This window comes from Eublepharis macularius, chromosome 3 (assembly GCF_028583425.1).
Source record: "Eublepharis macularius isolate TG4126 chromosome 3, MPM_Emac_v1.0, whole genome shotgun sequence".
Lineage (NCBI taxonomy): Eukaryota > Metazoa > Chordata > Lepidosauria > Squamata > Eublepharidae > Eublepharis > Eublepharis macularius.
In genome coordinates, this window is record NC_072792.1 from 84,237,821 (window position 1) to 84,309,909 (window position 72,089).

General features: G+C 42.0%; 1 protein-coding gene across 1 annotated transcript; it reads left to right on the forward strand.

Annotated features, from left to right (window-relative positions):
- The first annotated feature begins 11,945 nt into the window (after positions 1-11,945).
- On the forward strand, positions 11,946-15,390 carry MID1IP1 (MID1 interacting protein 1). Its single transcript, XM_054975115.1, has 2 exons — positions 11,946-12,137; positions 12,897-15,390. The coding sequence occupies exon 2, from the start codon at positions 13,200-13,202 to the stop codon at positions 13,713-13,715; it is 516 nt and encodes a 171-aa protein (XP_054831090.1). The 5' UTR covers positions 11,946-12,137; positions 12,897-13,199; the 3' UTR covers positions 13,716-15,390.
- Positions 15,391-72,089: the final 56,699 nt, after the last annotated feature.

A 72,089-nucleotide genomic window follows, 5' to 3' on the forward strand; every position in this document is an offset into this window, starting at 1 on the left:
TGAAAGTGAGCTGAAATTAGGTGAAGTCACTTTATATAGACATCACTACTTCAAATATAAATATACAAATTCATTCATGCAATGCCATCTTAAGCATGTATCCAAAGATAAGTGTGTTTAGAACTAGTAAGTGTGCTTAGAATTGAGACCTTAAGGGCTACTGAGGAAAAAGAATATACCACTCAATGTACATTCTGCAGAGCTATTGAGTTACAAAAAGGTTATTGTTGGGTTATTACAAATCATAAGTCACCTGGAAATACAGGATTGAAACAACAGCAAGAAACAGAGTCTGTATGGAACCTACAGAAATTCTGCCAAGATAGACTCAAGATTTACTAGCTCTGTGTTACTTGTAAACATTTATTTATTTACTTCATTTATCCTGTACCTTTCTTCCCAATAGGGGCCCAAACCAGCTTACATTGTTCTCCATTCCTTCATTTTATCTTCCCAACCTCCCTGTAAGGTAGCCTAGGCTTACAATATATGACAGGCCCACAGTCACCCAGCACGTTTCCGTGGTAGAATGGGGATTCAAACCTGAGTCTGCTAGTCTGACACTCTAACCATTACACCACACTCGCTCTTAGTTGGATTGATTTTTGTTCTTTAAAGCAGGCGTCTCCAACCCCCAGCCCACACACTGGTACCGGTCCATGACCTGTTAGCAACCGGGCTGCACAGGAGGTGAGTGGCTGGATTAAAGTCAAGGTGGAATATCCTGAGATTGCCACAAAAGCACTGAAAATCCTGTTTCCATTTCCAACATCCTATCTTTGTGAAGCAGAGTTTTCTGCAGTGACAGCAACCAAAATGAGATTACGGAGTAGACTGGACATAGGCAACACACTTCGGGTGTCACTGTCTCCTATCACCCCCAGATAGGACTGTCTAGTTGCGGGAAAACAAGCTCAGGGCTCCCACTGATTCTGCATTGTGGTGAGATGTATAATTATTTCATTATATATTTTAATGTAATAATAGAAATAATGTACACAATTGTATTATCCTGAAACCACCCCCCTCCCCCAGTTCGTGGAAACATTGTCTTCCACGAAACCGGTCCCTGGTGCCAAAAAAGTTGGGGACCGCTGCTTTAAAACATGATGATAAACTTCGTATTCTCTTCAAGTGTTGTGTGCTACTCATCAACTCAGTGTTAAACCAACCTCTTGATAGTAATAATTATATCAATTAAGGAAATGGTGCTCAGGCTATAAGTTAGAAGAGGCCAGTTTCTTGGGGCTGTTGTTTCTTTTATAGTGATTATAAAAAAGAAGATATGTTTTTGATCAACTCTTTCCCACACTGATAAAGCACAGGTTTTTCTTCCCATGTAGAACCCTGCCTGTTACAACCCCTTTCTTTCTCTTGGGTAAATTTGGTCTTTAAGCCTTTTATTCTTGCCCCCTCTTAGTAGATTGCTGTCACCAGGAATTAAATTCCAGAATAACTTAAATTTCCCCTTTTAGTAATGTGCCCAAGGGTCAGGCTTTTTCATGGTACTATGTGGCTCTGAGGAAAGGAATGGGATATAGGAATGATAGATACTCTGGGATATTAAAAAAAACCCAAAGTAAAGTTTTATTTTTATAAGAAGCATATTGTTTTCATATTATTTCTAAAACTTGATGGTTTCAAAAGAGTAGTTCTCAGTTCTTAAAGTTACTTTACATAAACCCAATCACACAGATCTTTTCTCTGGCTTCACACAGTTTGTCTGCTTTTGATATTAATTTCTCTCTCAATTACAAGACCTTTTCTCAGGCGCACACACAATTTGCCTGCTTTCTCCTGACTAAATGTTCTTTCACAAACACACAGTTTAGGCTTCCATACAGGTTATATTTCTCTCAGACAACATAAACAAGCTCAGGCTGCACACAGCTTGCCTGCTTTCTCCTGACTAAATATTTCTCTCAGAACTGCTTAAAAATACTCAGGCTGCACACAGCTTGCCTGCTAATACCAGACTCAATATTTTTCTCAGAAATGCTTAAACATGTTAAGGCTGCACACAGCTTGCCTCTCTTGCCCTGACGGAATCTTTTTTTCTCCACTTTCAGTCTAAAACTGCATTAACTCCGCCCACACTCTCAGTCATCAACCAATCATATCACTCAGTCATCTCTCTTTTTCACCCCCACTCTTCATCTATACCACACCAAGCATTTAAAGACAGACACACACTTAAAATCATTACACTGTTACTTTATCTATGGTACCCAAGCCACCTAGGAACTATATATGGATAGAAACGGGCTGCTGCACATGCATTCCAGCTGCACATGTACACAGTACGGGATTTGCCAGCATATGCAAATTACCCCCGTTTCGTGAGCTAGTCACTTCTTCAAAAGCATGTCATTTTCATACCTGTAGAACATCATGCAAGCTAAGTATTATCAATAATCATACTCAATATCACATACACATAGAGCCAGTTGTTACTCACTGCTATGGAGCAATCTCGTTTACTCAATCTCATGTTCTGTCTCTGTTTCTGCTGCCAAATAGGTCCTGACGCTGTGAATTCCCCACCCCCTACGGGAGTTATATATCTATTCCTTAAAGGAGCCCTGCCCATTTAACTAATAAAATGAACCAAGATAACCGGGTTAAGGATCACTCATACTGAGGACCCACTGTCTGAACAAAAGAAACAGGTGGTACCATATTAAGGAGTCCTTATCAAAATTACATGCCATTTACAAATAACATGTCAAATGAAGAACACTATTGAGACCAGCAGGTGCCAGCGAGACCAACATCCTAGCACACCTTTTCTCTTAAACATCTTGGATATCCTCTTGGAGCGTAACTATTTCAAGTTCGGTGCACAATATTACTATCAGATCAAGGAGGTGGCGATGGGGTGCGCCGCCGCCCCCAGCATCGCCAACTTGTACATGTCTGCCCTAGAGGAAAAGTATATATTGAATGTTACAGTCAATCCTTTCTTTAAACACATCCTGTGGTACAGGAGGTACATTGACGACATCATGGCCGTACTGGATGATCCATGCCATTCAGAACCCCTGGCATCATGGATGAATGACCTAGATTCTAATATCCATTTCACTTGGCAGGGTAGCATTGATTCGGTTAACTTCCTTGATGTAACTATATTTAAGCTGTCGCCCACTACCTTAGGGGTACACCCCTATAGGAAAATTACAGATAGGTCCTCCTATTTACATTATTCTTCCTTTCATCCGCAACATCTCAAGAGAAATGTCCCTGTATCACAATATCTTAGGATCAAACAGAATTCTTCCCGGATGACAGACTTCAGGTTTGATAGCAAGATCTTGGACAGAGTGTTTCTTAGCAGGGGATACCCTGCTAGAGTATCTCTGAGAGTTACTCTCTGAGAGATCTCTGTCTTTTGGTGCTACACCTCTGAAGATGCCAGCCACAGCTGCTGGCGAAACATCAGGAACTACAATGCCAAGACCACGGCAATACAGCCCGGAAAACCCACAACAACCATTTAACAAGTCTATCAATCATTCTTTCCTCTAAACTAATTTCTACACTCCACTTCCCTTGAAGGAGGGTTCTTGTCCGATCATCATCAGACGTCATCCTCCTATATATCTTACCTACTAATCCCCTTTTTGTGTTTATCATCACCTTCAATAACTCCTCCATTGGTTCCCCCAACACCAAGGTCTTATTTTCAATTGTCTTTTTAAGTCTATTATGTAAACCTATTAGCTTCAACCAATATTGCCTACCTATTTCATCATGTAATATTTGTAATGGCTTAAGCGACTGCCCACATAATATATCTTGTAGTCTAGTGTACCCTTTCTGTTTAAGTAATCTCCACCATTTCTCATCTTCCTCCTCCTCATCCAGCGCCTCTATTGGTGCTTGTCTAGATACTCCCTTTAACCATTTTGGTTGCCATTTCCTCCAAATCATTAATGCTGTTTTCCTCGGTCCCGGGTCTAACATACTATATTTAAACTTTCCTCCTGTAAATACTCCAAATCTTCCAACCCCTTTATTTGCCTCATTCTTGATTCTAACCCATTTTTGTTCACTTCTCTCCCCTATTTCCATTAATGCTTTTATTTGAAATGCTTCATGATAATTCCCCAGTTCTGGGACACCCCAACCCATATCTGAGCTGTGAGCATATATAAAATATCTAGAAACCCTACTTTTTTTACTGCCAAAACCCCATTCCTTTATTCTTGCATTCCAGCTGTTAATTTTTTGTCTATTAATTTCTAATGGTATCATTTGGAACAAATATAGTAGCTTTGGAGTCCAAAGCATTTTCACTATGTTAATCCTAGCTGTTATACTTAATGTCCTTTTACCCCACCTCCTCATTTCTTTCAATATTGTATTCCACGTCCGATTATAATTCCTCTCTACCATCCTATTAACATTTTTAACTACATCTATCCCTAGATATCTGAATTTCTTAACCCCTAAACCTATTCCTGTCCATTTATGTATCTCTTCCCTTTCCTCCATTCTTACATTGATGTACATTATCTCTGATTTTGCCATATTAACTTTTAATCCTGAGTTTAACTCAAAGTCTTCTAATATAATTTTTGTCTCTTTAACTCCTTCTTTCGGATTAGATATAACTATGTTGGCAGATAATGTTTATTTTATTTTCCATTTTTTCTCCATTTATTTTCCATTTATTTTCCATTTTTTCTCTTTAGTTTTTTCATAAACACCCCACCCTTAACAGTACAGAGTAACATTCACAACTGTATTATATTATATGACAACGCTAATAATTAATAACAGGGTATTAAGGGTGTATACTAAACAAAAGAACCTGCTACAGCAATATACAATAGATAACGACTGCAGACATAGACAAGTCAAAAAGTGGACAAAATCTTATAAATCATGGTTTTGGGGATCTGCGATTGGTCTGTGACAGTGATGTAGTCAAGGTATGGGAGCCACATATTGGCAAAAGTAGATTGAAAACGTGGGTTATCAAATGTTTCAAGATGGTCAGCAAGCTTTTCCATTATGAAAAGGTCCCATACTTTATCGTACCATTTAGTTAGAGAGGGTAAAATAGCTTTGTTCCAGGAGGATGCTATAGACAATTTGGCAGCTACTAGCATAAACAAAATCAAATCCCTTCTAATTTTGGGAATACTGTCATCCTCCCATAGGCCTAAGAGAACTAGCTCAGGTGAAGGTGGGATTGTATATCCTGTGATTCTCTTAATGTGAAAGAAAATCTTCCCCCAATAAGTTTGGACAACTGGGCAACTCCACCAACAATGGATAAAGCTACCCAGTTGACCACATCGTCTCCAGCACAGTGGACTGTATCTTCGGTTGATCTTATGAAGTTGGCACGGGTAAGTATACCATCTAGCTAGTATTTTATAAGAGAGGGTTTGGACCCTAAGAGCTCTAGAATTGAGTGTTTTAGTTTTCCAAATGCTTTCCCATTGAGTTTCAGATAGTTTAAAGCCACAATCTTTGTCCCAAAGGGTTTGGTACTTCATGATGGTATCTTTCCCTTTCTTGGTGACTATTTGGTATAACCTAGACATCAGGCCTTTCCTCAATACGGTGTCGTGGTATAGGATTGCTTCAAAGTCCATAAGGTCTCTATTAAATGCTTCTTTTATACTTCTACTTTCCGATAGATGTTGTACCTGTAAATATTGATACCATGGAAGTTTGATATTAGTGCCTTCTTCTAGTTTAGCCTGTTCTATAATGTGACCTTGTTTTATAATATCTTTTAACCTATATTTCTGTATTCCTCTCCATAAGCTATAGCCATAGGGTTGTGAAGCTGGCAAGAACCAGCTCTGTCCAAGGAAGGATGTTACAGGTGAGATTTTAGGTGCAAGCCATTTCCTCTCTTTATCCCAAATATTTAATGTGATGTTGCAAAGCATGTTACAATTCATTGGAGAGGGTCGTTCCTTAGGGGCATTCCAAATAATGTCTCTAATATCCCTGGGCCAATAGTAAGAACTTTCAATGCTAACCCATTGGACCTGGTTTTGAAAATAGAACAAGGATGTGAGGTTTGCAAGGTGGATTGCCGTATAGTAATGTTTCAGTGATGGAATTGATAGGCCACCCCTTTTAGCTGATCTAGTCATAGTCATTTGATTAATTCTAGGTCTTCTATATTCCCAGATGAAATTAATTAGGTTTGACTACCATTTTTGGATTTCCTTATTAGTTAAAGAGAGGGAGCATTCTAAAATAAAACAGGTATAGAGGGAGAATAAACGATTTTATTAAATTGAACCTTTCATTCCAACTTAAGGCTATTTTGCTGTTATCTCTGAGTATAAAATTAACCTTGTTAGACAGATCGTTATAGTTGTATTCCTTCAGTTTTCCCATTTGTATTGGTATTTTGATGCCTAAATAGTTCCAATATTTATTAATCCATTTATATGAAACTGAGTCTTTAAACCTTTTAGTTAAAGATGCTGAAATAATTATTGGAAAAAGTTCCGATTTATTGAAATTAATTTTAAAACCTGACACTTTGCCAAAGGGAGAGATGGTTGATTCTAAAAAAGCTAATGAGTATTCTGGGTCAGTGATGTAAATTGACATGTCGTCAGCAAAGAGGCTGAGTTTATAGTCTTGATTGTTAATCGTTACGCCTTTGATTTCAGCCTTACTTCTGATCTTTTCAGCCAGAGGTTCTAACGAAATGGCAAAGAGTAAGGGGGATAGGGGGCATCCCTGACGAGTGCTTCTAGTCATAATAAACTCTTCTGAGAGGAGACCATTTGCAGTTACCTGCGCCCTGGGCTGGGCATGTAGCATCTGCATAGTTTTGAGAAAAACAGGGCCAAAACCCATGGTTTCAAGTGTATGCAAAAGGAATTGGGTCTCAAGTCTGTCAAAGGCTTTTTACGCATCTAAAGACAAGATAAGAGATTCTGTCCTGTTACGTTTACGACTCTTAAAGGTTTAAGAAAATTAACAGAAGAGTGTCTGGAACAGAGGGAAGCGCAATCAAGAGCCTGATGACACAGGCAATGTACAGCTGGCAAATTATGTGTGTACTGTAATAAAGAAGGGCATCATTCATGCTGTCTAGAGACAAAGTTTAATATAGCCAATATTTAGAAAATGGCTAATTGTTGCCAAACTGTAATTAGTCACTAGGCTGTTGATACATTTTTCTTATTATCAAAGCTCTTCACATTATGAATTATTGATCGACTATTAACATAAACAGTGCTTTAATTTTAAATTATTGTTGCCATATTTTTACTGATTATTCTGTGTTACCTGAACAGACATAACCTTGTTTTTTCCTATTAAAAAAAACTTGAAAGCACAGTCATAAAATAATTTTGTGTGAAACAGAAAAACAATGGATTCCTTTGAAACACAGTTCCAGAAGAGAACTGTTAGAGCCTAAGCCCAGGGTGAGCTCTTTCTCTTTCTCTTTGGTAGCAGTTGCATCAGGAAGGCTTTCTTGTATTCCTTCCAGTCTGTGTGTGCAATCACAGTGCTGTGATCCTGATCTCCATCTGTGCTTTGGCAACTGGTCATTACAAACAAATACCTCCAGCCCCTTTCCCACAACTGGCTGGCTGCATTTCTTTGGAACATTTGAAGAGCAACTTGCATCAGAACCCTGTATTTGCATCTTGTTCCCTTTAAGATGAAACAAATAGGTGTTGCTACTCAACTACATAAGAGGCCATACAGCCAGTGATTGCTAGATGAGTGTTTAATTACCAAACCTACTCTTCATTCTAAAAAGTACTATTAATTTTTTTCTGACATGAAGATTACACTTGCATTTTAGGTATCTACACTTGCATCTATTGTGTATAGATTCTACTGAATGCCAGAAAAGTTTCTATATAGACATGCCCTGTGTTCATCCTTCAGTATCTGCATCTTACCATTTGATTATTAACAAAACCCTGTGCAAATGACAATGTCTTCCCTCTAACACCAAGCTCTAGAGAACTTCATGCCTCACCCAGTAAAGAATATGTGAGCTTTCTCATAGGTCCACATTCTGAAGCCTTAAGGATTAATGTGACACTGGTCATGTACCAAAGAAGGTTGTAAAAATGGTGAGGAATGTTGACTTTGTGACACTGATTTGAAGTGACCACCATTTGTCAGCTTTAGAAAGTAGGGAGCAGTGGGTATAATCGTACTATGTAAACTTCTTAGTTGCTGATGTTCAGATCCAAAATATATTTACAAGTGATATTCTCATTTAGAATTAGTGAACTAATAATATTTTTTTTAAAAAATGTGTCATAATAATATGCACATTTCAGTTTTATGCTGTTTAGGGAAAAATAAATAATAGGATATAAACAATTAAAGTTGTGATAGTTTTCCTCTTTGAAACATGACTTCTGTGCTGATTTTTGCAAAGTTACTAGTTTATACACAAATGTATCGCACTTAACAAACTCACTTTCTCAGGCTTCATGCAAACTGTAAACAAGAGGAATATTGTGTTAAGAAATTTACATGGATAGGTGTGTGTATCTAAGCAGGAGGTTGTGAAAAAGAAGTAAAAATTATACTATCGGTAATTTATACTAATTCTAAACTTGTCATTACATTGAAGAAGCATTGTAGAAAGATTGTTTCGGGTGGGTAGTCATTTTGGTTTGCACTCGAAGAACAAGAGCTGGGTCCAATAGCTCCTTGAAGACTAACTAGATTTCAAAGGTATGAACTTTCAAGAATCAAAACTCTTTTCATCAAATGATAATAAATGATGGAGCTTTGATTCTTAAAAGCTCGTACCTTGGAAATCCAGTTGGTCTTTAAGGTGTTATTGGACCCAGTTATTGTAATAAGATGACACTCTGTCTTTCGCTGCCACTAGGACCTAATGTTTTTCATCTTTTGAAAGGTATCTTACAAGTTCTGGCAATTTGCTACAGAAGATGGATTGCTTTCCATCAACTTTGGGTCATTACACATCCTTAACTCAGGAATATTCAAACTACCAATTGCTCTAACAATGAATTATCTTTGAATCCCTTTTTCTACAGTATTGATCTTCCTTTTAAAAAATGTGACATACACACAAAATCTGCAAAGAAAACATGCTTCACTGGCATAGCTCTTCTGTGCAAGGCCCCACTGTTATGAAATTTGTCATTCACAGTGCCTTTCAGCCAAACTAACACTTGCACAATCCCCATTCATTTCATTGTGGAGAACTTCTCAAAGGATAGCGTCCAAAGCCATTATTGGACTCCACCCGGCTAGGTTTATAGCTTCAGAGGCCTTAACTATGATTTGGTCAACCATAATAAGGAATTTTTTCAGATGAAAAGATATATTTATTAGGAATTAGAAATTAGTTGTATTTGTTCTATTATTAATTGGTGTGCTTGTATTCATAGTGATGAATAGACTCTAGCAAGTTTGAGCGCAAATGTGCACACTTCTGTTTTTAAAGACAGAGGATCTGTGGAGTGTGCAGAAGACAAGGGCCTATTATGTTCCAGTGCCTTGGCTTATTGTGGTTTGTAGGTTGTCAGGGCAACGCACTCCACCACCATCCTCCTCCCTCCCCGCCGTAAGACTCTCCCGCTGCTCTTTCAGCCGCCACTCCTTTGTTGCCACGGCCGCTGGAGCAAAAAGAGAATGGAAATGCGGGCTCTGATTGGCCTCGCCGAGACTCGTTTATTAGCATATCAGGACTGAGCCTGGCCGGCAGGACGCGAGCCGATTGGCTGAGGCTGGAGGTGAGGCTGTGGGGTGATCCCGACAAGCCGGTAACTCTCGGACGTGAACCGCTGTTGGCCTCGGGAGGTGGCGCGAGAGAATGCTGCGTGCGCGCGCGTCCTCTTTTGCCCCGAGAGTGCTGCGCGCCGGTCTTCATCTTCGCGCAGATCCGCGGTCCTCTCCTTTTTTGTCCTTCCGACGCTCTTCCACACACACGCGCTGGTAGCTTGCCTTTGATGCTGCCGCGCCCTCCCAGGCGCTTTGACTGGAAGGGCCTTCGCGTCCGCTAAGGTCAGGTGGGTGTTCACGCGGGTGAAGCGTGAAGCCCGCCTCCTTGTGCTTGGCATACGCTTTCTGTTTCCCTCCTACCTTGAGAAAAAGAGATTGAGTGTAGCCCGTTTCGATGACAAATGCAGTCTCTTGCCAGGCGCAAGTAGTCTGCTGAGATGACGCGAAACTAAATCAACAGAAGTGATTTCCGGGAGGCATAAAACAGGCTCCTCTGGTTAGATTCATTGAGGGATCAGACAAAACGTTTAGCTGGCTGGTTTGTTTGGTAGATTTTACAGAAAAGGGAAGAACTGGTGCACTGCAAGTAGCCTTGCTTGTATCAGAGAAGGCTGTACTGCAACATTTTTAGTAATGAATTCTGCAATTGTGTATTCTTACTCAATATTGGGGCCAGTAACGTGCTGCTGGACCCGAATCCTGCTCTTCAACTGCAGACCAACAGAGCTACCCACTTGAAACTTAGAGATAAGTGCGATTAAAGTGAATTAGATAAAGCAGGGGTCCCGTGGCACTTTGCAGTCTAACACATTTTATTCTAGCATGAGCTTTCCTGAATCAGAGTTCTCCTCATTTGACTTGATAAAACTTGAATTTTATTTACAAGTCGAGGCATGGTACTTATACACATTGTCTTTAAAACACTACCGATGGCAGCCTTTGGGGAGGGGGCAATGGAAAATCTATCAGATTTGCATTCATAAAAATTTCGGTATCTACAGTCTACAGAAATCGAGGCTTGAGGAAGGACGTTATTAGAACAGGAAGAATTCGACGGATTTGCAACGAATTATTCTTTTTCTTCGCCTGGGTTAGTCGGGGTGATGGTGGCGGCGAAAAGTGAAGATGGCGAGTTTATTACTCTGACCTTGTATATTTTCCTAATCCGAGAGAAAAGCAACGGGGCGGGCGGGAGGGGGGAGTAAAAATGGCGCAATGAGAAAGGGAGCACTCGTTCCCCGCCAAATACCCCCCCCCCGGTTTGTTTCTGTTCTCCACTGTTCAGCATCTCCGCTGTCTAATTTGATCCTCAGTGGACTGCACACTGCGCGAAGATACTGCCTTTCCTCATTGGAAAGGGTGGGGGGGGGACACTGGTTTGTTTAACGTGGCTTCTTTCCTTGGGGCTGAAGGCAGCGTTTGATTTCTAAAACGAGATTCGTGGTTGGACTGCTTCCATATACTTTGTACAGTCTCAGAGGCACGCTCTTCGCTGTTGCCTCCCATTTCCCAGGGTTGAAGCTGACACTGACGGCAGGCTTCTGGGCTGAGTTCTGGTTAGGCAGCGCTGCAAAGCATTTCCCGCTCGGCAGTCTTTTCTTGAGCAGCGGAGCCGAGTCACAGAAAAGCGTTTTCGGGCTTGCAGAGCCAGACAAGAGCGCGATCCCGGTTCCCAGAGGGGGAAGGAAGGCCCCTCCTCGGATGCTGCCGGGCTGGCCCAGGCACTTCGCTCAGCTGTTCGGTGAAGATAACAGCTGTCTTGGACAGAGGCCAAAATGTCTGTCCTTCGTGGGCTTGCTGGTGATGGCGCAGAACGGCAAATGCCGGTTGCAAAGGGCGGCTTCCTATCCTCGGAGTTGCCTAACGAGGCGGCTTGGGAACGCGTGGAGCACGCAGAACGCCCGCGTCCCAGACGAGGCCGCCCGCCAGGCTCCCCTCTCCGCCGGCGTTGGACGAGCCGGTCAGCGCCGAGGAGCCCGCGAGTTCGTTTCGTGCCCAGTTCCTCTTCCGTTACAACCGGACGCGAAGCACCTAGGCTCCGGGGCTGCGACAGCCAAGCTGTCCCAGCGCTCTCCTCGCAGCGATGTACAGCTGCCCCTCCCCGCCGGTCTGGGCAAGGGCCGAGTCCGCGCAGCGCCCTCCCTCGCCGGCTGTCAGGAGAGAGGCGGAGCCGCCCTCCCCTCCCCCTCGGAGAAGCCGGTGTTACTTGTGGTCACCCGGAGAAGGCCGCCTCGCCTCTCCCCTCCCCCCCTCCGGCTAGCTTCGCTGCAAGGGGGCGGCCCTTGGAAACACCTCGCTTTAACACACAGCCTATAAATACAGCTCCTAGTATGGGAGCCGGGCTATGAGCTGCAGCAGGACTCAGGGACACCCGCGGAGCTGGTTAGGGAAAGCTAGGGAGCCGGCGCCTGGAGCTCGTGGTGAGTAGGCGGCTGAGCGACCCGACCGCGCCAGCCGGGGCGCTTCGCCTTTGTTGCATCGGCGCTGTGAACTGCGGCGACGAAGCGCGCCGGGGAGCTGACTCAGACGGTCGGGAGGGGGTGGGGGTGGGCTTGCTTGCCGCAGACGAGCAGCACAAAGGGGTGCTGGGGTGGGGGTGGGGTTGCATCAGACGCGCTGGCACCCATCCCCCATCCTTCTGTATCCGGCTGCTCCGGGGGGCTGGAGGAAGCGGCCCGCCCCGCAGGTCTGGTTCCTCTCGTCTGGCAGAAAGCGCTGCCAAGAAACGGGCGGGAGGCACGCCAACGATCCGGAAGACCGACGGGGTGGGCTGGAGCGAAGATGTCCGGCGAGGTCAAGGGAGATGGGGTGGGTCTGGGATACGAGTGGAAGACTGGGAACTGGCTCACATCTCTCCGGAGGGCAGCGCTGCAGCTTCTTCCCAAATGTACAAGAATAGGATGGGGGAGGGAGCGGCTGGCAAGCTACACGCTCGGTTTAAGCTCAGGAACACGCTCGTTACATCCTGCGTATCTGGGGTTGAGTCCCGGATCAGCTGCTCTGTCGGAATATGGGAGAGAGAAAAATGTAATATTCGCGGCTTGCTTTGTTTAATAATAAAACGAGGAGAGAACGTTTGCGGTTAAAAGGAGGAGAAGGGTGGAGATGGGGAGCGGCGACTAGGAGGCGAGCGTTTGGACGAGCCGGGGCTAATCGCCATCTTTTGTTCTTTCTTACAGCAACTCGTTGTAACAGACACTTTCTCGCTCCGAGTCTGCAACTAGAAACTGGAGGGGGAACCCGTGGGAAATACTGCTGAGCTTCTGGAAAGAGATTTGTTGCGGACGAAAAGCCAGCGCGCTTCATTTTTCCAAGGAGGGAAAAAAACCTGCTGCAAACTTCTCCTGGGCTTGGCGCCTGGTTTTGCCGGGCGCGCTACTTCCATTTGAGCCGCAAGAGCTTCCTGGACTTGGGCGGCACACCCTCTCTTGCCGCAGCCGCCGGTTCGCCTCGCTCTCGCTGCACCCCGCCCAGCCGCCAGCATGATGCAGATCTGCGAGTCCTACAGCCAAAAACACTCCCTCTTTAATGCCATGAACCGCTTCATCGGGGCGGTGAACAACATGGACCAGACTGTGATGGTGCCCAGCCTGCTAAGGGATGTGCCTCTCTTGCTGGAGGAGCTGGACTCGGGGGGCGGCTGCGCGGAGAGGGAGGCCCAACTGGCCCCCAACGGGGGCGCCTACTGCTCCCGCCGAGACATGTACAGCCACTACGTGCTGCTCAAGTCCATCCGCAACGACATCGAGTGGGGAGTGCTGCAGCAAGCGGCCGAAGAGGCCAGCGGCAGGAAGAAGGAGAAGCTGAACGGCGGCGCCGGCTCTGTGGACATTGGCCGGGGGATCGCGGAGGACGCGGAGGCCGAGGAGGACCTGGAGAAGCAGTTTCATTACCACTTAAGCGGACTGCACACCGTGCTCTCCAAGCTTACTCGCAAGGCCAACGTGCTAACCAACAGATACAAGCAGGAGATCGGAGCCAACAATTGGGGGCACTGATCTGGGAGGAGGAAGAGGTGGCCTGCCTGCCTGCCTGCCACGTTGTGAGAGTCTGAAAGAGGGAATCAGTTGGGAAAGGCTAGCAAAGCTTGCTAGCAAGAATGAAGTTGTGTGTGTGCTTGTGTGTGTGTGAGAGAGGGGTGAGGCGGGCCCCTGCCAGAGAGAGAGAGAGAGAAACTGTGTGGTCCTTGCAGAGAAACTGAGCAAAGGAGATTATCAAGGGTCACTAGTGAGCACTGGAATGAATGCAAAAATGTTTATTTGAAAGAAGAATGTGAAGATGAAAAGATGGAAGGGACTGCTTTTCACACAATGAATAGTCTAGTAGCAGTTTGCTGTTGGCCCCTGTAGACTCTCAGGAAGGCAGGGTGATGGTGATGGATCTCTGCCTGGAATAACTGGCACAGGTAGGCAGCCATACTTTCCATGTTTTGAGGACTCAGAATGATGTACAGTGGCCCAGGCCAGTTACTGAAAAAGTATGGAAAACTCTTTGTGTGTCCGTGTGAGTGTGATGGCAGTACTAGTGGCAATTGCATCACTTCTTTCCTGTTTTGCACTACTTTTGTAACATTAATATATATGTATATACAGTCTAAATTCTCTTCTTTGCATGCTCTTAGAACTGCAGTTTTTTTTACCAACGCACAAAAGTGTACATTCGTCAATACTGCCCTTTTTCTACAGGCAGGGTGAACAATTATTGTTTCCCCTTAAATAAAGACACCCACATTTCCATATTATATATGAGCTGGTTAATATGAAACTGCAAATAAGTCACTTAACAAACTATATAATTATGTTGCAGAGGATAGAACCAGTTCACTAATGTACATCCTTATTTCAATGGAAAGACATGGGGTCCCATTGTTGTACATGCATTGAAGACTATTTAAAACTTTTTTATTCAGATGTAGAGTATATTCTAAAATAAATAAGCAATTATATTGACTAAAATGGACTTAGCTGTTTTTTATACTAGGCTGCTAATTGAACTAAATGCTTTTGCAATACAAGAGTGGTAGATACTAATGGACTGTCCAAAACAGGTTTCTAAAAAATGAGCTAAATTATACTACTGCAGGCACAGCTCTTGCATGAGGAAGCATCCCCAGAAGACGTCACAGAGCTGTTTCTGTATTCTCCTCCCCCATGACACACACACACATTGCACTAGGTGCTTAGAGCTCTTATAGGAAATACTTTGCACACAGTGGTCGAGAAAGAGCTGGTTGGTTGTAACCAAGCTCTGCTCAAATCAATGGGCGTTTACCCCACTGACTCCAGTGAGAACAACTTCAGTTGTTTGCAGTGCAGATTATCCAGCCACCTTAAGTTGCTTTTCAGTACAGGGTATATTTAATGCGTGGGGTGTGTGTGTGGGGGGGGGTGACCAAGGAAACTGAATATTAGCCCTTCTTAACAGTATTTTAGTAAGCCCATAGTTTGATTTGAAATACATGTTGTATACAAAGTGCATGGATACAAGTCAGTCTCTTTTAAACACAATTACTTAAGAACATAATTACTACATAATTAGATTTAGGTAGCCCAAAGTAATTAAACTGTATCATTTCTGAACTGGATGTTTTGTGCTTGAGTAATGAATTTTGAATCTGCTTGTTCATTCTGTGTAGGTTTTTCTGTTTTAAATGAGAAAATGTCTTGAGTGGACTAGCACTTGAAGTTATGTTAAAAGTTATTATTATATGAACAAATGAGTGGAATACTTTTTTTTCAAAACCCAAACATAAATTCAATACAGTGTGTTTATATTAATGTATAGCCTATTACCTGAGTAAACCCGCTTATATTCATAAGTTTTGTTAGCCATTTTAAGAATTTCACTTAGAGCTTCAATTCTTTTAAAACTATAATTACCACATAATGATGCAAAGCCTTTTAAGATTCAGATATGTTGCTTTAGAGTTAGAAATGGTCTCGGACTTTTCTTCGCCTCAGATTTGACAGTGTTATGCTAAAATATATATGAATTATTTGCTATTACAGGCTATTTATCCATAGTTCAGGAAAGTAAGGAAAAATAGGCACAATCCAGTTCTGCCAACTTAAAAAAAAATTGGATTTCTAATTTTAAAAAACCAGTTATGCTTCTTTAAAGTAATCTGGTTTAGCATTAAATCTTAATTTCATACAAACGTGTTGTAAGAGATTACTGAGTACAGGCTTATAATGAGCCTCTGACCATCGTATCAAAAACAACTTGAGTTAAAAATGGGTTTTCTATATTTAGAACAGGAGGAAGGGAGGCCACAAGTAAAAATATCTGGTTTCTGAGGTTAACCATTATAGATGTTACAAAAAGCCATGTACTAATATTGCTGACATCTTACTAGCTTCAGGGACAAGGAAGTCATCACAGGCACTAGGAACTAGTCTCCATCCTGTATCTCACTAGGATCACTCACAGATCCCATATAGACACTATTGTAATACCCTCTAGCTACCTGAGCTCTGCAATGTGTTCACACTTGTGAATCTTTATGATACATACCATTCAAGAGTACAAACATTCCCCCTCCATCTACTGGAGAAACAATTATTGCTTCTGAAAATTTCTGGACACGTAACAGCCTGGTCCTGTGCCTGTTCATCCATGAGTTCAGTCATGGTTACTAACAAGTGTTCACAGGATTGTAGCCTTGACTGCAGACTAATCATACATAGGTTGCAATCCTAACAACACATTCCTGGGAGTAAGCCACATCAAATAAAATGGGATTGATTTCAGGGCAGGCATGTTTAGAATTACCCTAATATGTGTTGATGCATTTCCATTGCATGTTGGCTGCATGTCCAAAGATTTTGGATTATGCTCCTAGGTTTCATAAAGGCTCTAGTTAGTTGACAGTGGATGACTGAATGTAAAGAACCGTAACACACAGAAGGCAAAAATCAAGTGCAAAACAATAGCTCACCCAACAACAGCACTTGCTGCTATAAATAACAGACTAAGATACTATAATTAACAAAAGTTACTTTTTCTTTAGAGGGCTCAGTGGCAAAATGTGCTATACACAATTATTTACAAAGTACAAACATGTACCCATAATTCAAAGTCCCAAATACAAACATGAATATCACAACGTCCCTTCGAGGTAGTCTCATAGAGCTATCAAAGTCCTTCTATTAGCGTGTATTCTTGCTTGAAGAGCTCTGGACTCCCTCTAATTAATATGCAGTAGGTTCAAAATGCAAATCAAATGAAGCAAGGGACCCCCAAAAGCACCAAAGGGGTTCCCAAGTGGACTACTCCAGGTAAGTGCGGCGTTGTAGCCGAAAACATACAGGTAAGTGTGGCGTTGTAGCTGAAAGTGAACTGACTTGTTAATGTTTTATTCTTTGGTCTCCAAATCCAGGTGGAAGTCAAGAAAGAAAAAGAGAGGGAAAAACCCAGCAGGGGGGTCCCCCGGCCCTACAAGCTGCCGGCTCGTTCTTTGAGCTTGTTTCACAAAATATCCACTTCATCAGGGGCCGCTTCTATACCACCAATACAGTCACACAGTTCTACAAACAGAATCATAATGTCAATTATAGTTACACGTCCACAGTATTCACATGGATAAAGATTTGTTTCCATAGCCTAGCTCATTGTATTGGCTTAATCACTCACCCATAATGCATTCAAAAATGTTCATGTGCATTCATTCAATGCACTGGGAAGACGGTCTGGGGGGAACCACCCCAATCCCATAAGTACTAACAAGCAGCTAAATCACACGTTGTTTAAAGGTACAGTACCCCTATTAACATTTACAGGTAATCATTCCACACTATATCACAAGCACTAAGGCATCTTTTTTACAGAAAGCAAGATAAGTTATTCTCCTGGTTCAAACCCCCTGGCTGTAGTGAGCCTAGACGGTGAATCCATTCAGCCTCCCTTCTAAGCAACTCTCTCTGAATATTCAATTGGCCCTTAAGTGTAGAGACATGTAAGACGGTAAAGCTAAACTCATCTTCCAGTGTGTGGTGCAATGAAAAGTTTTCTGTTTGTAGAATTGTGTGACTGTTTTGGTGGTATAGAAGTGGCCCCTGGTAAAGTGGATATTTCGTGAAACAAGCTCAAAGAACGAGCCGGCAGCTTGTAGGGCCTGGGGAACCCCCTGCTGGGGTTTTCCCTCTCTTTTTCCATCTTGACTTCCACCTGGATTTGGAGACCAAAGAATAAAACATTAACAAGTCAGTTCACTTTCAGCTACAACGCCACACTTACCTGTATGTTTTTGGCTACAACGCCGCACTTACCTGGAGTTGTCCACTTGGGAACCCCTTTGGTGCTTTTGGGGTTCCCTTGCTTCATTTGATTTGCATTTTGAACCTACTGCATATTAATTAGAGGGAGTCCAGAGCTCTTCAAGCAAGAATACACGCTAATAGAAGGACTTTGATAGCTCTATGAGACTACCTCGAAGGGACGTTGTGATATTCATGTTTGTATTTGGGACTTTGAATTATGGGTACATGTTTGTACTTTGTAAATAATTGTGTATAGCACATTTTGCCACTGAGCCCTCTAAAGAAAAAGTAACCTTTGTTAGTTATAGTATCTTAGTCTGTTATTTATAGCAGCAAGTGCTGTTGTTGGGTGAATGTAAAGAACAGCATGACTCCAAGGAGAATATTTAGTATTTAGTTCTGATTGCTCCATGGCAAACCTCTGAAAATGAGAAAGTTTCAGAAAGCATCTTTTGTTTGTTTGTTTATATTCCATCTTCCCAAAGGGAACCCAAAGCATCTCACAGCCTTCTCTATTTTATCTTCACAACAACCCTGTGAGGTAGGTTAGGCTGGGAGGGGATGTCTGGCCCAAGGTCACACAGGAAGCTCCTATGGCAGTGTGGGGATTCAAAGCTGAACATCCTAGATCATTGTCCAGTGCTATAAACACTAACCCACCATTACATTTGTGATATGCTTTGTGATCTGCAATTCTAAATAAAAAAGCCAAAAAATTCAGCTGGATACGCTGAAATCCTTGTATCTCAAGTAGTTCTTTAGCTTCCAATTGAGTTTTATCATTTTTTTATCTTAACTAGCACGTATACTGCCTTAGCAAATGCATGTATTTCAAAACAACAAACTTGATTTAATTCAGTGATTTAAACTAAATTGCCTAGGTTGAAATCAATCTACTTTGCTTTTAGAGCCCTCTGATTTCTGTGGGATAGATTTAAGAACTTCTAGAATCCTGAAATCAGTGGGACTTTAATTTTGGTTAGATCATGTTCACAGTATCTGTGGTGGTGTTTTACACATCTGTCTTAAACTCTTGCTTCAGTATTATAGATAAGACAGGCCCTGACAAATAATCTTTGGCTCTAGGAGCCAGTCCAAATATTAGTAGGAGTCAGATTCATTTTTCAGCCTTCAGTGTTTTGTATTTTAATTACCATATTTTCTAATACCACAAAACTTAAACCTGTACAGTTTCTCATAATTTTCTTTAAAGCTATGACAAAATTCTGGTAGTACATAAATACGGGGTAATGATGTTTCTCAAAACCACAGCAAAAATCTAACATCTAACCCTAATCTAACTACTTCATAATATCTCATAACTTCAATGTTGCTTTAAAAAGCACTGTTTAATTATTGACGCTAGCATAGAAAGCAGTTGAATTCATTTACCACCACTACATAGTATAAACAAGCAATGAAAAGAATATGCACATACAGTATTTTTTATGTAACACAGCAAAAGCATACTGTGATGTGAAATGACAAATAAGTGTATACTTCTAGAGATGACTGTTGAGGGATTTTGTAATAAAATCATAGGTAGGCACTATGGTGACCCAGCACCTGGGATTTGACAAGTCCTGATCTTTAAATTCTACTTTAAACTTCATAATCCTGTGGGGAACAGACAAATTAGTCTATTAGCGCAAGAGTTTTTATTTAGTAAGGTTTGTGGCTACTATAAAAGGTGTGAATTTGAGGCATCTTCACAATAGCTGTGCTTTTTCTATATTGGCATATATAACAAGCAGTGAAATGATGACATTAACAGTACAACATGCAAAGATTTTTCCGTGTTGGTTTTAATCTGTAAGTCCACCACTACATATAATAGTGTAGTAAACGTTTAATTCTGTGGTCAGGTTTCCCCCTGAAACCTCTTAACAATATCTATGAATGCAGATAGGATTTTAGATTTAATTGGGAATTCCTACTTTTTTTTTGCTAAACTACCTTCAAAGTAAATACTCTTGTCTTTGCCTCCTTTACCTATTATTCAAAGGTTAGAAATCCATTGTTGCAGCCTGCTGGTTTCATAATCTTTCAAACCCTCTTTTGAACTCTCTGTTACCTTTACAAAGGAGTAAGCCTCACTTTGCTCAGCAGTTTAGCGAGGATTATTTTCCAACAGCTGCCACTACTGGAGTCTTGTAGGCTCTCCAAACATCATTAAAGAAATATAAGTTGTATAGAAGAAATGCCAGGATGTTTTTGCTGCACGAGGCATGCAATACCTTGATATTATTATTTTTAAGGCACAGATAAACGATCTAGACAAATTCTACTCATTAGGAATATGAGTGGAAACACATACCATCTAAATTTATTATCAAGCAAACTGAGTTTTTTTCTATCGCAAAAGAAGTCAGTAATAGTATAAAAAGAGAAAAATGGCTTCCCACACTGGTACAGATGGGATTCCAAGCAGGGTTCAATGCTTACACTGTCCCAAAAGCCTTCGTTTCAAGCTATTGCAAAGTATTTAAAAATGGAGTTGGCTATGTGTTAACTGGGTTCTGGGTGATGGCAAGCAGTTCATAGGCATGGGAGAAGAAAACTCTTAGAGAGAGAGAGTCTTGAACTTCCTGGGAAGACTTGAGTCCTGCATTTTTGTGGAAAAAATGGTCCCTGTTGGGAAAGAGTGTGTTCCTCTGGTGGCATGGATCATGGAATGCTGACCCTCAAACTGTTAGAAGCCAATCTGTGCTGGACAACTTTGGCTTGCCTAACGGCAAAATAATGAGTATGAACAAGAAAAAAAACAGGCTTCACATCTTGGTCCCCTTGTGTGAGAGGAATCAGACACAGGAAAATATATACACACTTCTTGCAACTAAGGATGACCAGTTTGTAAACTCTGTTGGCAGTTTAGAATAGAATTGGGCCTATTTCACAACAGGAACTGTCTGGGTCAGGTTAGTTAATAGTTAGTCTACCGCAATTCAACTCATATAGGTCACACTGACACCCTGCACGTTTATGCACCCTGAACGTCCTATTCATTTTGCTTATAAATTTTGCACAGATCATCTGGATCTGCATGAAGATACAAACTATTTTGTGAAATCTTTACATTAAGCTGCTTTCTAACTTTCTGATCTCCCCAGGGCACCAGACATTTTGCTTCTGGAGTCAGTGGAAGATAAAGGAGTAATCAGTTTACTCCAGCGTAGTATATGCGGTGGATTTCAGTTTAAAAGAGTTATATTGAGTTTATTTTCTTTTATAAGACTTTTCTGCAGAGGAGGAGCCTTTTCCTATGATTAGTTGTGTGCTCTTCAGAATATATGTTTTGCAAGCATAATAGCTTTATGTAGAAGGCTTATGAATTGTGAAACAAGTGTTAAATCTGTTCATCAACTCCTTGTACCTGCTCAAGTTTATTTATTTAATTTATTTATTTAATTTATTTATATCATATTTGTATTCCGTTCTCCCCGCAAGCGGGCTCAGGGCGGATAACAACCTTAAAACCATTTTAAAAGTTGCATATTAAAACATTAAAACATCATATAAAAATAGCAATACTCTTTTGCCTGGTGGCAACAATACAACTAATAACCAACGATACAGCAATACAACTGGATATAGCAGCACAGTAACAGCAACTGGAAAACAAACTGTGGTGGGCAACTTTCACAAGGAGGGGGGTAGATGTTGCATCCTCCGGCCAGTGGAGGCCCAACCTCAGCCATGAGCCTGGTGGAACAACTGTGTCTTACAGGCCCAGTGGAAAGATAGTAAACCCAGCCGGGCCCTGGTCTCAGTAGACAGAGTGTTCCACGAGGTAGGAGACAGGACTGAGAAAGCCCTGGCTCTAGTTGAGGCGAGGTAGGTCTCCTTGGGGCCAGGGACCAATAACAGTTGTTTTTATCCCGATCGGACGGTCCTCTGGGGAATATACAGGGAGAGATGGTCCCTCAAGTACGCTGGCCCCCGTCCGCAGAAGGCCTTATAGGTCAATACCAGAACCTTGAACCTGATCCGGTACTCCACTGGCAACCAATGCAGCTCACGTAGTATTTTTTTTTAACAATTTTTTTTATTTTTTAAAAAACTCATGTAGTATTGGTGTAATATGCGCCCTATTTGGTGCTTTCATGATAATGCGCGCCGCTGCATTTTGCACCAGCTGCAATGTCCGGGTCAGGCTCAAGGTAGGCCCGTGTAGAGCGAGTTACAGTAGTCGGGAGCTGGAGTCCTGAACCCGGTCCCCCGTGGCTCAAGTACAGGACCTCCGTCTTTGTTGGGTTCAGTTTCAGTTGACTCTGTTTCAACCAATCAGTCACGGCTGCAAATGCATGTTCCAGGATATCTGGGGCTGTTGGGCCAGCCGTCCATCATCAGATACAGCTGGGTGTCATCTGCATATTGATGACACCCAAGCTCGAAACTGCGCACCAACTGGACAAGGGGGTGCATGTAGATGTTAAACAATAAAGGGGAGAGTATTGCCCCCTGCGGGACCCTGCACATCAATGGGTGACGGGGTGACAATTTCTCCCCAAGCGCCACCCTCTGTCCCTGACCGTGGAGAAAAGAGACAAGCCACTGTAAGGCAGTCCCTCGTATCTCCACATCGGCGAGGTGGTGGGTCAGAAGATTGTAATCGACTGTGTTGAACGCTGCTGACAAATCCAATAGTATCAGCAGCGCCGAACCGCCTCGATCCAGATGTCTGTGAAGGTCGTCCGTGAGGGTGACCAGCAGTGTCTCCATCTCATGTCCTGGCTGGAACCCAGACTGAAAGGGATCTAGGGCCAAGACATCCTTCAGGAAACCCTGTATCTGTTCCACCGCCACCTGCTCAATCACCTTTCCCAGAAACGGGAGGTTCGAAACTGGGTGATAATTGACCAGGTCGGTAGGGTCCAGTGATGGTTTCTTAAGAGAGGTCTCACCATGGCTTCCTTTAATGGCTCAGGAAAACCCCCGGTGCCCAAGACGTGTTAACAATGGCCTCCAATGAGGACTGTAGACCATCAGCACTGGCCTTTACCAGCCACGATGGGCATGGGTCAGGAGGCACGTGGTGGGCCTAACTGATTGCAGGGTCCTGTCAATCTCCTCCCCAGAGAGTAGACTGAACTGATCAAATACTGACCCTAAAGACAGCCAAGGGGCACATTTTACAGCTGATGTGCTTTGCTCATTGTGTGGGGTGATGAAATCCAGGTAGAATGATACTGAGAGATTTAAATGTTGCAAGTTTTGAGTTCCTATGTTCTTTCTCACAAAGTATTCGGCATGTAAAAAAATTGTTACATGTCCAGATTGACTAGATTAAAGAGAGAGAAGAGAGAACGAGAGAACAATCAAACTACATTTTCTGGATAGCCTGGTTGGATCTGCTGCTGTCAAAGCAGAAGAATGCGCACTGATTACAGAGAAGTCAGCCTTACCCAGAGAAATGGCTGGAGGCTCACGTTTCTTTAAGCCTTTCAAAGACAATGTGGCCAATGAAAACTATTCTACAGTAAGTGAAAACAAATAGCTTGCAAAGCATTTCTCTGTTTCTAGGTCCCTTGTAAAACATAAACAGGAAAAATAAAAATAGTTTATTAGCTAAACTGTATTTTAATTTGAAGAGCAGATTAGGTCTTGTGTTCAGTGTATTATGACCATACCTGCTTCTTTGAAGGACCTAGTGCACTCTTAGAGGCAGAGCCCTATTTCTTAAAATACTATGAAGATACTTGTAGGTGGTTTTCTTAAATCCCAACCACAAATTCATTATTTGTACCTCCAAAGAGATTTATTTATTTCATTTGTATACTGTGTTTACAACAATGCATACACATTGGTTTATAATTCAAACTAATTGTATGTATGGATTAGTGAAGGGGAAATCCATTCGCAAATAGCAATAGAAATAAAAGCAAGCAAACTAAAACTGCCCACATGTATTGAGTGTAAGGAGGGTTTATGAATGTCTGAAAATGAGAGGCTTTACCGAGTTATCACATAACTTTGCTGTGCTATTAGGAGCATATGGAGGTGCCATGACACTGACAATTCATCAGTGAATAGCAGTTAAGAACATTCATGGGAAAATGCTGTCTAGTGGCTTTTAAGGTGTTGACAGATATGAATGCACCTTCTAGCAATAAGTCTGCCTGTTCTATAAGTCCTTATTATTAGTTGTGGTAATACAATAGCGTCATTGAAAAGATTATCATATTGTAAGGAGATTATTATAATTTAGATGAAAGAGTGAACATCAGGAAAAGCAAAATTTCCAATATACACTGATAATACAAAAATGTAAAGTGACAGCATACACACACAGATGCACAGGTTTATTTGCAAATGTCTTAAGATCAGATTTACTCAGTTTCCCTCTCTGCAACCCTCAAATACACCACTTCTTTCAATTTAATTTGGCTCACTGAGCTCTGTTCCATCATATATTATTTGGTTCTGCAAGGTGAAATAAAATAATACTCTCAGACAGATTTATATACACATTTACCTGCATATTAGTCATTTGAATGTTGATCTTCCAGTGATTATTAGAAACCTGTGATTGGCTGGTGCATAAACTTGTAACAAACCCTTTCAATGTTACTGTAACCCAGGTGTTCGAATTGAGGTTGCATTCACTGTCTAAGGTTTCCTTTCTTAAAGGAACCCACTTTCTACTCACACACTTTAAGCAAAACTGTATTTAATGTAACAGATAAATAGAACCTGTAATGGTGGATATGGTATTCCCCACCCACCCCAAACTCCTTTCCCTTCCCAAACCAAAGGCTCAGAGTCCCAAGATTAATGTTGGCCTAACAAGCCAGGGCCTGATTCACAATTCACTAAGAGTGCAGCTTTCAGGTAATGTTGCTCTTTAGCTGCTGTCTTGGAAGCACTGTCTTTTTTCAGAATCTGGTGGTGCACCACAGTTCCTGAATTTCAGGCCACCAATCTGAAGAGAAGCTCTCAGGGCCAGCTTCTCCAAAGAAGTGACTACAGCAAACAGAGGTAGGAGACCCCACACCAGAAGCAATCAACTCCAATCCAAAGAGACATTCTGGAGTGTGTGTGTGTGTGTGTGTGTGTATGTGTGTGTGTAAAACTCAGCAAACAAAGACCTTGAGAGAAGGCCTACATCAGAAGAAATGAGCTCAGCAGCAAAGTACTGAACGGAAGTCCAGTAAAAGTTCCTTTTGTCGTAGCTTCTACCTGTCACTTTTTCAGCTGAGGCCTTTCAGTAATGAAGCAGCCAGTTGGAACAAGCACAAAGGCTTCCAAAAGGCACCCCCCCCACTCTCTCTTTCACCCAGATAACTAGCCTTCATGTCCCACAATCCACCAAGGCTGTCGTGAGCAAAGTAGATACATACACTTCTCCCAGCATGCAAATTAAGTAGTTGCTTTGGGCCAACCCAAAGCTCTACGTGATGACCAATCAAAGATCTGGAAATAAAAAATCTCAAGGTTCAGGTCAAGGAGAGTCAAGATTAGGATTGCCAGCCCTCCTTACCTTAAATGCAGGGGATAGGGTGTGTCACTAGTGGCAGCCGGGGTCTGACCCATGTCCCTTGCACGTGTACAAACCACTTGTGCTCTGGAAGTCCCAATGATGTCACTTCCAGGGGCAAAATCAGGATCAAACATAGCATTTTTGATATGCTTGAGGCTGATTTGGCCACACTGAGACCTTGTAGCTTTGCTGAACACTTTTCTGAAGAATTAAGCATCCTTGCGTCGATATGTTTGCAAGTAATTCTTTCACACATCAGTTGGTGGCTTATGAATCAGATCCTGTATAGCATCATGGAAAAATACATTATTAGGAAACAGACTATAATGATTTCTTCTGTTGAATTGCTTTTCAATATCTATTTTTTTATAGATAGGACATAGGTGAGCAAGTTCAAATCCGTTAGGTTTTACCAAGATCACATGCAGTCTAAATGTAAATTCAATAGGACATACTTAGGATTTTATAGTCTATTTGAAAATTATTTCTGTAATCCTTACAACTCTCCTGTTAGGAAGACTGGTACTATTATTTTCATGAATGAATGAAATCCTGCCCTCAAGTCCTAGTTGACCTATGGTGACCCCTGGCGGGGGTTTCATGGCAAGAGACTAGCAGAGGTGGTTTGCTATTGCCTGTCTCTGCAACCCTGATCTTCACTGGAGGTCTCTCATCCAGTTACTAATCAAAGCTAAAACTGAGATACAGTGGCTGCATTCAGACACCACGATAAACCAATGCAGTGTTTTGATAAAATACTGTTTTAGTGTGATGTCTAAAGGTAGTTTGTTGGTAGATGCTGCATTGGGACCATTGTTTATTTCTGATGTTATCTGTTGTAATGTCTAAATACAGAAACCCCAGTTTGTTCAGTAGCATCACCCATTTTAGCTGCTTCCATACGGAGAGCCGAGCACAGACCAAAGGAAAATCTCGCTGTTCCTGCTTTATGGGTGCTTTCTAGGGACAAGCCATCCTTCCTGTGTATGTCCTCCTCCCTGTCGCTAATGTCTCTTTAAGCAGGAATATGCTTCGGAGACCTCTTTGGAGGGGAAATTTAAAACAGAAAAATTATGAAAGAAAAATGTGTTCGTATGTGTGTAGAAATCCTGTTTTGGTTCAGAACACAATTTAGAGCAGTAATTTTCAAACTTTTTGAAGTGGGATTCATTTCTAAACTTAGTGCACTTTTTGGGATTCACTTTCAAACTCCATGCTATTTCCCCCCATCCCACCATAAAATCTAGGAACCTCACATCAGTTGACACTGAACATTTATATTTAGTATTTATATAAATATATAGTATTTCTGAGTAACAGTCTGTTGTTCTTGTCTACCTCTTACATTATGTACAGGCAAGCCCAAATTTGCCACTAAGCCACCCAGAGTCACTTCCTCCTAGGGTTGCCAGCTCCAAGTTGGGAAATTCCTGGAGATCTGAGGGGTGAAACCTGGAGAAACCTGGAGAAAGTGGGGTTTGGAGAGGGAAAGGACCTTGGCATGGCACAATTCCATAGAGTCCACCCCCCAAAGTAGCCATTTTCTCCAGGTGAACTGATCTCTGTGGCCTGGAGACCAGCTGTAATTCTGGGAGATCTCCAGCCACTACCTGGAGGCTGACAATCCTACTTCCTCCCCACTCACCCTGTTCCTTATACTCCCTCCAGGCTTTGCAACTCACCTGAAAAGGAGCTGCAGCCCACTTTTGGTCCCAACTGAGGGCTGAATTAGACATGATGGCCTCCTCGTATCTGCCACAGGGATGCTGGCTCCATTTTCAAGTGATTTTAATATGCCATGACGGCCTGATCCGGATTGGGCTTGCAGCGTGGCAGGCAGAGGCCCTTTTGTTTCTGTCCTCTGCCATTTTAAGTGCCAAAACAGCTGTGAAGGGTGCAGCTGTTTGGCACTTGTAAAGGTGTGGTGTGTTTGAGACAGAGAGAGAGAGAGCCTTAGCTAACTTTGCTGCAGGCCCAATCAGAATCAGGCCCTTGTGGCATTTTTAAATCACTTAAAATGATGGGGACATAACCATGGTGGACATGAGGATGCCATCATGTCTTGCCCCTCACAGTTTGAAACATGGCAGACACATTAACATAGCAGACAAAAAAAGGGGAAATAGAGGGTGGCTAACAATTGGCAATAGAGAAAGTGGGGCTGTAAAGCTTAGTTTTGTTTCACAATTTAAAAGTGAATAAATCCACAGAAGCAGCTAGATGGAGGTAGAAACTATTAATCCTCAAACAAGAACAAAAAAGGAGAAGGCTAAGCTTTTCCTAGGTCCCCCCTCCCTTCTGTACCAATTTATTGCTTGTGACAACACCAAATATGTTCCAAGGTATTACCAGCAACACAGCATTGCAAGGGAGCTCCGGACAGGATTCTACTTGGAGTGAGAGACTAACTGGGGTTTACTTTGGTCTTTTACTTATAGCTAATAGACTAAACAATGTCTGAATGGAGCCAGTGCCTTGGCCAAAACTTCCTAGTGCGGTTTTGGCTGAAGCAAGATTTGAAAAAAGGGGAGTTAACAGCTTGGTTTCGTACCTGCTACACTATACTAGGTCTAAAATGTTCCATTGGTCTTAGCGGGTATAGATCGCAAACCATTCCATCATACATTCCTATCCGAGAAAATTCTGACAATGCTTTTCATATTTTTCTGATGAGACGTTGGCAACTTGTAGATGTTCCTGCTGAAGCACTTTGGCCTCTTCACAACTGTGTGTTATTTAAGGTATTTCAGATGTTTCATTCCTACCATTTTTCTGAGGGTGTTGCATAGTGGTTTGAGTGTCAAACTTGGTTCTTGGAGGTCCAGGTTCAAATTCCCACTTTGCCATGGAAAATTGCTCAGTGACCTTGGGCAAGTCACATACTCAGCCTAACCTGTCTTACAGGGGTTTTGTGAGGATAAAATGGAGGAGAGAAGAATGAAGTAAATCACTTTGGGTTCCCATTGGGGAGAAATAAATACATATCCACTGGTTTTGAAACCTCTGTTCTTTCTAGGGTGGCCAACTCTGAGATGGGAAATTCCTGGAGATTTGGAGGCAGAGACTGTGGAGGGCTGGGTTTGGAGAGAGGAGTCTAGGGCTGCCAGTCCCCCAGGCCACTCACCTGGCCAGTGAATGGGGGGAAGGCCCCGGAGAATGGGCCCAGGAGGCAAAAAACCTCTTGGGCCAGAACATAGCGGGTGAGCTCCCCATGATGACATCATTTCCAGGAGTGATGTCATTACATCACGCTGGGAGCACATGCGAGAGGACTCTAAAAGGTAAGAGCCAGGTCTCCCCCTCTCCTGCCAGAAGGGTAAGGGGACCTGGCAACCTTAGGAGGGACCTCAGTGGGTATTTTACATAGAGTCCACCCTCAAAAGCAGCCATTTTTTTTAGGGGAAGTGATTTCTGTAGTCTGGGCATCACTTGTAATTCCAGGAGTTCAGCAGGCCTCACCTGGAGGTTGGCAACCTGATGCCTGCTGTTTGAACTGTTGTTTCACTTTTAAAATCACCCCTCCCTCTTTCTGCACTCTGTGCAGGCCTCATCTCCAGCAACAAATGAGGTGCAGGAGCTGCTGGAAATGTTGGAGTACAGTCCATTTAAGGACAGACTCTTTTCCCCCCTTCTTCTTTTAAATGCACATGAAATCTCCGATCTTACCTCAGTTCAGGGAACAATGAGCCAGCAATGATGAAAAAACAAGGTAAGTTAGCAGTATGAAAATCCCATTTGTAGTCATCATCTTCAAGTTAGTAGTAATATAAGAATTATTAATGGGATTTGCAAATTCATCTGTAATAACTGATAAGACTCTGTAGCACCACAAGGATCAAATTCAATCAATTAAATCCAAACTCCTCGATTGACTTGGTTTTTCCAATGCCCTATGAAAATGGCTCAATGTGAAACTTTGAAGATTTGATATTGTGCTTGAGTTTTTGGCAAGAGAGCTTGTCACACACCATCTCTTGATTAGGTACACACTTCTAGGTTAGCATACAATGCACTGCCAATTTTTTTGTTTAGAAGTTGCCTGTGAAAGAGTCCTCATGCTGACAATTATGACAAACTTTGTTGGTCAGGGATATTGATGGAAATGTTTAACTTTTAAATTATAGGGAGGGGGTCTCAGATGCTTCATTAATGAGTTAGGGGCCATAGACTTCATCACTATGTCGCCTTACGTATTATCTGTTGCTTTAAATATGTACTCCTATGTACTACCTGTGCTTCATGTTGTCTAATGTCAACCCTAGAATTGATTGTTCTGTTCAGCAATTCTTCAACTCTGTATTGGATTCTTGTATTTATTTATCCTATGGCATTGTTTATGGAAATGTCCATGATACTGATTGTACTAATCTCACCCTGTGTAATCCGCCTTGAGTCTCAGTGAGAAAGGCAGACTATAAATGACATAAATAAATAAAAAATAACCTTTTCAGTCTATGTATATGCCACTTGGTACAGTCTCTGCATTCTTGCCAAACCTGTGAGCCTGTGAACTCTTTCTTATCTACCCCATGGCTGTTTGCCAGAATAAATACTTTCAGTAAAGCTGGTCTCTGTGAAATACGTAATCCTGTTTAGGAAGTAATTAAAAGTAACAAATGGACTTTAAACAATAAAGCCTTTTATTTGTGATCCTTGTGTTGGGCAGCAGAATTTCACAGAGAAGTCTTCCTGAAGTTTGGGGGCCAAATTGCTGTGCATCTTCTCTGAGCTTGCTCATAATGTTATTTTCCATTTGTTGTCTTTCCGTGGTTTCTTCATGCTTGAGAAAGCACAGACAAAGAACGTTGAGTCTCTCTACATGAGACATCTGACACATGAAGAACACATGCCAGGAGATGCAATGTTAGCCAGGAAGGGTAGTTTAAGAAGATAGAACCAGCAGCAGGGCAAAGGCTTTGCTATACAGTGGAGCTGTGTGAAGGGCCTATGAAATGCCAGAAGCAAATTTCAGCCCATTATAACCTCTCCAGGTCCAAGCCTGGCTCTGGAAGGCAGTTCCAGTCCATTTCCGTTCCTTGCTGCCCTCTTATGATCCCACACAGTTTCAAACTGGAGAGGTGAAATTGACAGAGCCTTCTGTGAGGCAAAGATGAAACTAACAAACCCTCTGAGGACCAATCTCCACTGTCTTTGTGTTTTTAAATGATGCTTCCCAGCTAACATTATGTCTCCCTACACTTGACCAACACGCACTGATATGTCTCGTGTAGAGAGGCTCTCAGAAACTATGGAGGGACAACAAATAGAAAACGATATAACGAGTATGCTCAGGGAAAAGTGCAGCAGTTCACCACTCAGTCTGCAGGAAATCCTTGTGTGGAAAGATATCAGTTTTCTATTGGGCCTTCCAAATGAGGCCCAAATCAGAAAGAAAGATTCCTTGAATCCAGACACGAAGAGTATTGCCCTTGGAATCCTGCTTAGAGATGACCTAGAGCAGAGAAACAGTGGGTGGAAAAAGGTTTTGTCACAACTTGCCATTTTTCCTTTCAAAGTCGCTGTTCCTTAAAAATAAAAAAATCTGAATTTGTTACATTTGTATAATATTTAGTTAGCCCCCTCCCCAAAAGAGACAATTAAAGAAGGGCTGCTGTAGACACACCTTTATTTTGTTTTATTATTAACGAACTGTGCCTTAAACAATCAGCCAAGAAACCAGTGCAAATACTCTATTTGATGTCTAACTCTGGGGTGGCACCTTATCCCTGGCAAGCCATCTTATCTTGCATTGATTACTTTTTGTTTTTAATTTTTTTAAACATGTATTTTTGAACCAAGTTTTAATTTTATTATTAATTGCACCAAATAATTCTATCATTTGGTGCAATTAAAACAAAACTACAGACTCTGAAGATCCTTGAAGATGCCTCCTCCGTATAAGGAACCCAAGGCAGCTTACAAGAATCTTGGAAACAATTCACAACTTCCTCTAAGGAAGAGAAAACTGTTCCATCATTTTCTAGAACATCTTATAATCATCATTATTGAAATTAAAATTTCAAGCTAACAAAATGAAGCCCTTAGTTTAACAGGGTAATAGTCAAAATTAGAGCTATTCAGTGAAATGAAACCCCAAGAAAAGAGTAATACAGAGGAGAATGATGTAAGCTGCTTTGGTTCCCCATTTGTGGGGATAGCTGGGGTATAAATGAAGTAACTAACTAAAGAAGAAAACAATAAAAGAACCCCTTTGCATTAGTCGGGTGGGAATGGGACCGGATCACACTCAGGATAAGGCAGATCCCTAAGTGGTCATGTCCTACAGCTACCTTTCCCTTTGGTTTGCCAAATTCATGTCATTCTAATCATTCTCCTGCCTGAGTATCCTATGAGGCTTTTTACAAGATATGAACGGTAGGATAAAATAAGAAATCATAGCAATGTGGTGAATTTCATGACAATCATGTATGCTATGCAGTTAATATATAAATCTGTATAGGTTTGCCTTCATTTGATTAATATTAGTAGGCCTGAACTTACCTTGGTTCTTAGAATTGCTTATGAGACTTTCTGTGGAAGTTACAAGTGTGCATGTGTTTTCACTGTTTCAGTATTCTGTGTTTGGCCTTGAACAAGGTAACCAGCCAAATGTACTGTCTGAACCAGATCTATTGTTCATTGTTAAAATGAGCTATGAATAGTTGGATCTATGCCCCCCATCCTGCAATTCCCAGGAAGAATAGTACAAAATTGTCTACTTGTAGTTAGTCCGAAAGTGTGATTGCATGCTCAGAGGAACATAATGCTTTAGCATGGAAAAATTAGGCAATGCAGTACAGGCATTATCTTAAGCACACTCTAGATAAGCTGTAACACCCTCTGACATATTAAGTCTCTTAGGTTTGGAATTCAATGAAGCTGCTTACTTTCTTTGACTCAAAAAGCTCTGTGTAAGAATCTTACATATTTAAATTCATACTTAAATTCAAATGTCATGTGTAGGTGCTCACTTGTTCTTGATTACTGTAACTTATGTCAGTTTTCCCTTTAGAATCTGGAGGCTGGGTCCTGCAAAAGGCGAATGCTTGAGAAACTTTCATTGCTACACAGTTTTGTGATTTCCAGTAGTTAATGCATCGTTTTAATCCAGCCACTGTGGCTATTTTAAGGTGATGCCCTCTCATAAGTGCATCTATTGGCAGTCTCAGCAACATAATATTAAAATAGAGGAAGCAACCCCCCCCCCATTTTCAATTATATCTTGTAAAATTTTCAGTTATCTTTTGTAAAATTATGTGGCAACAATCTGCACTCTGAAAGAAGCAATAAGAATATTTATTTTAGAACCTGAACTATTACTTCAACATTTAAATACAAAAAATAAAATGAAATTCAGTTCAGGTTTAAAACGGAAGTGACATCATTGGCAGAGCAGAGTGTACATGCAATCTAGGCACACACAAAAGAAGAGAAATGGACCCACCCCCATTTCAAGGTTAAGAGAGAAAAACAGTGTAAGACAGAAACAGGAAACTGGTTAAGAGAGAAAAAGGAACTTTCTTGGGGTCCTAATAAGGACTGGATCATGATTTACCCAGCCTATACTAAAAAAAAAATAATGTTACTCTATCAATTCACAAAAGCAAGAAGTCTGGCAAAAAATCTCAACTTGCAGTATTATATTAAATACCTTGCTATTTTCTGCGTGAGGCATGAGGGTCAAATTAAAACGTTTCAAATTCTGGCTGCAGCCGAATCCTTTCTAACCAGTTTGCAGGATATTTGCTCCTCTTCCACCACAACTGCAAATATAGATAAATAAGCAGCTTGTGATTGTCTGAAGAATTTCAGAATGCATTAGTTTAAAGCAGAGTTTCTCTCTGTGTCTCTGTCTCTGTAACACCATCCTTTAGTTGTCATGGCCATTGCCAACTTCTAGATAATAGCCTTGAATAGGTGCCACATTTTCCCCCTTTTTTAAGCCTTCCCATTCCTTATGTTTACATTTTTGGATACTTCCATGGTATTTTTTTCTTTTGATAGCGAGAGATCCTGCCCTCAAGTCACAGCTGACTTTTGGTGGGGTTTTCATGGCAAAAGACTAACAGAGGTGGTTTGCCATTGCCTGCCTCTGCAACCCTGGTCTTCACTGGAGGTCCAATTACTAACCAAGGCTGACCCTGCTTAGCTTAGCTTCTGAGATCTGGCTCTCCGGAGATATCCAGGTCAGAGCATTTTTTTAACCTGTACTAATTTGTTCATACTAAAACTGGTCCACATATATAAACATATAAACAGCTTGCACATTTTGCTTCTTGCGGGAAATCTGTGAATTAAAATGAAGAATTTGTGTTGTTGTAGGCCATTAATACATGCATGTGTGTGTGTGTGTGTGTGTGTGTGTAGAAGCAGGAAACAGAGGGGGGGGGAGACAAAATAGGCATATAGTACAAAATGGAGATGCTTGAAGAGAAACATGGGGCTCTTTTGTGGTGGTACGATCAGTACTGACTGAGTACTGGCACCTTGGGGGGAGGCTCTCATAAGTCCTGATGGGGGAATGGTGGAAATCAGTGCAACCTTATATATGAGTACGGCCATCTTTTAAAACAACAACAACAACAACAACAACAACAACAACAACAACAACAACAACAACAACAACAACAAAGCACTGGGGAAATGTAGGAGTCAACAAGCCCTTGAAAATTATTTCAGTGCAAGTGACCAGAAAAGTGCTACCTTGAATACTCTTCTTATGAATCAGTATTCCCTATGTATAGGGTAAAGACAGAACTTTTTGTTTTGGTAGATTATGAATTCCATCACATTTCTTGTCTTGTGTGGCTGTGTTAGAATTCAATTCTCTTGGGAACTACTCTCTGCCTATGGAACAAAGATGGCTCTGTTCAGAGTGGAATCTTTTTCTCAATGGAAATTTGAAAAGTTCCCAGTGGTGACATCATGCCCTTCTACATTCTGGCACTCACAACGATGGATGTTATTGATGGGAATGACATTTTCCTTTAATACTTTCATTGTTTCTGAATTTCATTTGAGGCTTTGTTTGAAGCAAAATAAATAAATAAATAGAACAAGATTAAAGCTCAAAGGCAGAGTATGTTGTGAAAAGAAGTGAAAGAAAATGCTAGAATTACAGAAACATAAAGATAAAAGTGAGATACCATTAGTTGTCTGGACAAATCCTTTCCCCCTCAAAGTGGCTGTTTCACACATCTTTGTTAGTTTTGCCATGCAAAACTATGGATTGTGTGAACTGTAGATGGCCAATAGCCATTTCCATGGTCACAGCAAATAGGAAAAGTGTTGTTATACTTATGGGAGTGGCTGTGGGGATATATCTATGTACTCTGGTTCACATTGAGGTTTCTCAGGGCATCCAGTACACAGAAGGAGGTTAGCGATCCATAGAATAAATTCATGGCTGGCTTGCATGTGAGGTTTGACTGTAAAGTATCCAAACAAGGATCTGACCAGCCTTGCAAAATGCTCAGTAAACAAATTCCACAGCCTCTGTCAACAGCTGCTCCATTGCTAAATGGCTTTTATAGATTCCAGTCGCATGTGCTCTTTTAAGCCTTGGTTGACAGTAATGGCGCTCAGTTCCCAAACAACCTAAACAGGACATGACTATATTTATCCAGTACAAGCACAAGAAACTTCAAGATAAGTGATCTCCAAGGTTTTTTTTTAAGGTTTTAAATTTTTCTTTCTTTCCCTGCATTTTAGAGATCCTCCCTTTCAAAACTGCAGCCCCAGTGCCTGCATTTTGTAAAATCCTGAATATTCTAAAAAAGAATAATCCCTTAGGGCCAAACTAGATTGAGTTTTGAGAATTTGAGGCCCATTATTTAAAATTTATGTTAATATCTGGTGCAGGTTGAATAAATCTGATAGGTACCGGGAAAGGGAGATTTAACACTTTCCTCCTGAACTATTTTCCTAGAGGGAATAGCCACCCAAACAGGAACCTACATATTCTCTCTATTGTGACAAATAGCTTTTGTGGAGAGGGAGAAATTTAGTTTGGGAAAATGGTGCATGGGGAAAGGGTTATCCCATCTCTCAATGCTCTATTTGCAATTCAGTTCCCCATCCCATGGTTGCTATTAATAGAAATTTAAAGAGACAGGACATCTGATCATGGATATGATCTCATGAATCATCTAAATTATATATGCAGGAGAAAGACATGTCCTCCACAAAGGGGAATCATAGTTATACATCCAACCACTCTATGTTGCACTTAGAATATTTGTAGCAACAGAGTACAGCCTTTGTTCCAGGTGAATGACTCAGATGACTGGCTTGCCATGAACATAATGCAATCTAGGCAGATTTTTTCTTTTTAAAAATGGTTGATCATACTTTAATTGCCAAGTGAATTAGTCCAAATGGTTCAAACATTTTCATCAACAGGAATTATACAAGAGTACTTCAAGGCATTTCTGATATCTACTAATACCCTTTCCTTTATTCCAGTATAGATAGGTCTTAGGTTTTTAAAAACACAGATTGCATGTTTCTAAGAAATGTGATTTCCATTGTAAATTATGCTTTTAAAAATCTATATTGCTTATAGTCTCTTTGTTCTGTTTTCTAGCTAAAACTAATTAAGCTATGCTATAATTTTTAATGTAATTGGGTCCATTGTATCTGTACTGTTAGTTTTGGTGTACTGGACAACAGCTTTATGTTTATGAGAATTAATTGAAAATAGCACTGCTATCTAATGAAGACTAAATCCTCAAATAAGAAAGGTGGCCACTTCTAATAAATTGCTAGTGATATTTATTGAAGTCTATAAAGACATTAAATACTAAAACACTGTATCCTCTTAAGACTTGTCAGTTCCCTCCCTGGAATTTTTACTGGTGTTTCTCATAGTCTCTTTACATGTGTGCCCAACTCAAGTTTTACTGGGAAAACTCCCACCCCAAACTCATGTTTAACATGTGGCCTGAAGCTTACCTTTAAAGCAGTGTGTGTGTGTGTGTGTGTGTGTGTGTGTGAGAGAGAGAGAGAGAGAGAGAGAGAGAGAGAAACAAACAAATTAGTTCCTGTACGCATGTGGAGGCAGAAGGAGTGTCTTCATTCCCTCCTTTGCACCCCATGAGCTTTAAGAAGAGGAATAGGGCCCTTGTGGGAAAGGCTATTTGTGTTACAGCTGGTTCCATGTATCTACCCAGACATAATTAGACAACATGGGCAGGCTGCAACACAAATAGCCATCCACCCATGACCCTTCTCTGCTAATTAAAGCATGCGGGGTTAAAGAAGGGAATGAAGATGCTCCTGCCTCCACATACGCACAGGAGCCAATACACCCCCCTCCATTTGACAGGTAAGCTTTGGGTCACATGTTAAACACAAGTTCAGTTAGGCTTTCCTCCAATCAAACTCAAGTTTGGTACACTTGTAAAGAGACCCTGAGACTAATTACTGAGGAATCTATGTTCCTGTTGGCTATCTTTATTAAAGACCCTTGTTTTGGTTTTTATCACTTGACCCAGAAGATACAGACTCTTGTGATGTCTTTTTTCCAGATTACAGTATTCCTAGTTAGTTATCTGTTGATATACCAACAAAGTTTCTATCAGCCATTCACAGATCATGCTCTCTAATTTAGTATTTATTTATTTCAGCTAAGTTGTTTTCCTTAGCTAGATCAGAGTTTTATTGTGGTATAGCTATATTGGTTGAATTTGTCCTGAACAAAATTAACCGGTAAATAAGATGACATTTAGTCTGAAAATCTATAATGAATCAGTTCAGCAACATGAAAGCAATGCTCCATGGTACTATGGAACATATTGAAACATCTATCGTACTAAGACACATAATTTACAGTATGAAGGTAAATCCAATAAACAAGATTACCACCTAATTCTTGAGCACCTGGAACAGTGGACAATAGTTCCCAGACAATTTTGGGTTATAAACTTGCAGCTTAAGAGCTAAATAAAAATGAATTAAAATTGCATTGTATCACTATATATGACTAGAGATGGGCACGAACAGCAACATGAACTAAAAAACCCCACAAACAGCCCAATCTGCTGTTCGCCAACAAGCTGTTTGTGAGGCCCCATTCTAAACAAACAGGTGGTCATTGCAAGCCTCGTTCGTTGCTGTTCATCAAGCCAGACAGTCTGGCACCTGCAATCAATTCCCATGGCAACTCAGGCAGGGATTGTTTGAACTCTGTCTGAACTCCTGCTGTTGCCCTGGAAACCCCAATCTAAGCCCAATTTATCTTGATAGGCAGGTCTTCCTTCCAAGTGTGGACTGGAGCTCCAAATTTGTTACAAGAGGAAAAGACCAGGGGGCAGGGGGGCTCCCAGCTCTAGCTTTCAGGGAGAGACAGCTGCTGTTAGAGAGACAGGATGAGTGCATTGGAGCTTGAATTTTCTTTGTGTGTGGTGGGATAGGGATCTACCCCTTCAGGTTCCAGGGCTGCTGCCAGTCTCTGGGGCCAAGTGATTATTTATTATTGGTACATTTCCTGCTGCCTGCTCAGGTAGGGTTTCTGGGAGTGGTGCAGTAGGGATCTTGATGGCTGGAGGAGAGCCTTCTGGCCCCCACGAACAATGAACATGTTCATGAACAGGATCATGTTTGTCAGTGTTCGCTGTTTGTTGTTCATGGATGGCAACGAACAATGAACACTATGTTCATTTTTTTCTCTTTGTGCCCATGTCTATATATGACATGCTGAATTTATATTCTGTTGGTGGTTTTTCTTTTTTCTTTTTTATTCTGTGTGTCGTGAGAAAAAGAAACAAGATAAAAAATAATTCAATAAAGTTGGTGATGCATCCTAATTATTATGTACAGCTTCTAATTATATTGTTATCTAAGCATCTCTTGGAATGGTCATGTCAAACATTGTGGCATTTGAAATGATAATGAATTCATCATCCAGTAACCATATAACTTTGCTTTGATACTTTTCTGTCATAGTGGCTAAGTTCACAGAACATTCTCCAATCTTTGGAATAACTTGCAGAACAGAACAGGGCAGTCCCTGTGAATATGGAGCTCTGTGCAATAATCAGAACTTATGCTTAAATACCAGATTTGTTAGATTGGGGCTTTTCTTCTGATTATGCTAATAAAGCATAGGCTGTTTTTAAAAAAGGATCTACATGGATAATAGATTACAAAAATAGAGGCAATTATCTTTTTTGGACGGGGTCTTACTTTTTCTTGTGGCTGGGAGTGCTTTTGCATCTGCACAGTAGGTGAGTTTGATTCTACTCAAGGTCATAGATTGTTGGATCAGGTCATCAAATGATATGGGTGGGGTACACTTACAAGTTTGTGCAAAAATATGCATGCATGAAATAATCTTAACACTAACATGGACTTAAACACTAAATGTTAATACTGTTTGAAAATGTTTACTTATAATCACTGAATGACTGGTTTGACAACCATTTGAGGTTGTCTTCTCCACTGGGAAGACTTAAGTGTACTGACAGCTACAAACAAGTTCCTCCAGAAGGAGCTTTTCAGAGGGCACTGGAGGCTGTTTGGAAAGGGTGTTCTGTTAAAAGGTCTCACCCAGCTTATCCAAAACAGACACCTGGTTTTCACTCTACCAGTTGTTGCCTTCTTGACAGTTGACAAGCCAGAGATAAGGATTATTTTGAAGAAAGCAAGCAGGAAGGGCAGGAAAAACCAAATAAAATTTCTCACTTGTAATGTTTTCTTTAAAAGTCATAAGCCAGTATGATTTAGGCTGCAGGAGATGTGACCAGGGGCCATCTTAGGCACTGAGCTACTGGGGCAGTTACCAGGGGACCAGTATTGGGGGGGGGGGCACTGCCTGCAGTCAGCTGCCCTTGTGCCATCACTGCTCTGAAGTTCCCCTGCCATGGATCCAGAGTGATGGTGGCTTCATTCATGTGGCAGCCAGAGATCCTACAAGCTGCCAGAGACTCAGTGAGAAGGGAGAGGATAAGCAGTTGGGTAGTGTGTGAGGGATGCCCACTCAACCATGCCCCTTGCTGTATGGAGAGGAAGGCAGTGGGAGTGCCTGTCTGGCTGAGTTAAGCCCCAAACCAAAGGACTGTGCCCTGCCTGGCCAAGTCCTACATGGCTGGCTAGATAGGCAATCTAGGGGAGGGGGGCTCATTCTCCCTCCCTCCAAGCTTTGAGAAAGGTGGACCAGAGGTGTTCCCCCTGCAGTGATTTTGGGATTCCTTCCACAAGTCTTGCCTGTATTCCAGAATCACTAAGATCACTAAGAGAACTCAATAAAATATTAAAGACTCTCCCTGTGGACATACAAGAATGCATCCATACGGACACACCCCAGGAACCACGACCAGGAAAATTCTACCTACTACCCAAAATCCATAAACCGGGTAACCCAGGATGCCCCATTGTCTCAGGAAGAGACACTATCACGGTAGGAGTCTCAGGATACATGGACTCTATCCTCAGGCCCTATGCCACCAGCACACCCAGCTATTTACGGGACACCACTGACTTCCTCAGGAAAATACAGTCCATTGACAACCTACCTGATGACACCATCCTAGCAACCATAGATGTGGAGGCTTTATACACCAATATCCCACATGCAGATGGACTGCTAGCCATAGGGAATACTATCCCGGACAAAACCACAGCACACCTCGCCACTGAACTTTGTCACTTCGTACTCACTCACAATTACTTTGAATTTGGTGACAACTTATATCTACAGATTAATGGCACAGCCATGGGCACACGCATGGCACCACAATATGCTAACATATTCATGGCGGACTTGGAACAACGCTTCCTCAGCTCCCATCCACTGGAACCACTACTATACTTAAGATTCCTGGATGACATCTTCAACATTTGGACCCATGGGAAGGAAGCTCTTGAGAGATTTCATCAGGACTTCAATAACTTTCACCCTACTATCAACCTAAGCCTGGACCACTCTACACAACAGGTACACTTCTTGGACACCACTGTACAACTACATAATGGACGAATAAATACCACCTTATACCGGAAACCAACAGACCGATACTCATATCTACATGCCTCCGGCTACCACCCTAAACATGCCACTCGGTCTATTGTCTACAGCCAAGCCTTACGTTACAACCGTATCTGCTCCAATGCTCTCGACCGAGACTCACACTTAAGAGATTTACAACAAGCATTTTTGGGACTACAGTACCCACCAAATGAAGTGAAGAAACAAATCAACAGGGCCAGACTAGTACCCAGAAACAGTCTACTCCAGGACAAACCTAAAGGAACTAACAACAGAACACCACTGGTTGTCACCTATAGCTCCCAGCTCAAACCCATCCAACATATCATCAGTGAGCTACAACCCATCCTGGAAAATGATACCTCTCTCTCAGAAGCCCTGGGTGGAAGACCTTTCCTTGCCTACAGACAGCCCCCCAACCTTAAACGACTTCTCACTCACAACCATGAATCGGCCAGCAGAGTCACCAGCACAGGTACCAGGCCCTGCAACAGACCCAGATGCCAGCTCTGCCCCTATATCTACCCAGGGAATACAATTACAGGACCCAATGGCAACAACTACAGTGTCTCTGGCTCTTACAGCTGCTCATCCTCCAATCTGATATATGCCCTCATGTGCCAACAATGTCCTTCTGCTCTGTACATTGGACAAACCAGCCAACCTCTACGCAAAAGAATAAATGGACACAAATCTGACATTAGAAATGGAAACGTCCAGAAACCAGTGGGAGAACACTTCAATCTACCAGGACATTCCATCAAAGACTTAAAGATCACTGTAGTTCAACAGAAACCTTTCAAAAACAAAATCCAACGGGAGGCTGCTGAATTGGAATTCATATGCAAATTTGACTCTGTCAAGCTGGGACTGAATAGGGACTATGAATGGTTATCACATTATCACAGGTAACAGATTTCCTTTACAGAGGTGGGGTCTGGGGGAGCTCAGTGGCACCTGGCGTGGGCTTTCGGGGACCACAGATCTCTTTGTCAGAGGCATCTGGCAAGGAGAGCTGTGGTTATCGAAGGCTCATACTGCATTGGAATTGGATGGTCTAGCTGTTTGGCTGCTACAAACTAACAGGGCAAACTCCTTTGAAGCCAACTGATCCACACACCAAAAGGAGATGTTTACATATACTAGCAAAGGAATGTTTTGGTTGCACCCTCCCCCCCCTAATTGCCTCTTCTCTCTCCTCCCCTTCTCTCCCTCCTCTTCTGTATTTGACCAGGCTCTGTATCATGCATCTGACGAAGAGAACTTGATTCTTGAAAGCTTATGCTACAATAAAATTGGTTAGTCTTAAAGGTGCTACTGGACTCTTTTTGATTTTAAGATCATCCCTGTATCAGATTGTTGTACAGAATAGGTACAGAACAATACAAGGATTCTGGGGTTCTGTCCATATGTAGCTTTGGAACATTCTAGAGCTCTTACCAAACATTCAAATCCCCTCTCCCAAGAAGAGACTTCAATCAGATTGTCTGTGGTTTAAAGGAAGTTGTTGACATTTTCCTTCCAACTACCTTTCTATCAGCAGATCTTAGAACATCCTTTCCAATATAAACAACTAGCTTCAGGCCCACAACTATGAGAAGGCATTTGAGAGAAATACTCCCGTTCCAATATATTATGTCCCACCTATGAATTCCCAGCATTCATGTTTAAAAGTAAATCTCTGTCCCATTTCGTTGCAGTGATAAAGAAGAAAACATTCAAGCAGGTCAGTTGCTGCTGGTGTTTGGAGATTTGCTTGTATGCAGTTGTAATGGTGTTTGAGTGCCTTTGAGGCATCAAGATTGGGATGGGGGTGAAATGCCTCACTGTGGCATGGGGTATGCTTTGCTTTGGTATTTCGTAAGTGCCAGAGCTGAGTTTTGGCACGATTTCGGCCTTAATGCATCTTTATCTATAATCTCAAAGAAGTAAAGATTAAATTAGAATGATCAAGCAGAATCCCTCTGCAGTAAGATGCTTGGAAGTAGGGGTGGCAACTGCCTTCAGAGGGAAAAAATGACCTCTTTAATAGATTTAACTTAATATGATGCCATTTACCAGTTGATGTTATTTACTTCCGAGCCATGGAAAGCTTCGCCTGCCCACATTAAAGAAACAGAACTTTTTCCTTCTTCAGGCCTATTGGCAACTTGGCTTTGAGATTTTAAAGAGATTTCCCTCCCCCCCCACCCCCAATATGTGCAACCTTGGTTGCTGCACACGTACACAGTATAATCTGGAACATACTGTTTTATGGCATAACTACACAGCAAATTTATATACATTGTAAAGCAGTATAACTTCTATATTGTCCTTCAAGGAATCCTGGCAACTATACTGACTTAATGGGATGTTATTTACCAGGTGACGTTTATTTACCTCCATTTTCATGAAAAGCCTCTAACAGTCAACCCTAATTGGAGGTTTTAAGGAGGTTTTTTTCTGTCTATATCCTTATGATATTTGTTATGGATCATTGGTAAAAGTAAAGTAGTTCACATTATTTAATTTATGGAATTCATTAGCCCAAGGTCTCGTCAGATCATTAAGCCTTTTCTGCAGGGATGATTTTTGCCAGATCTGGCCCCATACTTTTTGGGGTTTTCTTCTGAATTCCACATGCTTAACTCCCTCTTCAGATCTCAGTGCAGCATTTCCAAGGTTTCTCTTCGAATTTTCTGCCTGCATTTATTCCCTGATGTTTTTCTCAATGCAGTTTTGAGTCGGCTTTTTCAAGTGTGTAGAAGTTTCCTTTTGGTTTTTTCCCCTCGGCCCTCTGTCCCTCCACGCCCTGCAGGCCACTTCTTGCTGAGTGATCTCTCCATTTCCCTCTCAGCTCCTCCTTTGTCTTTCCCTCCTCCTCCTCCTTCCCCTCATCCCCCTCCTTTCCCAAGACACACCTTTTTTGTGAAGAAAACTTAAATGATGTTACAACATAATGTTGTTATTGCATTGTGTAGGTTTGCCCCCTGGTGCCAGCCTCTGCCTCCAAGCTCTGGGTTAAACCCAGATGCTTTTTGAATAAACTTTTCTGTGTTTAGGGTTACTCTGTGCGAACATGGCATGCATTTCTCCCCCCCCCCCATTGCTAACACCTTAGCGCTGGGTGCCTTTAGTCATTGTGATGTCGTAGTGCAATAACAGGATTGGGCATACATGAAACTTTTGAAAAAGGAGTGGGGTTCAAGTAGGGTTGCCAGTCCCCTGCTGGGGGTGGGGAATCCCCTGCTCCCACCCAACACCCCACCCCCACTGGCCAGTGGGGGGAAAAGGTGGGAATGTGCCTCCTGGGGCGGTGCAGTGTGCTCTTGCTCACCGCAATAGGCCAATTTTGGCCCAAAACAGGCCTGATTTGGGCTGCTGTGGAGCACAGGAGCACTCCAGGGCATGTTGCTCTGCCTTGGCAGTGCTCCTGTGCTCCACAGTGGCCCAGTGTGGGCTGAATAGGGCCACTGCAGAGCACAGGAGCACTCCAAGGCATGTCACACTGCCCCGGCAGCACTCCCATGTTCCAAGCAGTCTGATTCAGGCTGCTGCGGAGTGCGGGTGTGCTCCCAGGAGCAGCACATGGCCTGTGTGATGATCTTCCCAGAAGTGATATCATTGCGCAAGCCAGGAGTGTGCGCTCAAAGCATACACATGCAAGTGCAGCATGGAGGTAAGTGCCAGGTCTCCTACCTCCTGTCCAGAGGGTAAGGGAACCTGGCAACCCTATGGTAATATGATGGCACCGGTAATACCAACAGTGACACCAATGATGGTGCCCACACCTCACCTCATAACCCTCTTTATTTCATGGTGTGCAGACAAAAAATATGACACACACTGGGATTAAAGGCAGTGTGCAGAAAAGTACATGGCTAAAATTAATCTGATCCTTGAGGAGTGAACACTCAAAAAGGGAAGATGAAATTGCCTCTATGCAAAAGGCTTTAGGCCTATCCTCGACAAATGTTTCAGTAGCTATCTATATATATATATATATATAAAGACAAGTGTCCTGACTGATTCATCAACACCCAGCCCAAATCTCTGGACCTAGAAACGTGAAATTTGGGGAGAACGTTCTTTTTGTGATGTAGAGGCTCATTAAGAAGGGATTTTAAGAAATTTGCCCCCTAAGGGGGTAAAAAGAGGTAAAATGTGTTTTCCCATAGGGATACAGCTTCTCTGTGTGGCTGGCAGGGTACTCCCCCAACCCCGCCAACTGCCACTGCTCCCTGCGGTCATTTGCATATCAACCTGATTGGCCATCTCCCCAACATTCTAAAGAGTATTCAGTTGCTATTGGGAATCACTGAATGTGTCCTGAGGAAAAAATACACCTCCCAGCCTTCCCCTCTAGGGTTTCCAATCTCCCTGTGGGGCCTGGCGTTCCGGTGTGGTTCACAGGCTCCTGCTTGCTCGCACCCTCCCCCTCCCTGATGGGTCAACTGTGGAACTCTGTGTTATGAGGTAAAAATCAGGTAAAGGAAACTACAGACTGTTGAAGAAAGTCAGTACAAGATTCCTGAAAAGGGATTTTATATAAAAGTCAGTATGGCAACTGAGTTTTTAAATGTTCATGGGGAAACAGTGTATGACTTTTCTAGGGGTCATTTCAATGCCAACCTCTCACATAAACCTGCCGAAGTGTCCACCACACCATCCCTCCCTCAGTCCAACTCTACCTCACACCTCTTGCAGCCATCATCTCTTACTGCCCCCAAGAAGCCTCCTGGCAGATGTTGTGCAATATATATCGATGCTAAAAGGAGGAAGCAACTTAAGAGAAGTGGCAAAGAAATATGCACATCGTACTCCTGTGGTGCACTGAGCAGCAGTGGCCAAGTACCTGCAAGTCCTGAGGCAAGGGAAAGGTGACCATCCCTGCAGGCCTGGGCACAGTAGTGATGACCCTAGCAGACCTAACAGCCACGATATACCTTGATATCGTCACTATCATAGAGAAGTCTATGGATGGGCTGTGCAAGCATGCCATTCTAACCCCAAGAAAAACTAGGCTGCCATCATTAATGAAACACAACTCAAGGGTAGAAATGGAGTACAGATCTGTGGACTCAGTGGTGCAAATGGATGATGCTGCCCACTACCCTGTGGAGTTCTTAAACATGCTCAACCCTCCTGGCTTCCCAGCCCACAAGCTTCTCCTCAAAGTGGGGGCTCCAGTGATGCTGCTCCACAACCTCAGCCCACCCAAACTGCAATGGCACCAGAGTACGAGTGAAAGCCCTCCACAGGAACATCATCGAGGCCACATTGTTCACCAGCAGTGCTTGGTGGGAGTCGGTGTTCATACCATCAGATAACCTCTTTGAGTTCAAGAGACTGCAGTTCCTCCTCAAGGTCTGCTTTGCTATGACGATGAACAAGTCCCAGGGGCAGACAGTGAAGGTGGAAAAATTGGCTTGAGGGAGGACTGCTTCTCACATGGGCAGTTCTATGTGGCCTGCTCCAGAGTGAGCTCACCCAGCAGCCTGGTGATCCTAGCACCTGAGGGGAAAACCACCCATGAGGTCTACAAAGAGGTCCTTCAGTAGAAAAAAAAGGTTGTACGTATTTTTCACTTTATTGCACTACAATCTTTTCCATTTAAAATCTCTTCAATAAATACTACATTTCTAAATTCACTTCATCAGTTTTTGGCATCAACATACTTCACTTTATACAAAACCCTTTGTGACGCTTGGGTACTATGCCATTATACTACAAAACCAACTTTAAACCCCACCCACCACAAACCGAGAAATGTTACATACCCATAAGTATTATAACTTGAATTAAAGTAGTTAAATACTGTAGCGAAGCATGGGCATCAAGCTAGTTAGCTATAACAGCTAAATAACAGCTCTGAGCAACATGCTCAGAGACAGTATACATATAAATATTGGATACTGGGGACAAACAATAGTAGAGGACTGCTACCCTCAACTACCTGTTTTGCTGCTTTTGGAAACACATTGCTACATAGACATTTGACAGGCTAGTTGGAGCAAGGAGGGCTTCTAACTGAATGAGTTTACTCATAAGCAAAATCAAATCACATGAGACAGAAGCCTTCCCTGACTTGGATGGCTCAGGCTAGCCTGATCTCATTAGTAGTGGTATAGGTAAAAGGTAAAGGTAGTCCCCTGTGCAAGCACCGAGTCATTACTGACCCATGGGGGGATGTTGCATCATGACGTTTTCTTGTCAGACTTTTTGTTACGAGGAGGTTTGCCATTGCCTTCCACCAGGATTGAACTCAAGTCATGAGCAGAACTTGGGCTGCCGTACTGCTGCTTACCACTCTGTGCCACAGGGCTCTTAGTAGGGGCATAAGTGTTGAAAATTTTCATTTCAGTTTTGAATTGGGGGCTTCCAAATGAACTATGTATGTTTGTTGGTTTTTTTCCCAGATGAGCATTGCCAGTTTGGATCTAATCTGTTTGGAGTTTTTTTGCTATCATGAATTTTGGCCCCATTGAGAGGGACCTGTAGAAAAGAACAGAAAATGAGTAAGGCAGCATTCCAGCAATAAAAGAGCTGTTTAGGAGACAGGCCGCATTTCCTTCTAGGATGCTTCTTTAGGACTTTTATTGGGGGAACAGTGAGTTCAGTGCTATGCCTTCAGCTGGAAATCCTGTAATTTGTTGCAGCCCAGGCTAGCAGTGGAGGTACACTTCCAAATTAGAAGTTTCTCACCTTTCCAACCCTTCTTTCGCCAAGCTCCCCCCACCTGTGGTCTTCCTGGCCTGTTGCCCACAAAACTGGCTGGGCTCCAAAGAAAATAGAGAGACATATCTGGTGCCATCCTTAAGTTGTCAGGGAAAGTTTCTGCTGCTGTGATTTACAGCAAACAGGTTCTGGTCCTTTGCCAAGTGACAAAGGATGGGTAAGTGTTACTGTAATGATTTGCTGGGGTGAGGTGGTCCACCATCACTAACCCCACCCCCACAGATGTACCTTCTCTCCAATGGGGTTAAATTAAAGGAACGTTTCTGAAGCTGATTGGCAAGGAGACAATGCCACTGCCCGGGTAGTGCTGACAAAAAAAGATGCACTACTGTTCATACTCCCCCTTCCTACCAATGGATTGTCTGAGTAGCAGCAGAAAAAATGCACTAATGAGCATTACACACATTCTGCCTTTCCACCAAAAGTGTTAATAACATTAGAGCTCTCTCCCCTTGGGATCCAATTGGTGAATGCTGTTAAAGAAAACAAGATGCTGCCAGCCCAGTGCCTGCTTAGTGCTGCTATAGTGCAGCAAGAACCAAAATGAAACACATGGATTTTTGGTGAGAGGGTGCTATTATAACTCAGTTTCCAAAATTGGCTTCACCATTTCAGATGCTGCTTTGATGAAGCAAAACAATGAATTCTGGGTGCATTTCAGGCTTCTTTGTTTAGTTTTGCACATTCCTACATGTTAGTTCTTATAGGCTAAATAGGATTGGTCCTGGTTAGCACTTGGATGGGAGACTACAGCCATTTCCACACTGCTTACCTTCTTCCAGAAAACAGCGTCTTCATGCGCGAAATCACACGAGAAGACGCTGTTATCGTGTGAAATCACGTGAGAAGACGCTGTCTTCTGCAATAACAGCGTCTTCTCGAGCGATAACAGCGTCTTGCATGATTTCGCGCGTGAAGATGCTGTTTTCCGGAAGAATGTAAGCCATGTGGAAACGGCCCATCAAAGATGCCCAGGGTCACTACACAAGAGGTGAGCAATGGCAAGCCACTTCTGGTTGTCTCTTGTATTGAAAACCCTATGAGGTTGGCATAAGTCTGCTGTAAATGGATGATACTTTATACAGAGCAGACTGGTGCCAAAAGGTGATACAGTTTTTTTTAAAAAATTGCCCACTGTATAAAAAGCTAACACTGATACTTCCGTTAGTCATATATTTTCTGGTTACTTAGTCCTTATGAACTAGCAAACCCATCCCCCCCTCAAAAAGCAGGTTGCTTTGAGTATAGGTATATGCTGAATAAGAGAGACTTATGTTTGTGCTTCAGAATTTGCTGCCTTGGATTCCGACTTCAGTAATCTCTGTCTGCAAAATGGGACTAATTCTCTTGTACAAAAAATTGTCCTTGCAATTATAAATTTAATGACTGACCTCGACTAAATCACTTATCCTTGATTCTCACTAGAGGTGCACAACTGGATGTCACTGACCTGATAAAATGTTCAATATTTCCTGGATCAGACTGGCAATATCTGATACAATGAAAGGCATTCCCAGTAGTTCCCAATTCTAACATTTTCATTCCCAATAATATTGGAAAATACTGAGATTGTTGTTGGGAGACTTTTCTGCTCTTCTGTATATTGCCTATGGTTTGTTTTTGTTTTCCTGGTCCTAGGGAAGTGGGGGTGGGGGATGGGGAGGCAGCTTTTATAGCCAACCTAATCCCAGGGAAATATCAAGAGAGCTTCCCACAGTCAAGTGGTAGGAATTGCAGAGTGGATTTTGCCAGGCAGTAATAGTCGGATAAGGTAAACAGAAGAATATGTTCAGACTCTACTGAAAATTACAGTAATTATATGGGGGAATTGTATTAATTGGAATAATATGGATGCACAAGAAGATTTTTAGATAGGTGGAGCACTTTGGATTTTAAACCTCTTTTCCAGTGGAATTTTGTCAACCGTAGGAATGGAACCAATCAGAAATAGTTCTAAGATGAGACCTGGAAATTAAGTCATTTTAATTCCCTCTTAGGTATTTTCTCAACTTTAATTTTTTTAGTCCCTTGATGTATGTTTTCTACCATACACACCAATAACAGCATAACCACTCACAACACCTACTGCTGAGTTCTAACCCGCCTTTTGGAAACTGCATGATGCATTTTCACAATAAGAAAAAAGAAAAAAAACATGACAGATTTGAGCTATAGTCAGATGGGTGTGTTAAGTTTAGTATTTTATTTTTCAGTTAATTTATTTAAGACATCTGAATGCTGCCTTTCCACCCAAAATAGGGTCCCTAAAGCTGCTAACATTAAAACACTAACAAACAATTTAAAACAACATTTTAAAACAATTTAAATTTGAGATCCCAATTTGTCCACTTGTGTGGGATACCTTTCATCTTATACAGTCTGAGAATGTGGGCAGGATCCTTGGAAGTTTAAGACCTACCAGCTGCTTGTATGGCCCTTGCCCTTCTTGGCAAAGCTGCTGGGACAGGGGTGGTGGCAGACTTGGTCCAGGAGAGAATAAATGCTTCCTTGACAGAGGGATTGGTCACTTCTGCCTTGAAGCAGGCAGTGGTGTACCCACTCCTTAAAAAAATGACTATGTGCCCAGGAGATTTAAATAATTACTGTCCTGTCTCAAACATACCATTCTTAAATATGGTGATTGAACAAGTGGTGGTTGGCCAACTCCAAGGATTCCTGAATGAAGCAAATTGTTTGGATCCTTTCCAGTCTGGTTTCAGGACTGGTTATAGGACTGAAACAGCCCTGGTCACTTTGGTAGATGACATGTGCTGATAGATAGACAGGTGGAGTGCAGAACTATTGATTCTCCTGCACCTCTTAGCAGCTTTTGATACCATTGATCCTGGTATCCCTTTGGAATGTCTTTCAGGATTGGGACTGAGAGCCGAACTACACAATATGAATGATATGCGAACGACATGTGAACAGACTTACACGTGTCTTCCTATTGCTTTCCTGTACACTCGCCAGCACAGCCAGACTGTGCTTGATCCCATGTCCATGCTGGCATGGGTTTCTTCTGTGCTCCTCCAAGATGCAGGAATGGTTATCCCATCATGCACTGCCAGTTTGCGCATGCTTAAACCATCCCCTGTTAACAGTCCCCTGTCCCCTATTGCCTTTCTGCGCAGGAAGAGGGAAGCAGAAGCAAAACAAAATCACCACTCTGCAACAGCGACTCGATGATATGGTCCGTGGACACTTGCCAATGTAAACTGCTTTTTTGCTGACATGGGCACAGAGCCACAGACACGAGTTCATCGAGGGTAAAAGAGACACAGGAAAGTGAAGGAAAAAAAATGAATCTGGCCACTCAGAGAGACTTGTGTAATTTATCTCATCTAGTTTGGCTCTGAGAGGCACCATTCTGCAGTGTTTCCAGTCCTACTTTGAGGGTAGATTTCAGAGTGTGGTGCTGGGGAGCGGTTCAGGTTCTAGGCCTTTGCCCTGTGGATCCTGCAAGGCTCCATCTTGTTTTCTATGCTTTCCAATATCTATGTAAGAGTGGAGGTCATCTTGAGATTTGAGCTGAGTTGCCACCAAAATGCAAATGACACTCTGCTCTGTTTTTTGCTACTAGCAGATCTTAGGGAGGCTGTGGACAGGGCTGGCGCGCCCATTAAGACCAAGTAGGCGGTTGCCTCAGGGTGCGGGGTGTTGGAGGGGGCGCCAGAGGAGGCACTTGGGGCAGGAACATGCGCCACGGAGCTGCAGCCTCCCAGCCCTCCTGCCTCATGCTGCCACTGCCACCGGCACACGCCCCCGGCCAGACGCAGCAACCGCGGGCAGGCGTCTGGGGCGGTGCAGGGCAACCGAGCGGGAGAGCTGGGAGGCCACCCGCGCACTGTCCAAGCTGCCCACCACAGCAATCGGGCCGGCTCTCGTGCGCGTCTGTGATGACATCACACGTGAGGTCATCACACAGGCTGGTGTGTGCGTGCGCACCTGGCCCACCGGCTGCAGGCGCCAAAAACCCTGGTGCCGCTCCTGGCTGTGGATCTGGTGCTTGGAGGCAGTTTGGGGATGTTTGAGAGCTAATATGATGAGACTAATCCCGACAAGATGGAGGTGCTATTGGTTGGGGCAAGTTATGATGCAGAAAATGGATTATCTCCAGTTCTAGATGGGATTGCACTCCCCTTAAAAACTGGTTTGTAGCTTGGTGGCATTCCTGAACTCAGGCATCTTGTTGGATAAACAGCTGGCAGAAGTTGCCAGGAGTGCCTTTCATCATCTTTGGTTGATAAGCCAGTTGCAGCCTTTCCTGGGCAGGAAAGATCTTTGGCCCCAAGTGCAAAGCACTCAGCAATATATTGTGGAAATACATGCCCCAAATATCTATATTTTAACACTTTTTATCTATATTTAAACCAAAATTATTTCGAAACCAATTATTTCTAAGAATATCTTTAGCCTTGGACTGGGGAATCGCAACTATAAAAAATATTTGAGGTATGCACTTTAGCATTTGTTTTTTGTAGAAAACTATTTGTCCTGACATTTCTTTTTGGATAATTGTCTGTCGTGTGTGGGTGAAAGTTTGATGCTTTTTATGAAGCAAGCGCTGAAGCAAGTGCTGACATATATGGCTGAGTTTGTGAGTAGGTTGCACAAGTCTTTAGCCTCCTAAATTCTGGCAGTCCACCTCTGAAAACAGCCCGTTCCTGTTTAACAAGTCACTTGAATTGCCTAGCATGTTACATTGGTTAAGATTCCTTCCCCTAGCACATAATATATATGATGAAAATAGTAATAATTTCTCAGCAAGATTAAAAAAGCACCTGTTTTCTCTTTTGAAATCTGGATTGACACATTCGTTAGGTCAGGAAACACTGATGGCTGGGACAGAATGACAAAATATGACCAGGAGCCAGAATGTCAAGGTTGTTAGATTAGGTAGCAAACAGATTAGATAGCACAAATATTTGGACTAAGAGTGCCAGGATTTTAAACCCAGATGAAGGCTTTCATTTATAACAGCAATCCTCTTTGCTTCTGAAGGATTCTTTGACTTGATTCAGGTTTGCAGGCACATCAATTTTATTAAGTTCCTAATTAGGGTGCACAACCTAATTTATGAAAATCCAGGATTGAGCATAACAACCATTCCTTTCTTCTATATATTCTTAGAAGGCCTGTCTAGTGCACGCCCCCTGATTTCATATCTGCTATTCCCTTTTTATTCTGGTGGTCTGTAGAGAAAGGCAGCAGTGGCCAATCATGACAACCCTAAAAAAAAAAAAAGAGCAAGTGAGCTGTTTAATGGCTGTTTGAGCTAGATAGGGTTTAGAGGTTCCTTAGGTTCGTTAGGGATCTTCCTCTGTCTCCAGTAACTTCAAGAAGAAGTGAGCTGTTTAGTGTGGTGTCCTAGGGTAGCACACACTGGTTTATGGTTCCCATATATAGTCTTCCAGGGCTATTGGAAAGCTATGGGGCAGGCTAAGGTCTGCATTTAAAAGGCTCTTGTTTAATCTAAATGGTTAGGAATAGACATGGACATGAGCCAAAAAAATGTAACGACTCTGCAGTTTGTGGTTCGGTGCCAACGACGATCCCGAAGTCGCGAACTGCAACAAACATTTTCCGTTGCCGGTTCGCGGTTCGTGGGGCTCAGAATGGCTCCGTTGCACTTAGAGAGCCCATATTCCCGGGGAGTGTTTTGCAGGCTCTCCTACAGCCATCACCCAAGTTTGGTCAAGATTGCAAAAGGGATCTTGGAGTTATACTCTCTCCAATCCAAGGCCCGCAGGAAACTCTCACTCGATACAATTAGAGCTGAATGTGAAATGTTGCAGCTTTAAGAAATACTTGCCTATCCTGTTTAAACATCTTTTAGGTTAAGTACTGGGCATAGGGAAAGGGGATGGTGTGTTTTCACCTTTGCTTTGTACCCTTGCTCAGTCTTGAATGGAGCATGTGTACTCTTTTTATTCAATTATTAAACTTTCTTATATCTTGAATGCTTTAAACTGGATTTCCAAAAACACATCAAACCTATTTGGTCTCAGTATCTGAAATGCATTAACAGGGAGGTAAGCTCACCATCTCTGAAGCCAAGATAGCTTGAAATAGTGAAGTTGTGATAGTCCAACCCTGCAGTAGCCTGTAGGAGCAAAGCAAATAGATGCGACAACTAAGAAGAGGCTCTAAATGGCAACACAGACATGGTGTGCTAGATGTGCAACTCTTTTTAGCAGGAGGTACTCTCAGAGTCACTGATGGCACTGATTGTTACCCCATTTGTTTTTGGTAACCCTGGGGTGTGAGGGAACGAGGATATATCGATGAGTGGACAGCTGCAGGGTTTTTCCAGCTTCCTGTGGACCAACCCAAAGGAATTGGGGAGGGGGGAGGGCTTGTGAGTTTGTTCTTTCAGAGTTTAATTTATATGGGGATTATTATTTTGTAAACTGCTACATGGCTCCACATGCTAACATGAATTCAGACAAGATGTCAGAGATGCTTATGTTCTACACGGGGCTCCTGTTTCAGTTTTGGATGGGATGAATTTATTACTTGCTTACTGTAAAAAGCAGGGGAATGCTCATGAACCCAGTTTTTCATCTAGAGAAGCTGGTTGGTGCCAGTACTAAAAGCACCTTTTTCAGTTATAATCTTGTTCAGAGGCCCTGCTCTCTAGACTGTTGACCTGCAGTAACCTTAAGGTTAAACCATTGATATTAAAACCACTTCACTGGTTGTTGTTTGTTTCCTTGTTTTTTAAATTCTTTTTAAACATTAGTTGTTGTGGATTTTCCGGGCTGTATAGCCGTGGTCTTGGCATTGTAGTTCCTGATGTTTCGCCAGCAGCTGTGACTGGCATCTTCAGAGGTGTAGCACCGAAATACAGAGATCTCTCAGTGTCAATGTGTGGAGAAGCTGTTAGCAGGAAAGCCTTCGACAATACATGTTAGCAGGTAATTTATATCTACTCAGGAAGGTGGGTTTGGGCTGAGTCATCCTGTAAGAGTTTCCCAGGGTGTGGAATGCTAATGGGGAGAAGCTTCACAGTATCCTGAGGAGGTTCTTTTGCATATGGATTGGTGGTTGATATACTAAACTTATCTGCAGGACTATTGTAAGATGTAGGGTATTTTGTTAGTCTGGTGTTTTTCAGAGCTGGAAACCATGTCCTATTCATTCTTAAACTCTCTCCTGTTGAAATTGTGCTTATGCTTATGAATTTCGATGGCTTCCCTGTGCAATCTGACAAAGTAGTTGGATATGTTATCCAGTATTTTAGTGTCCTGGAATAAGATACTGTGTCCTGTTTGAGTTAGGCTATGTTCTGCCACTGCTGATTTTTCAGGTTGTCCAAGTCTGCAGTGTCTTTCATGTTCTTTTATTCTTGTCTGGATGCTCCGCTTTGTGGTCCCGATGTAAACTTGTCCACAGCTGCAGGGTATGCAGTATACTCCTGCAGAGATGAGGGGGTCTCTACTGTCTTTTGCTGATCATAGCATCTGTTTTTCTTTTCTGGTGGGTCTGAATACTGTTTTAGGTTGTGCTTTTTAATAAGTTTTCCCATCTGATCAGTGATTCCTTTGATATATGGCAAAAACACTTCTCCTGAGGGGGAAAGTTGTTAGATTTATCCTTGGTTTAATCCCTCTTCTTCTTTTTTTTAAATTTTTTTTATTTTTTTATTACCTACATTAACTAATAATACAGAGGGAAAGAAGGGGGGCAGGGGAAGGAAAGAAAAAAAAAACAGCAACATATAACAACACTACACTACAAATAATGCTTTCCCTTCATACTGCCATTATTAAAAAATTAAAACTTTGTAAGATATTGATGGAGTGGTTGACCTTGCAAAATACAGATTACAATCCAAATTAAGTCTTCCTCCTCCCCCTGGGCCTCGGACGCAGTTCTCTCTGAGCAACTGCAACTGCAGTGCTCGTTCCCCCCCCCCCTTCAGACTTCAAATCCTTTTCTTCTTGCTTGGTGTCTTGCTGAAATTCTTGATTTTTGTCCTCAAAATCCCTTAGTTGATCTTCTGATATTATCTTGTAAGCTTGATCTTTGTAACTAAACCAGATACCTTCCGGAAATAGCCATTTATACTTTATTCCACGTTCCCTCAGAAGAGCTGCGAACTTTTTATACTTAAATCTTCTTTTCTGAACTAAAAATGGGACGTCCTTCAGTATCTTAACTTTATTACCCAGAAAGTCCAGATCCGCATTGTATGAGTTGTATAGGATAGTGTCTCGGATCCTCTTAGATGAAAAATCGATGATGATCTCGCGAGGCAGCTGACGCTTCGTTGCATATTTTGAAGAAGCCCGACGGACTTCCAAAATGGCGCTTTTTACCTCTTCTTTAGTTGCCCTCGCGGGTGTCGCCAATAGGGTTTAATCCTTCTTCTGATTTCATTTCCGGAGTAGCCATTTGCTTGAAGTGCGTGGTTTAGATGATTAATTTCCTTGTTGAGAAAATGCGGTTCACATATCCATCTTGCACGGTCTACTGATGTTTTTATTATGCCTCTTTTCTGTTGAGGGTGGGGATTGGAGTTTTTGTGTAAGTACCGATCCATGTGAGTTGGTTTTGTGTAGACCTTGTGACCTAACTGAAACCCTTTTAAAAGGGTTTCTGCTTTGGGGTGAGAGGGTTATTATTTACTTATTTATTTGATTTATACCCCGCCCTCCCCTCAGGGTGGTTAACAACATTAAAAGATACATTAAAATCATAAAAACATAAAATCAATAATATTTTTTTTAAAAAAACATTAAAATAGTCCAGGAGCAGGCTATTTAAACAAATATTTTTCTAAGTTGTTACTGTTTTTAAAAGTTTATCCTTTTGCATTTTTTTGTTTTTGATTTTACAGCTGTTTTTAGACGGGTGATTTTTTGTTGTGTGTCTATTTTTAAAAAAATTATTGTAGGAGGACCTGAAGAAAATTTCTGGTTAAGTTTCAGTAACAGTTAACTGTAGGTGAGAGTTTAGGATCAGAAAAACTTGTAAGCAGGTGCTGCCTAACTTTATCCAGCTTCTTCCATACAGCTCTCATAAGGGGTCAGATTTTGTGCTGGCTGGTTTGCCAGATTTCTTCAGGCTCTGATCTTGATCTGAGTTGTCTTTCCTGGATTTGCTTCTCATCTTTTACTGATTATTTGAAATGTAACAATGACAATGTTTCACATATGTGTTAAAATATGGTTGGGACATACAATTAATGGTAACCCTGAATAAACCTTAGGAAACCTGTATGAAGTACTTTTTTCAGTTTGTGTGTGTGTGTGCGTGTGCGCGCGCATGAGTATGTGCAGGGGCACACACACGCATGCATATGTTACCATCCTGGGTAGCATGGTCTCCAGCATTATATGAGTCCCTTGTTTGTAAATAAGACCAGGCCCTTCATTATAGTTAGCATGAATGTAAGCAGCGCTAGCATTGCTATATAACTTGCTTAAGTGTGGAAAATGGAAAAGCAGCAACATTACTTTGTGTTTCAGGGCAGCCCGATAAGTGGCAATTCAAATGTTAAAACAGGGATCCATGGCAGCCACTTTGTTTAATTTTAGTGCATGGTGCCTGCTACTAGATTTTTCCATTTCTTCTATGGTAGTGATAAAACACAATTCATTGATCATATTGATGCTAAAGAGACAATTGATTCATGAAGCAGGATGCCCAAAGTCAATCAAACCTGGAGTTATGTCTCAAGCACTAAAATAAATATGTAAAATTATAATAACCAAAGATTCAATACTACAGTGGCAGGCATGGCTGAAACGTACGTTGTTATCTTATTGATACATTCTTTTGAATTTAGACCTTTTTTTCTTAAGAAGGAAAACTGATTTTTTAAAAGTCCCATATACTTTTGCCCAGAAGTGTAAATTACTTTTCAGCCCACTGTTTCTGTGTTTCTCACACAATTGCTAAAAGCATCTTGTGAAAATGCATCATTACAGATTCTCTGGTATACTATAAAAAGCTACTGGAAATGGTTTTTGGGTAGAGACCATAGTGAAAAGGAGGTCCCTCCAAACCTCAGGGCTTTGTATGTAAGAGGTTATGATGATGATAGTAATAGCAGTAGGAACAGATACAGCACATTTCAAATGTTTAAAGTACTTCATATATGTTTTCTCAGTAATCTTTGCAACAGCCCTTTCAGGCAGGCCAGTAATATTATCTTCATATGAGAAATGGGAGGCTGAGATAGAATTGGCAGTGGTTGCCTAAGGCCACCTCATGAACCTCAGGTGATATTTGAGCGGGAAACAGCCCACATTTTTAGCCATTAAACAACACCAGCAGCAACTCCCCCATCTCTACATCTTTTTGAGAGAGAGAGTGCTGCAAGATTTTGATTAATCTAACTCAGGACATTTTGTTGAGGAACAAGGTAGCAAGACAAAATTGTATCAGTTTAAAAAATACTGTCCACTGAATTACAGTTAGCAATGTTCTTGTGCAATTACTTTTCGTTCCTTTCAGAAAATAAAACAAACTTGCATACAGTATTAACAGCATTTAGGAAAATATACTTTGTATTTTACTTGGGATTCTTCTCAGGGATAGCATTTAACAATGGCCTGTGGGAAGTTAGCTCTGCTTCATACAATTGCATTCCATGATGATTATGAGAACAATATGGTCATAATGTTATTGCATAGTTTCTTCTGATTTCACACTGCATTCCCTCCCAAAGATCCAGGCAGTGCATTTAATAAGGAAACCATTCATAACTATTTACCTGAAATTTGATTCTTTTTAGGAAATTGTGCATTGGATGGTCTTATCTGTATATAGTTGTAGGCAGAGTTTTTTTCCGGGAAAAGAGGTGGTGGAACTCAGTGGTGGATCAGCTGGAACAAGGGGGGAGTTTTTTAAAGTTTAAATTGCCCTCAGTGAAAATGGTCACATGGCTGGTGGCCCCGCCCCCTGATCTCCAGACAGAGGGGAGTTTAGAAGGTCCAGTCGCACCTTTCAGGGGGCGGGGCCACCGGCCATGTGACCATTTTTAAGAGGTGCCGGAACTCCATTCCACCACGTTCCTGCTGAAAAAAAGCCCTGGTTGCAGGGACCCTCAGTATAGGGACCCTCAGTACTGCTAAGCCTGTGGGCACTTTTGGAATTTTGAGTAAGATAGTGCACACCACAAAATGGCTGCCATGGGAAAAAGTCACAACATAATTACCGCAAGGAAGGTAATTATAAAATGTTGGGATGTTTCAAGCCAAGTTTCCTTCTATGATGGGGTCAGCTATTTCTGAATCAGTGCTCCCCACCTAAAGGTGAGGCCTTCTGGGGTCTTCTGAAATATTTCTTGCTCCAACAAGGTAGAGAAAGTCATGATTGGCTCTGCTTTGGTGCAGAAACATTTTGGGGAGAAGCAATTAGGCATCAGGAAATACATCAGAAGGTACCATGGTGCCTATAAGCATTACAATGAGGATTGCTGGTGTAGGATATGCAATATATACTATCAGAGAAGCTATGTTCAATCATATGTGTATATAAAGGGCACAATCTAGCTAAACATAAATATTCTTAAGGCTCTTCAATTTCAATGGGAAAATTAAGCATAAATGGCATTACCAGTGCATTACATGTGTGTGGGATCATCATGCAAGACGAGCTACAATTGGCATTCATGAAGTTTCTTCACCAAGAAGTGAAGACTTGTGTATAGGAATTGTGTGAAGTGGCCCTGAGAACTAATATGTAGAACAATGCTTATTGCCAGTGCATTTTTTTGTATTTTTTAAAAAGGTGCCAGTACTCATATATGAGGTTGCATTGATTTCTACCAATTCCCCCCTCCCTCTGTAGATCCCCGCTAGGCTGTTCCTGAAGGTTCACTTCTCTTTCTCCAGCTGAATGGCTTGGCATACAAGGATCAGGAGGACTTGAGAAAGCCCTTTTAAAAAGAGCTGGCACAGAATATCAGAGAGTACTGTCACAAAAAAGCCCTGTTTATACTGAGTTAACAGCTTGGATATAAGGATCAGTCAATGCTTCTTACTGTGTGTACCTCCCCAGTTGTATGCTCATACGGTTGCCAACCTCTAGGTGGGGCATGGTGTTCTCTTGGAATTACAACTTATCTCCAAACTACAGAGATCAGTTCTCCTGGAGAATATATTCTTTTAGAGGGTGTACTTATATCCTGCTGAGGTCCTTCCTCCACCCTTACCTGGATCCACCCTCAAATCTCCAGGAATTTCCCATCGCAGAGTTGGCAATCCCACATGCACCATCATCATAGTAATTCTGCTTTCACTATTAAAGAAAAGCTGTGTCAATGCCATATGTTTTGGGGGGAAAACATACTGTAAGGAGCTTTTAAGTGGAGTATCTCTAGAGTTTGGGATGGGAGCATATTACATTGGTAATGTCACTCCCCAATGGTTTTACCATAGACTTTACCATAAGGTTTTACCATAGAATTTTCAACAATTCCTAGAGATACCCATTGTCACTTCTGAGTTGTGCCCACTCAAAGTGGTGGGGGACAATAGAAAGAATTCCTGGGAGATTACCCACCATAAGTAGGCACATAGTAAGCATAAGTGTCACAAAGGAGAAGAATTCTTAGTGGTCTTCATATCAGTCCATAAATATTCATATCAGCTGTGAAAGAGGAGTGAGGAAGGGGCAGAAGTCTAAAGCAATGTGACATCACCTCTTATCAGAATTCTTTCAGTTTCCGGTTTTGTCTCATGTAAATCCTCTGAATTAGCTTTCAGTTTCAGTTTATACCACGAGGCAATTTTAGAGGCTTAATACAGGAGGCTTAAAACAGTTCTTGCTCAATTGGATTTATAGCGTAGAATGTTAAACATGCATTGAATGAAGTAAAATACGTCCTTACCTGTCTTCCACACAAAAATTGGTCAAATGGTAATGTAACAAAAACTATCTAAGATTTATTGTCATGTGTAAAGTTGCTCTGAGTCCTCTTTAAAGTGTGTGTATAATCTCAAGATGCTGCTCAAGATTAAAAAATCTCCAAAATCAGAATTAACTTAATAAATTACCAAAACAGAGTTCATTTTATCCATGGCATTGTTTATTTAAAACATTTCCTTCTGTTTTCCTAAAAAAATGGCTCTCAAGGAAGCTCATGATTCAAATATGCAAGTAGAATATCATAAAAATAAAAACCACAGTGATATAATATAAAGCCAATATGGTCCTTGAAACAACTATCCAGTTAACAACTAATTTCAAAAACCTTTAGCTAGCAACAATAATTAAGATACAGGGAAGCATTTTTCAGCAGCCTCTATGTAAGTGGTGTTATTTTTCAACTGATTTCATTTTTTATTTCTGCAATGCACTATTAAGGAGAAGGTCAAATATTACCACTTACTGTCAGTAAAAAGCAAAGTAAATTATATTCTATATGCTTCTTATAGTCACTTTTCAGTATAATAAATAGTGTAGCATTGTGCTGGACAGACATTGCCACCACGAACACAATTCCTTTATAGCTTGTCACCAGACGGGAATTGCTCCCTACTTCACAGCTTCTACTTTTTTTTTTACTTTAATGATACTGCTCATGCAGCCTATTTTGCTCTGAGCAGTGCCACACTAGAATTAGAAGGAACATTTTTTAATATATAATCTGTAAAAATTAAAAAAATTAATGAGTTTTTTCCTTAACCAATTGGGAGAGAATAATTAAGATACAAAAAAGCCTGAAAAAAATGAAAATTTCTCCATCTGGTTCCTCAAATTCATAAGGGTGAGTGCCAGGCAACTGGATGTATGGAAGGCGCAAAAGGGCCTGTTTCTGGACATGAGCCTTACTTCAGAACAGTGTCTGATAGAGATTTTAGCAACTAGGCAGGGTGCTGTGTGCACCATGGAGAGAAGAATATTCTCTTGCCTTCTGTCCTTTGTAACTCTGGACTGGTATTGCAAACACTGAATTCTGCTTATGCTTCCTTTCATCCTTTCCTTTATAAGGAGGTATTTTTCAATGTCACACATTTAACTATCAGGACTCTGCCTTATCCAAGTCTTATTCTACTTTCAAGATGAGTAGCTGTTAGTCTGTCTGTAGCAGTGGAAAAGAGCAAGAGTCCAGTAGCATCTATAAGACTAACAAAATTAGTAGTAGGGTATGAGTTTTTTTAAAAACATAATTTTAATGAATTATAAATTATAATTTGGTCTTTTTGTGCTACACCTCTGAAGATGCCAGTCACAGCTGCTGGCAAAACATCAGGAACTACAATGCCAAGACCACGATTATACAGCCCAGAAAATCCACAACAACCACAATTTTATTGAAATTCTAAGGTCTATAACAACAGTGAGATAGCAACAAATAGCAATAAATAACAATAGATAGCAATAAATAGCAATAACAATAATATTAGTAATAACAATAATTATTATAAACAATGTGTAGCTCTCTAAAAAACAAGAAGTTATATAATTACTTTTTGGGGGAGAATATGTTAACAGTATCAAACGTGGTGCTTCAATATATAAGTCTCTTACATATTTGCATATAAATTAAAGATTTTTAATCCAGGTAGAGAACTTTTAATTTCTAAGTAATCAAAGAAAGGGAACCATTTCTCAATAAAGTTGGGGGGTATGAGCTTTTGTGAGACACAGCTCACTTCTTCAGATATTGTATGCTGTTTACAAAAATGTGGGCCCTCACAGTGTTATCTTTTTAATTGACTACAGGAAATGGTATTAGCATAGGGGACATTGTTAGAATGCTTTAATGGGTGCTTCAAAAAGAGGCGCAAATGATTGCATGACAATTACCGTGCTACAGTAAAATATCCCCCCCCCCCACACACCTTCTCATCTGAGCATAATGTGACGATCTCATGTAATCAGGAAACTGATGAGTAAAATAAATTAATACATTGTAATAATTGGTGAACCGCAGCAGCTGCTGTTGACAATGGGTGTGTGCAAATATCTTCTGCCTTGTAACAGCTGACAATACATCTTTGGATATCCTGATTCATATACCAACTATTGAACACAAGGTGTTCCCATTTGGTAAGCTGCAATGACCATTTCACTCTCTCTGGAGGAAGGCATTTGCCCTTAGGTTTCACAAATGTAGAACATGATATAGTGGAAAATGAACGCAGTTTGGAAACATAGTCACTGTACTGTTTCAAGGCTAAAGCCAATGTCATCTTTACATGAAAATGTTGCAAGTAGGCACAGCTAGTCTACACAGAGCTATGGTTGCCAACAGGGCTGGAGAAATACGTCCTGGGTTTGAAACAGAAGCTTGATGTGTGGAACTGGCCAGCTGAAGTTTTCACAGTGGTAAATAACAACATCTGGTAAATAACATCCCCTTAAGCCCCTGTTAAAGGGACAGGCCACTTTTCTCCAGTCGTGTTGGCTCATGGTCATCAGCAACCCTACACAGCTCTCTGCAGCGTGAGTTACACCTTTATTTGTTTGTTTATAGGATTTGCTTACAGCTTTTCAACCAAAATCATTTCATAGCTGTTCGCAACAATTAAATCAGTTGATAGACAGCACTGCATTAATAATGCTGGAATGCTTAAAGTGTTGGAACACTAAGATACTTTCTGAACAATGTTATCTTGCTGGTCTCAGAGAATTTCTGGAGCATAGAGAAGATGAGTTTTTCTTTAAACAATCAGTCAATGGTGCCAAAATGTGCCCATGCTGATAACCAAGGGCTGTAACTTCTGGCTCAACTCCCCTTCAATGGAATCACGGCCAGGCAGCTGACAACTGCTTCATGCTTTGGTAATGTGGATACACCACAGTTTCACATATGTGTGGCAAACTGAGGCCTGATCTACACAATCAGCGGAATGAAGTGGCAGACACTACTTCATAATGCAAGTGTGGAGTTATATTGGTCCCAGCTTCACTATTGCTTTAAGTGGAAAATTGGTACATGTGAAGTACTAGGCTACAGCTTTTCTTCCTGAGATACTTATTTTTTATTTTCAAGGGTTTTTTATATGAAGGAATATTAAAAATGTGACAGCATGAGGCAATATTTTGCTAATTGAGGATAGAACTGTCTTAAACTACTGCATTGTTAGACCAAGCCTGGACCTAAGGCCTCAAACAGATGAAACACAGATTTAATTTTTATTTAAAGCAAACAAACAAACGGGCTCCCTATTTTGTTAGCATTTTAAAGGGGGGGAAGGAATTAAATGTTTTTCCTCTTCAAAACACTAACAGCACAGCACAATAGACTGAGGGAGCGTGTTTCAAATAATGAAACTGAGTTTAGATTGTATGAGACCTAAGATTTTGATGAGTTTTTACTACGCTGTGACTTTCGTAAAATAACCTGGTTACATTGTACCTCTGCATGTGTGTTTTCAGTAAGAGAGTGTTACCACCAGGAAGGTTTTTGCACCTCTCATGTTAACAACTAAGCTTGATTTAGATATGACACCAGTTGAAACAAAAGAACTCACCTCTGTGACTTAGTACTGTTGCCTGGTAGCTCAGTTTAAACAAGTTTCTGTATCAGAGCAAAGTCCCATGGGTGAATTCTCTTGGATCAACCAGTGTCATGTTTAAATCAGGCCTTAACTACAGGTTAAGGACCAAAATGCATGTGACATACAAATTCATGCATTAACAACTCTGATAACTATTTCTTATGCAGAAAACTGGAAGGGGGTATTTGGAGTGGAAAATTGTGTGTCTGTGTATATGCTTAACTCTTCCTTCACCTGCCACTTCTTTGCTAGAACTCCTCCCATTGTGAGGTTTGGTTGGGCTTGAGACATGCGTGTGTAAAGATCTGCACTGCACATGGCTTAATTGTTTGTTTGCTCTCATTCATTCATTAATAGCTTCAGAGATGAGTGACAGATAGAACCTTAATCACCATACAAATAGAGGCCATTTAAGATTACTTCTCACATCATGGTGCTATAACAAGGAAGATATAGTTTATCATAATTCATCATAGCCCGCCGTGGGGCAAATGTCAGACTGCAAGCAACTTACTCCACCATTGTTCATCCTGGAACACGATTATGTTAGGATTCTTGGCATGTGCTGTTTTTTGCCCACAATCAATTTGTTTGTGTGCCAACAAAGGTAACTTGAGTTCACTGCAGTCTTATCAGCTGGTAAACTAAGTTCTGAAGTATGCATATAAATATAGAGCATATGTTTCAAGCAGCATGAAACTGAATACTTTTTGATTTTTACTGTAGCGGATAGAATATTGTACAGGAGGGACCTGGGTTCAAATGCCAACTCTGGCATGCATCTCAGCAGGTGACTTCAGCCAAATCATCTCTCCCATCTAACTCATCTTACTTGATAGTTTTGATTTTTAAGAAGATAAATTTGGGAAAAATAAATAGAAGGGGAGCAGTACTGAAAAGGTAAATTTTGGAGATATTAAAACTAAAAGTCTAATGTTTGTTAAAATATGATAGGTGTTGTAGAGAAAAATAGAAAATGATACATGTATTATTTTTCTTCGTTATTTTCAATCTTTGTTATTCTTCTTCTGCCTAGGTTCAGAGAATCAGCATTGCTGTCAGATGGCCATCTAGCCTCTGCTTAAAAACCTCCAAAGAAGGAGAGCCCACCACCTCCCAAGGAAGCCTGTTCCACCGAGGGACTGCTCTGTCAGGAAGTTCTTCTTAATGTTTAGTCGAAAACTCTTTTGATTTAATTTCAACCCATTCGTTCTGGTCCGACCTTCAGGGGCAGTGGAAAACAGCGCTACTCCTTCCTCTATATGACAGCCCTTCAAGTACCTGAAAATAGTTATCATATCAGCTCTCAGTTGTCTCCTCTCCAGACTAAACATACCAAGCTCCTTCAACTTTTCCTCATAGGACTTGGTCTCCATACCCCACACCATCTTCATTGCCCTCCTCTGGACATGTTCCAGCTTGTCTATATCCTGCTTAAATTGTGGTGCCCTAAACTGAACACAATACTCTAGGTGAGGTCTAACCAGAGCAGAGTAGAGCAATATCATCACTTTGCATGATCTGGACACTATGCTTCTGTTGATACAACCCAAAATTGTATTTGCCTTTTTAGCTACCACATCACAGTGCTAACTCATATGCAGTGTATGGTCTACTAAGACCCTGTGCTCCTATTTGATAGTATCTTTCTGTCATTTAATATATTATGTTAATTTGCTTGTGTTTTGTTTCAGCACTCTATCGGATTTCTACTTGTTTTCAAATTTCTATTGTATTGCTTATTGAATTGTTTATTGAATGTCCCAGCCATTGATTATATTGACTTACACTGTGTGTAATCTTTTGCTGTAAGTATTCTCCTACTGGGTAGTTCTCACATTATTAATATGTCATATTAAATTGCTTACATTTTGTTTCAGCATTATTATCAGTTATGTATCAGATTTCTGCTTGTTTTTTCAAATTTCTGTAATCCATACCTGTTTTTTCAAAATTTTTCACATTTTCTACAAATTTCTGCAATCCGTACCTTATTTTATCATTGATTGAATGTCCCAGCCATTGATCATATTGACTTACACTATGTAATCCCAATTGAGTCTCAGTGAGAAAGGTGGACTATAAATAACATAAATAGTAAATAATATATAATAACTGTTTGTTAGTGTCTTTATTATGGCTTAGATTCAGACTAGACATTTCTGTGGGTGCAAAGATTTCTCTTCATGGAGTCCAATTTTTGTGCCTCCCTTCCTGTGACAGCTCAAAATGTTCCCAACAATTCTGTTCCTGGGGTCTCCTCTCCCAAGGAGCAGCATTTGGAGGCGGGCATTTCTGGCTGCTGTGGGATGGATGGAGGTGGGAAAATTGAGCTCTGGGGCAGAAAACTTTACATGTATGGAAACTTTTGTCTGAATTCAATCCTATATTAGTTCTTCATTTTCCTTGGTTCCTTGGTTCCTATGTTTCTAGCTTTACAAGCTTGATCACAAAACCTTGCCCTCCTTCTCATCCTGCATTAATATATCCAGGAATGCTGTACAGCAATTTTTGTGTATGTGACCAAGGAAGATAGGTTTCAGAGTGTGGTTCTGGGAGACTATTTCTCCATCCTTCAACCTCTTGCCTATGGGGTTCTACAAGGTTCCATCTTGTCCCTCATGCTTTTTGACACCTATGTTTTAATGTCTGGTATTCACCACCTTGGGGAAACTATTTGGGTGGAAAGGTGGCATACAAATGTTTTAAATAAAATAAATAAATAAATAACTGAGCAACTTCTTCATGCCCCAGTTGTTGTCCAAATGTGTAAACTGTAAAAAGCAGAAGGGGTCACATGCATTACTAATCTGTCTGCTTCCTCCCTCCCTTTGTTACCCAAATGTGGGAAATTACTATGCCAAAGCATTGCGTATATCCTGAAAAATAATTTGAGCATAGTTTCAATAGTACTTGGCCTCAAATCTGCTTTTAATGCTCAGGCTGAATTGTGGTAGGTGACTCTCACTTGTCAAATCAAAAGCAAGTATATGTTTTATATTATATGACTAACTTCCTCCTGATCCAGTGCATCATTTGATTACCAGAATGCCCACATAGGTGGGATATAGAATTTGTGTGTGTGTGTGTGTGTGTGTGTGTGTGTGTGTGTGAAACAGTATAGCTATAAAACAGGCTTGAAGCCTGCACTCCGCATTTTTGAAATCAAGCAATGTCATTCTTTGCCACAAGACTATGTAATAGTCAGTACAGTAAAATAAAAATTGGACAACTGTCTTGAAGAACATCAGTGGCAGCATGGCAATGGCTATTAATCATGGCAATGACTAACCTCGGCATTAAAGGCTGTATTCCCTTAGCTGTTTTGTATAGACCATGTGGAAGGCCTGGGAGCTTTATACTCATGTGCTTCTTGGGAGCAGCTGTCTGGCTACTGTTAGAGGCAAAATGCTGGAATAGGTGAAAGTTTGTCCTGAATCGGCAAGGGTGGATTCAAAATAAATGGAGGAGGGGAGAACAATGCTGTAAACTGCTTTGGGTCAGATTAGGGAGAATAGTGGAGGTAAATAAATACTGTAGAGGCTGTGATCATGGAGGTGTATCAATCCATTCTATCATAAATTTTTTTAACTTGTTCTGTTTCTGTATCATATTGAAGTAAGTAACTTTGACCTAGCATATGATTCTTTTCCTGCATAATTATCTTCTCAAAATCAGTGAGATCCCTCAATTGGCCTCTGTAATCCATAAGGTCTTCTTTTAATCTGGAAACTGCCTGAAGGTATATCAATCATTGTATTTTCTTTCCCTCATCACAAATTTCTTGCCATGATTTTATCTTGCCTTGCAAATTTATCATATCTTGATAAGTTATAAAGTCATTATCTTTTCTCTGATTCTTATCACAAAAAGCATTGATTGGTGAAAATATTGGCGATGTCATAGGGGTTCCCAGAGGATGTAACAGCCTTATTCCATCATTGTCTGACAACCAGTTACTTCCAATAGGATAACGAATTCTATGAACAGATGGATGGGGTGGCCATGGGGAGCCCTCTCAGCCCAGTTATAGCAAACTTCTACATGGAACATTTTGAAAAAACAGCTCTAGAATCAGCACCCCACAAACCTAGTGTATGGTTTCGGTTTGTGGATGATACGTTTATCATTTGGAGCCATGGGGAGGAAGAATTGATGGGGTTTTTGAATCATCTCAACAACATCCACCTGAACATACAATTCACAATGGAGAAAGAAATCGAGGGAAAACTCCCATTCCTGGATACCTTGGTCATCCGCAAAGCAAACTTTCAGTTAGGTCACAAGGTCTACAGGAAACCAACTCACACTGGTCGGTACTTACACAAAAACTCCAATCACCACCCCCGACAGAAAAGAGGCATAATGAAAACATTAGTGGATCGTGCAAGACGGATATGTGAGCCGCACTTTCTCAATGAGGAAATTAATCATCTAAACCACGCACTTCAGGCAAATGGCTACTCCAGAAATGAAATCCGAAGAGCAATCAAACCCAGGATGAATCAAACAACCAAGGAAAAACAGTCTCCTACAGGAAAAGTGTTTTTGCCATATATCAAAGGAATTACTGATCAGATGGGAAAGCTTATGAAAAAGCATAACCTTCAAGCAGTATTCAGACCCACCCGAAAAATACAACAGATGCTACGATCAGCAAAAGACAGTACAGACCCCCTCACCTCTGCAGGAGTATACCGTATACCCTGCAGCTGTGGACAAGTGTACATTGGGACCACAAAGCGTAGCATCCAGACAAGAATAAAAGAACATGAAAGACACTGCAGACTTGGACAACCTGAAAAATCAGCAGTGGCTGAACATAGCCTAACACAAACAGGGCACAGTATCTTATTCCAGCACACCAAAATACTGGACAACACTTCCAACTACTTTGTCAGACTGCACAGGGAAGCCATTGAAATTCACAAGCATAAGCAAAACTTCAACAGGAAGGAAGAAACCTTAAGAATGAACAGAGCATGGTTTCCAGTTCTGAAAAACACCAGGCTAACTAAACACTCTACACCCGACAATAGCCCTGCGGAGAAGATTAGCACATCAAGCACCAATCCATATGCAAAAGAACCTCCTCAGGATACAGTGAAGCCTCCCGCCATTAGCATTCCACACCCTGGGAAACTCTTACAGGATGACTCAGCTCAACCCCACCCCTCCTGAGTAGATATAAATGACCTGCCAACACCTTTTCCACACTGTGACACTGAGAGATCTCTGTCTTTTGGTGCTACACCTCTGAAGATGCCAGCCACAGCTGCTGGTGAAACGTCAGGAACTACAATGCCAAGACCACGGCAATACCGCCCGGAAAACCCACAACAACCATTGTTCTCCGGCCGTGAAAGCCTTCGACAATATATCATAGGAGCTTATTCTCATTTTAACCGAATCCCTAATTTGGATCAAACTGTCCCTTATCACAATGGCATTTTGTTTTGCCCTTGCTTTTCTTTTCACCTAGAGGTGATTATGTAACCCATCAGGCAAATCAGCTGCTTCTAAACATTAATCTGTCTTTAGGGTTTTTAATCCAGTCTATAATCCAGACCAAGCTGGTTGCCTCATAGTATAACTTGATATTCGGGACTGCCAATCCTCCCCTACTTCTTCCATCTTGCAGTACCTTAAATCTTACCCTTGGCTTTTTGCCATTCCAGATAAATTGATTTATCTGTCTTTGCCAGTCTTTCAGTGTCTTATCTTTTATACATTAGCAACATTTGAAACAAGAAATTAATTCAGGACACTCCCTGCTCCAAAGATTTCCGGTATTGATTGTGTTGGCCTGGTGTGGGATGCTGAGGAGAGTTTGGCTATCTACTTGCTGTACTGACCACCTAGTAGCTACCCTGTCGAGCTTGTTAGAGGTGGTATCGGGGTGGGTGTTGGATCATCCTAGACTGTTAGTCCTGGGTGACTTCAACATCCATGTTGATGATGCCGCCTCTTCTCAGGCTACGGACCTGGTGTCTTCCATGGCAGCACTGGGAGTCTCCCAATTTGTTTCAGCTCCTATGCACCAAGCAGGTCACACGCTGGATGTGCTCTTTGGGGCAGGGATTCAAGTGGCCCTGGAACGATTAAAGTGGTGCCATGGTCAGACCACCATGTCCTGAGGGCTCATCTGGGTGGGCCGGCCCCCTTCTGCATAGGCGGTTAGCAGATTTATGCTCACCTGTGGAGACTTATGGCTCCAATTGGCTTCCAGAATGCTCTGCGGGATCCGATGTCCCCTGGCGGTTCGTTGGATGAGCTGGTAGGGGACTGGCATGACCGCCTCTCGAAAGACATTGACAAAATCGATCCCCGTTGCTTTCTCCATTCCCACATCAGACTGGCTCCCTGTTATACAGAAGAGCTACATCTGATGAAGAAGTGGGAACTAAGATGGCTAAAGCGAGTGTGGCGGTGGAATCGGGGCGAAGAGGCGAGAACATCTTATAGAGCGTTTATGAAAGCTTATGAGGTGGTGGTGAAGGCGACAAAGAAGGAATACTTTTCCGCCTCCATAGCATCTGCAAGCTCACAACCAGTAAAATTGTTCAGGTAGTTTGGTCCTTGGTTTCCCTATCGCAGGGAGACCGTCAAATTGGAAATTCGGCTATTTAGCTGTGAGGCTTTTGGGAGCTTTTTTGCAGATACCATCCCATCCCTCCGTAGTGATCTGCCGGCTATGATTGATACAGTAAGGGAACTGGAGGCCCCTTGGCTGTCTTCTGGCCCATTTTTGGATCACTTCAGCCTGGTCTCCCGGGAGGAAGTGGACAGGATCCTGCGGCTGATAAGGCCCACTACGTGCTCCCTGGACCCCTGCCTGTTGTGGCTGGTGAAAGCCAGTGCCGATGGGGTGGGGGCCCAATTGGAGGTCATTATTAATACATCATTGAGCTCCGGTTTTTTTCCCAGGGCGCTAAAGGAAGCCGTAGTGAGGCCTCTTTTGAAAAAAAACATCTTTGGACCCACTGACCTGTCCAGTTACTGCCTAGTATCGAACCTCCCATTCCTGGGAAAGGTGATTGAGCGGGCGGCGGTGGATCAGCTACAGGTGTTCCTGAAAGAGACCTCTGTCCTGGACCTATACCAGTCCAGGTTCCATTCAGGTCATGGGACAGAGACACTGTTGGTCGCCCTCACAGACGATCTCCGTAGGCACCTGGATCAGGGTGGGTCGGCACTGCTCATCTTGTTAGATCTTTCAGCAGTGTTCAACATGACCAACCACAAGTTGTTGGCCCACTGCCTCGCCGATGTGGGGATTCGTGGTACAGCCTTACAGTGGCTTGTCTCTTTTCTCCACGGCTGGGGACAGAGGGTGGTGCTGGGGGAGAGACTGTCCGCACACCATCCTTTGGAGTGCGGTGTCCCACAGGGGACAATACTCTCTCCCTTGTTGTTCAATCTTTATATGCGCCCCCTTGCCCAGTTGGTGTGGAGTTTTAGACTGGGTTGTCATCAATATGCAGATGGAACCTAGTTGCATCTGTTAATGGGTGGCTGACCTGACTCTGCCCCTAACACCCTGTTGAGAGCTCTGGAAGCCATGTCTGGGTGGGTAGAACAGAGCAGGCTGAAGTCGAATCCTGTTAAGATGGAAATCCTGTACCTGGGCTGTGGACTGTCGGAGGCAAAGATCCTTCTCCTGACCGTTGCGGGGGGACCACTTGTGCCCGTACCTTCGGTTAGGAGTTTGGGCATGATTCTGGACTCCTCCTTGTCTATGGACAGCCAGATTGCAGCTGTGGCTCGGGCGCCCTTTTTCCACCCTCGGCAGGCCCAGCAACTGGTGCCCTATCTCTCGGTCCAGGACCTAATTACAGTGATCCATGCAACGGTCACCTCTAGGTTGGACTACTGTAACTCGCTCTATGCAGGGCTGCCCTTGGGCTTGATCCAGAGACTTCAATGGGTCCAGAATGCTGCTGCACATGTCCTAACTTTTAGGTCAGCGGTTTAGGCACACCTGCCCTGACCAAAGGACATTCTGCTGATGCTCATAAATGCTTAACAATTCAAAGTCTTTCTCTACGTGCAGTTTCCCTGTCTCTGCTAGTAACTGGTTAACCGGATGTTAGCAAAGACAGACATCTATTTCCTTATTCATTGTTCCTGGGGATTATGCAAGAATGCACAGGCTATGCTTAAATAAAACGACCACTGCCCGGCGGGGCAGACTGGTGTTCAGAATCTTCAACCCTGTGTCATGTCATTCCTACACTAACTGGAGCTTCGTGTAGGACACACATTACGCCTATCTTGCAGCAGCTTCACTGGCTCCCAGTAGAATTCTGGATCCGGTTCAAAGTGTTGGTTCTGACCTATAAAGCCCTAAACAGACTGGGACCAGCATACCTAAGGGACTGTCTCTCCCTGTATGTGCCCCAGAGAGCACTTTGTTCAACTGGAAAACATCTACTGGTGGTCCCTGGCCCTAGGGAGGCTCAGCT

What these genes read in the sequence shown, in the direction of transcription:
- MID1IP1 (XM_054975115.1), top strand. Translation starts at nt 13,200, where the DNA reads ATGATGCAGATCTGCGAGTCCTACAGCCAAAAACACTCCCTCTTTAAT.